The sequence below is a fragment of the Culex pipiens genome, chromosome 1 (assembly GCF_016801865.2).
Source record: "Culex pipiens pallens isolate TS chromosome 1, TS_CPP_V2, whole genome shotgun sequence".
Lineage (NCBI taxonomy): Eukaryota > Metazoa > Arthropoda > Insecta > Diptera > Culicidae > Culex > Culex pipiens.
In genome coordinates, this window is record NC_068937.1 from 75,734,564 (window position 1) to 75,806,652 (window position 72,089).

General features: G+C 43.3%; 2 protein-coding genes, 1 long non-coding RNA gene and 1 pseudogene across 3 annotated transcripts; 1 reads left to right on the forward strand and 3 right to left on the reverse strand.

The window, feature by feature from the left end:
- Positions 1-1,720: 1,720 nt before the first annotated feature.
- On the reverse strand, positions 1,721-2,413 carry LOC128092454 (uncharacterized). Its single transcript, XR_008211786.1, has 2 exons — positions 2,296-2,413; positions 1,721-2,230 (listed from the first exon to the last, which is right to left on the reverse strand). It is a non-coding gene; the product is annotated as an uncharacterized LOC128092454 (long non-coding RNA).
- A 5,992-nt stretch (positions 2,414-8,405) lies between these two features.
- Positions 8,406-29,766, forward strand: LOC120425615 (cell division cycle and apoptosis regulator protein 1-like). The gene is made up of 11 exons (XM_039590198.2): positions 8,406-8,709; positions 8,793-8,837; positions 24,318-24,880; positions 24,946-25,136; positions 25,200-25,706; positions 26,198-26,678; positions 27,025-27,169; positions 27,419-28,804; positions 28,871-29,106; positions 29,170-29,291; positions 29,354-29,766. The coding sequence occupies exons 1-11, from the start codon at positions 8,652-8,654 to the stop codon at positions 29,628-29,630; spliced, it is 4,011 nt and encodes a 1,336-aa protein (XP_039446132.1). The 5' UTR covers positions 8,406-8,651; the 3' UTR covers positions 29,631-29,766.
- Positions 29,767-51,423: 21,657 nt separating this feature from the next.
- LOC120425651 (T-complex protein 1 subunit beta-like) lies at positions 51,424-54,360 on the reverse strand (annotated as a pseudogene).
- Positions 54,361-58,909: 4,549 nt separating this feature from the next.
- Positions 58,910-60,142, reverse strand: LOC120425622 (uncharacterized). Its single transcript, XM_039590204.1, has one exon. It carries the CDS (start codon positions 60,140-60,142, stop codon positions 58,910-58,912), a length of 1,233 nt encoding a protein of 410 aa, XP_039446138.1.
- Positions 60,143-72,089: the final 11,947 nt, after the last annotated feature.

Sequence of the window (72,089 nt, forward strand, 5' to 3'; positions counted from 1 at the left end):
AATATATTATAATAATTACATTTGATTTACATAATAAGTGGATCACCTTTAGCTTTAGTTTGCATTTTGTATATGATTTATCATTTCTGTAACACTAGGTACAATGTGGAAAAAAAATGTTAAGAAAACATAACTCAACCTAAAACTAACTTAAACTTACATTAAACTAAACCAATTCTTGAATCAAGGGGTATTCAGAAATAGAACACTTTTCCCTGAATATGTGACACTTTGATTTTTCTTCAATGAACTATTCTATATCTATGTAAATCTTCCGAAACGATTATTAAAACTGATTGTTGGCACATTTATTGAGTTTTAACTCAATTTAATCAAATTTATGAAGCTATTTGGTATATAAATATCAGGGTTTTATAAAATTCAAAAATTTTGATAATTATAATTATTTTTTATAATGTTTCAAGTTGGCAGAATTCCTTTAGAGTGTGACAAAAACTATAAAAAAAAATTTGCAACAGTAATCACATTAGCAATAATCTCAAATAGATTAAAATTTCAGAAGAAAGCTTAAATTAAAAGTAAGTTGCAAAAGACAAATTGGGTGAAATACATTTGAAGATTGTGCAAAATATTACAAAATTATTCAAGAGTTAGAAAATAATTTTCAGACACCTATGTGCTTGGCATTCCCGACTTTTTGACAAAAAATTACAAATTCCCGAAATTTTCCCGATTTTTGCGGATCTTGGCAAATTTCCGACTTTCCCGACTTGAGTCAAAATCAAATCAAATTATTCGCTCTACAGCATTACCTTGGCGTTCTCGATTGCGAGATTCCTACTCGAAACTTAGTGTCCGAAGGCTTGATTGTTGAGGCAATTGCAAACCTCTTTTTCCACCCCGTGATTCGAACTGACGACCTTTGGATTATTAATCCAACTGCCTACCAGCGACTCCACCGAGACAGGACCCAGGGAGACGACTCCTACACCTGGACTGAGCTAACGACCTAACCTCTAGGTTAGACCGGGGCCAACATTTACTTCCCCATCCGACGGAAGGCGTGATCAGACAAATCTCGTCTCGAAAAATGCCACCGGGATCGTCTGGGATCGAACCCAGGCCGACTGTGTGAGAGGCAATCACGCTTACCCCTACACCACGGTCCCGGCTTGAGTGGCCACCCTAAATGATCCTGGTGCTTCGGGATAACGAGCGAGATGAAGTAGTTGGCCAACGCCAAGACCTTCCTGCAATTCGGATTGCCCCGAAGGACCACAACGGAATGCTAATCAACTACAGTCTAGCGGACCTTGTCGTCAAGGAGCTGCTAGATTATTAAGGATAAATAAATTCTTTGACTAAAAAAAAAGTTTGATTTTATATGTCAGAAATAAAAACGTCTGATTAAAATAAAAGCCAAACAGGATTTTAACATTGCAAGGTAAATAACATCTCAAAAACTTTATAATATCATTACTGTCCATCAATTAAACTCGAAACCAGGATCACGTCTCTAGCTGGTTGTAGATTGAAGCACCCTCGCTGCCAGGTGCCGGAGACCAGTTGTTTGTTGAACCGAACCACCAATTCGTACTAATTTTAACCAAGGACAAACTGTCCTTTTCCGTCAGGCCCACGTCAAGAATCGCCCACGAGGAGGATAATAGTTCCGCACCGCAAACGGATCCGCCGATACTCCGACACACATCTGCACGGTTTCAACTCCTTCCTCGCCCAGCTTTTCAATTTCCGGCGGCTTCTCCGGATTGTTTTAAAACAGCAGCTTGGTCATGTCGTTCCTCACGATACGCGTACTCCATTCTGCGCCGATACATCCGTTAACAATCTGGAGACCCTCCTAGGCCTGAGCGGGTTGCGGTGGTAGCGTTTTAGCTTCTTTTGGAGTGGTTCCGCTTCGCAGGCCTTCGGCGACGGAAAACCTCCGAAAGCAGCTTCTTTTTCTTCTCAAACAGGACGATGAAGAGTCTGCCGGTGTTTTTCTGGTGGAGGATGGCGAGGATGCAGCGCTCGAGATTGAACTTGACCATGTCCTCGGGAGCTGGAGCTGGAGCATAAGCGGTCGGAAGACGGTGCGGTAGTTTTCTGGGACTTGCATGTCCTTGGTGATCGGTTCCCTGTAGGTCATTCCAGGCAGAGCGTCGGAACAAGGCATTGCTTGACCATCTCCGCCAGCAGCACGGCTTCGTTTTCGTTCGGGTTCAGCGAGCATGTAGACAAGTTTGCCGCCCACTTCGCCTTCGGTTTCCTGCAATGAATTTAATAAAAAAAAAACTTAAAATCTTGCAATAAATTCACTAACAATTTACTTACCACTTGACTTTTGTAATTTCGGCCGATTTTGAATAAAAAAAAAAATACCCAGCACTTTTCGTTCGAACACGACAAGTCTATGTAAACAGTGCACGCGAGCTGTCAAATGACGTCACGGTGTAAAACCTAATTCTGGCTCGATGCCGCCATCATGCGACCGCGTGCTCCGTTTGTTTGTCAACAAAGCTGCAGCTGGATGGTGAGACGAAGTGAGGGGGGAAGAGATTTTGACATTTTTATGCCCGCATCTGGCCCGCCGCCTATTTCGTCGGTCACTGAGTCGCCGGTCGTTTCCACACTCAAAAAACTTTTCACCACAAGGCCGCATGAAAATATATGTGATTATTTTCCATACAGTTAATCATGCAACATTGACGTGAATTTCCGGTGGAAGCAAAATCTGGAGCGAGCAGTCATTCACTATCGTATCAAGTGGATTTAGCATGAATTTCACGTGAGATTTGCATGACCTTTCATGCACTATTGACATGATCATCGCGTGAAGGCTGCATGAATTTTATTGCGGCTTTTGTTCCTTTCTTACTTCCTGTTTTCTTATTCTTATACTTCTTATTAAATAATACGCACTGCAAAGTTTTTAAAATTTTTATTTTCAATACATTCAAAATGTCTAATACAACGTTTCACTTACAAATCACTCCCGTTACACTTACACCTAGCAACTAAAATAACACTTGCGGAAGCAGGAAACCGCAGCAGCTTCTCGGGAAGGCGACGTGTCGCTCTCATCACCGCAGTCAATAAGTCCAGCTACCGGGAGAAGATCGATACATGAAACTTAGAGGTGCTGAACTTCTGGCTCTTTTTGGTGGGTTTGTCCGTTGCTGCTCCAGCAGGCAACGGGGGAGACTTTAGTCGTGCTTTTCCTGATCGCTTGGTTCCACCTTTTGATGCTCGTTCCGATGTCCAACGTAGACCGACATGTTTTAAAATTGTGATGTCTTGTCGCCTGAAAAAACATAAACGCACAAGTTAGCGTTGAATTATTTTTTTAGAAATAGAAAATACATACCCTCCGTTGCAAAATATTTAATTGTGTGCATTCTCGAACTAATTTACGCTCTTTAAAAAAAAATCTAAGCTGACAGAATGCGCTTCATGCCAGGTCAAGCACCGAGAAGAAACTGCAGTGATGATCCATCGGAATCCTCCAGCAAGCGAGCCGAAATTTTCAGACATGAAAATCATGCAACCTTCCCTCACTCACTCACACTAACATTTTTTCACCACAATGTTGCATGAAAAGGCACATGGATTTTTTCCATGCCAGTTCCCATGCGGATGTGGCATGATTACCATTGCAGCGACCTCAAATTTAAATCATTAAATTTGTCCATTTTTCGATCCTCACCACAGTTCTGACCATGCGCGCTTACGCAAGCATAAATAATTTTACCCGTCGACTCGCGTTGCGCGACAAATAATTAAGCTTATGTACAGGTGTGGATCATGAGTCATCCTCACCTGAAAAGCCCTTTATTAAATTTCGCCAATTGTTAGGCAATCAAAAAAATGGTTAAGCTTTCAATTATGAATGTGCGATGTTATTACACAGGGGAAATTGAGGGTGTGGCTTAACAAAATTCATTGGCATGTTTGTTCAATGGAGAATTCGACCTTCTCATTATTGACCAACATTTTTGAGAATGTTTTGGGAACATAATTTTGATATTCCAATAACATAATTTAAAGTTTCACGACAATGGTTCGAACCCATGACTTCCGATTTTGAGGTGTACTCACTACACCATACGGAAAGTCATGAAGAATTGCAGAGGTCTGCATAATTTAATTCATGAGGTTCATCGATGCTTCTCATCGAAACGGACCACTTTTAGTAGAACAAAATTTAGTAGAGTTTTCGGGGACTGACTATAAAAACCCCAAAATTCTTGAGGAGGGCAATTAGTTCCAGTGAGTTCCAGTCAGTTCCAGCCAGTTCAAGCCCAGTCTAGTTCCAGATCCTGAAGAAGCCCCAGACCAGCCGGACCCGCCAGCAGCCACCAGTAGCAGAGGCCCCAGTCCAGCCGGACTTAGCGGTGGAGGCCGCAGTCCGCCGGGACTTAGCCGCTGTGAAGAGTCTGCCGGGACTTAGCCGCTGTGAAGAGTCTGCCGGGACTTAGCCGCTGTGAAGAGTCCGCCGGGACTTAGCCGCTGTGAAGAGTCCACCCGGGACTTAGGAGTTCGGGTCTGGCATGCTCGGTGAAGAGGTCTGGAGGACAAGTCTGGCTTCAACGTATAGAACTGGCTCGACGAAGGTCTTAATGAAATTAGCAACAAAAAGTTGAGTGATGTGATCGTGCGCGTAAAAGTTGAGAGTGTTACCGAAAAAAATGTAATCTTTCAAAAGTGTAATATACAAATAAGTGAAGTTTACTGATCTGTTTTGACTTTACAAGTAAATATCACAAAAATCCTGAAAGCCTAAACCGCTCGGGCCGTTCACCATGCAAACTCCCCATCAGCTGACTGCAAGCCACGCCTCCAAATTTTCAGGCATGAATTTCACGTGACATTTATTTGTGTGAGTGTAAGCAACGTGAAAATCAATCAGAATTGACATGAATGCATGGCGGAAGTTGCATGACTTATGTAAAACGTTGTTCCGGACCAAAAACTGGCTGCCACCGGAATTTTCATGCAACTTTGTGGTGAAAGGTTTTTTGAGTGCAGTGACCGAGTCCAGCTACACTCAAAAAACTTTTCACCACAAGGCCGCATGAAAATATATGTGATTATTTTCCATACAGTTAATCATGCAACATTGACGTGAATTTCCGGTGGAAGCAAAATCTGGAGCGAGCAGTCATTCACTATCGTATCAAGTGGATTTAGCATGAATTTCACGTGAGATTTGCATGACCTTTCATGCACTATTGACATGATCATCGCGTGAAGGCTGCATGAATTTTATTGCGGCTTTTGTTCCTTTCTTACTTCCTGTTTTCTTATTCTTATACTTCTTATTAAATAATACGCACTGCAAAGTTTTTAAAATTTTTATTTTCAATACATTCAAAATGTCTAATACAACGTTTCACTTACAAATCACTCCCGTTACACTTACACCTAGCAACTAAAATAACACTTGCGGAAGCAGGAAACCGCAGCAGCTTCTCGGGAAGGCGACGTGTCGCTCTCATCACCGCAGTCAATAAGTCCAGCTACCGGGAGAAGATCGATACATGAAACTTAGAGGTGCTGAACTTCTGGCTCTTTTTGGTGGGTTTGTCCGTTGCTGCTCCAGCAGGCAACGGGGGAGACTTTAGTCGTGCTTTTCCTGATCGCTTGGTTCCACCTTTTGATGCTCGTTCCGATGTCCAACGTAGACCGACATGTTTTAAAATTGTGATGTCTTGTCGCCTGAAAAAACATAAACGCACAAGTTAGCGTTGAATTATTTTTTTTAGAAATAGAAAATACATACCCTCCGTTGCAAAATATTTAATTGTGTGCATTCTCGAACTAATTTACGCTCTTTAAAAAAAATCTAAGCTGACAGAATGCGCTTCATGCCAGGTCAAGCACCGAGAAGAAACTGCAGTGATGATCCATCGGAATCCTCCAGCAAGCGAGCCGAAATTTTCAGACATGAAAATCATGCAACCTTCCCTCACTCACTCACACTAACATTTTTTCACCACAATGTTGCATGAAAAGGCACATGGATTTTTTCCATGCCAGTTCCCATGCGGATGTGGCATGATTACCATGCAAACTCCCCATCAGCTGACTGCAAGCCACGCCTCCAAATTTTCAGGCATGAATTTCACGTGACATTTATTTGTGTGAGTGTAAGCAACGTGAAAATCAATCAGAATTGACATGAATGCATGGCGGAAGTTGCATGACTTATGTAAAACGTTGTTCCGGACCAAAAACTGGCTGCCACCGGAATTTTCATGCAACTTTGTGGTGAAAGGTTTTTTGAGTGTAGGTACTGATCGTACAATACGTACACGCAATACATGCGCACTCATAGGCTTACCCGCATAATCAAATACCAAAGGTGAAACTGTCGAAATCATAAGAAAATTATTTCTGGTATGGTTACCATTTGTGATATTGTTGATATAATGTCACGACCATAGAACAAAATTAAAATGGTACTATTTCCCGAATGGTTACACTTTTCTTAACATATTCGAATAGTTGATTTTTTTTCCTACAATTCAATGAACGGTATCTATTCGTCATACGATTAGGATGGTTCGAAACAGCTATTGTTAGAACATAATAGTACTGTAGCTGGTATGATAAAAGTTATATACTCGGTATGATTGAGTCAAAGAAACCTAAGCGGAAAATTTCATAAGTCCTAATAATTCAAACAATTGCACAACAATTAATGGTAAGATATAATTATTCCTCAGATGTTTGGTATTATTTCAAACAGTTTTTGTATGATTGAGCCAAAAATAAATTTTAGCGAAAATTTGCTTAAGTCCCAATGATTCAAACAATAGTTCAACAATTCATGGAAAAATATAACTTTTCGCCTTATGGTTGAGATTCTTCGGAACAGCTATTGTTAAAACATAAGGGTACCATAGACGACGTAGTACTTCCACCTTGAAGTTCAGCGAAAAACTCTTAAGTCCCAATAATCCAAACAATTGTACAACAATTCATGGAACAATATAACTGTTCGCCAAATGGTTAGGATTATTTGAAACAGGTATTGTATGATTGAGCCAAATGAACTACAACAAAAAAAATCTTAAGTCCGAATAATTCAAATAATATTTCAACAATTCATGGAACGATATACCTGAACTCATCCAGCGAAAATTTTCTTAAGTCCCAACAATTCATACCATTGTTCAACAATTCATGGAACGATATACCTGAACTCATCCAGCGAAAATTTTCTTAAGTCCCAACAATTCATACCATTGTTCAACAATTCATGGAACGATATACCAGAACTCATCCAGCGAAAATTTTCTTAAGTCCCAACAATTCATACCATTGTTCAACAATTCATGGAACGATATACCTGAACTCATCCAGCGAAAATTTTCCTAAGTCCCAACAATTCAAACCATTGTTCAACATTTCATGGAATGATATACCTGAACTTCAGCGAAAATTTTTCTAAGTCCCAACAATTCAAACCATTGTTCAACAATTCATGGATCGATATACCTGTTTGCCATATAGTTTGTATGTAAAGCTAAATTATTTTCGTGATAATTTTTATAAGTCCAAATAATTAAACAATTGATTGACCATTATCAGAACGATAACTGTTCGCCATGTGATTGGTCTATAATTTATTTGTATGGTTCTACCATACATGTTACGATATATTTACGATAAATTTTGAGGCCACATTTCATAATAAAATGCATTTTAAACCGCCAAACGTAATGTAACTGAGATAGCTCAATTAGATAAGGCGGCAGCACCACGGAAGAATCAACAGAAGACATCATCATCAAGCGGTAACAAATCCCGGACATTACAAAAAAAAACGCTAACCATTAATAATCATATACTTACCATTCCCGTTAAATCCACAGTTCCCAGAACATTTGTAAAGTTTTTTTTTTGGCTCCTCCCTTTTCAAATGGTGTCGGTAAGTGTCGGTAAAGCAGTTCACCATTTAAAATCATATTTTATTAATTTGTGGTACGGTTCACATAAAATGAGAATTGAACAGTTGGGGAACAGTTTGGGGTAGGGTACGACTATGATCCACGAAAAAAATCCCTTGTAAAAATGTATTGTAACATAACCTAACGACCTATTTAATAAATTGTAGGATTGTTTGGGGAATGGAAAATGTACGGTTGCACCCTATTTGGTGTATTATCAAGATCATTTAGGAAAAATCATTCGACAAATGGTGACTGTATGGTTGTTGACTATGCGGGTTGTTCCACACAAATTTCCGATACTAGAGCCAAAATTCTCACTGAAAAATTTATCTGGCATCCCTGATGGTTGATGTCAATGAACTCTCCCTGGGTCATCCATGTGCCGCCATGTTTTGCATTCATCATTTTGACAGCCGGCTAACAAAAGTTTGCGTTTGACGAACGCAAATTCGAGGTAGTTCATTTTATTTTTTTTTCTTTTATGCGTCTGACAAGTTTTAAATGGTGGATTGTGTTCAAGCGGCATTTTACGGTCCTGGATGAAATTTTAAAATTTGCGATTCAATCACACGTTTCGGCAATTTAAAGTGTATCATTCTTTGGTAATTGAAAATTGTGTGAAGCGGATTTCCGACAGCTGGAGATACTTGTGCTAGGGGGGATAACGGGATTCCGGATTTTCTGCGAGAGGCCACTGTGAAAAAAGAGGAAGGAGAAAAAAAGCTATCCAAGATGGCCTTCAACAACAAAAATCCTCCATGGCAAAGAAACGCCGGGATGCAAGCCATAAGTATGTAGTGATTTTATATGTAAATTTGAGTGAAGTTAAATTTAATTTGATTTTTTTTAATTTAATTTGTCTTATTTACGCAGGCATGGGTTTCCCGCAGGCTCAGCCAGTTTTCAATCAAAATATTGGTAAGAAAACGTTCAAATATATAAAAAAAATGCAGGTGGTTAAGTTACACATGACCAGAAGGGGCAGGGGGGGGGGGGGGGCAGAATGGACCATGGGGGCAGAACGGGCCACCCTTGGGTTTGGGCTTTAGAATGGTTTTAGGCCAACTGTAAGGCAAGGGTTTTATAAAGGATGTCAAATAGCATCACCATACCGAAAACGACGTTTGAATTCATTGCATTTTTCGAATAATGAGCAAAACTGTAAATTTAATGACAAAACCACGCAAATGTTGTTTATTTCGAAGTTCTTAAATAAGCTTTCTGAAAAGTTTGATTGTTTGAAAAAGTTTGCTCAATGCTTATTACGTTACTATATATGGGTCATTCCATCTCAACTGTGCACGAAAAAGTGCAAATTTGAAAATTACCCTCTCCGATCCTGCTCAAATTTGGCAGAGCTGTTGATACTATCAAAACATGCAAGAATCCCGAATTTCATCCAAATCGGACCACCCCCTCCATTTTTGTACCCTCCCAAAAAATCGACTTTTTGCCGATTTTTGAGCAAAACCCCTATCTTCAAACGGCGATAACTCAGGAACCACAAATCTTAGAGGGTCGGTCTTAGACTCAATTTTGAAGGAAATTGGACGTAGAATCCATTTCCGTGATCGAAATGTTGATTAATTTATTTTTTCTACCTGTATTGCGCAATTGAAAACTTTAAACGGCCGTATCTCAAAACACCCCAACTTATTTTTTTGATTTGACCTCACCATCGTGTTCCCCGGCCAATTTTACATAAGAATCACTTATCGACAGAAATGAATATGTTTCGTTCCAGAGATATCGAATTTTACAGTTTTGTGTTTTCGAGATTACCTACATCAGCTTCATTCGCCGCATCTGCTAGAAGCACACAGGCGGGCTGATCAATAACTGCTACCTGGTGTTCTGGGAGATGATTAATTTAATTTATATTTTTATAATTTTACGCAAATATTTATTCAAATGGCTAATAGGGGAAATTCTCGTATGTTTGGCAGATTAAGTCCTCGCTCCTAGTTTCGTCCAATTTGCTCATTTTCACTATTCAAACAACAAATTTTGCAAAACTTTTGATAGAAATTTGCATCTTCACTTCTTATTGGGCTATTTATCACTCCATTTGAGTTGAAAGCGCTTTTAATCAGCTGTAATTGAATGCCAAAGCGCTGATATTGCAACATTAGAGGAGCGCTGGAATTAGATGCTGTTCCCCTACCTTCATCTATCCATTCCATCAATCCATTTGCGATAGAAATATTTATTGGGTTATTTTGAATGCACCATTTTTTCACGTGTTGCTAACCGTTTTAGAGTACCTCCGAGGCCATGACTAGGGCCTTTATGGGCGGTGGCAAAATAGTGCCATTCAGCAAAAACCACAAAACCTGCTTTATTATTATTATTATTGTTGAAGTTTATTATTGACACTTTACCATAATTTGGCAAATCTGATTTATGGTTTAAAAGATTGATCATATTAAATCAATTTTTATATTGTGAGCCAGCTCCATTTGATTAAAAGATGATTTTGGTTAAGGTACATTTAATTTAAAAAAAATCCTAATACGTGAGGACAGCAGCCGTATTGTGTTCCAAGAATCCAAGAATGAAAGAAGAAAAAAAAACTGTTGCTCGGACGGTGTCGAAATCATCGCAACTAAATTTGGGGAATTAGCCGCTTTGCAGCAGATCAAACTTTGTGATTTTCTTACATTTTTCAGTTTTATACTTTCCAGAAATCCTTTTCCTTTTGTGATCGTCCTTCACTAGAGTACAACGTATCAACAAATTTTATTCATTTTAATTTATATTATTTACTCAATAATGTATCGTGCACTTATTGTTCAGTGTTACTAACAAGATTAATTGCATTTTCCTGCTCGCTTCGTCGGAATCCAATTCTGCCCTTAATGTTTCATTATTGCTCTGTCCTGTGGGTTAGCACAGAAATTCACCTAATTAATTTTTTTGAGCAGATAAACATTCGCGATTAAACTCCAGTTTCCTACAGTGTTATACAGTTAATTTTTGCCCAATTTGATAAAGTTTATTTATGATGAAATATTATTTAAATAAATGACCAGGTAGCAGTTATTGATCAGCCCGCCTGTGTGCAGATGCGGCGAATGAAGCTGATGTAGATAATCTCGAAAACACAAAACTTTAAAATTCGATATCTCTGGAACGAAACATATTCATTTCTGTCGATAAGTGATTCTTATGTAAAATTGGCCGGGGAACACGATGGTGAGGTCAAATCAAAAAAATAAGTTGGGGTGTTTTGAGATACGGCCGTTTAAAGTTTTCAATTGCGCAATACAGGTAGAAAAAATAAATTAATCAACATTTCGATCACGGAAATGGATTCTACGTCCAATTTCCTTCAAAATTGAGTCTAAGACCGACCCTCTAAGATTTGTGGTTCCTGAGTTATCGCCGTTTGAAGATAGGGGTTTTGCTCAAAAATCGGCTAAAAGTCGATTTTTTGGGAGGGTACAAAAATGGAGGGGGTGGTCCGATTTGGATGAAATTCGGGATTCTTGCATGTTTTGATAGTATCAACAGCCCTGCCAAATTTGAGCAGGATCGGAGAGGGTAATTTTCAAATGCTGTTCCGCTTCAGATGGAATGACCCATATGCTATTTACTATCAAGGTATACAAACAACAACGGAACCTTAAAATCATTTAGAGGCTTGGTGGTGGAAGTGTTAAATTAAAATCCACTTGGGGGCAGAATGGACCACCCTTTTCCTGCCTTATAAAAACAATCAAAATTTTTAAAATTTGGGCTAAGGGGTGCCCAACCTTTTGGCCCTGCGGGCCAGAACTGGTTTTTCTGAAGCAGTCTCGGGCCGGAACTAATATTTGATAAAAGTTGAAAAAGTAAACACATTTTTTTATCCCTGGGCTTTGTCATAATGAGTATCATAGGTTTGATGCTTATTTGGCAAGGAGTATGATTTGATCCGATGTGGAATTAAAATCGAAGTTTTCAGTATATTGCTGAAGCTTCCATTTTTACACATGGACACCACTTCATGCTACGAGAACCCACTTTGACGCAGTCTCAGGGCTTAATCGATGACCGGTAAGCTGTCATCGAGACAAGGAGGTTCTCCGATAGTGGAAATATCACATTTGTACAATGAACCGCTACATATGTGATTTTTCCCTATCTTAATGTGGGTGTCAGGTTAGCATGCAGGTTTTTAAAAAATCAGTTTTTGTAGAATTTAGGATTTTAACTATAAATATCAACTTTTAATACTTTGCATTTAGTTATTTAGGGACAAAATTAGTAATAGTGAATTTAGTAATCCTATCAGAATCGGTAATTTTCATTCAAGTAGCATAAAAACCATTCTGATTTGTCAATATTTCCATAGAGTCTCGATCAATCAATAGTGAAATGATATCGGACTAAATTCGTTGATCTGTTGAACTAACGACTGTCGGATTATGATTGTATCGACCATTGTTGCGAATCGAGGATCTACTGGAATTCTGACGATCAAATGGTCGTCTCTTTTTCAATTCACGGCTTCTAAAATATGAAATGTTAATCTATTTTTTTTGTTTTTTTTTTTAAGAAGCCAGACAGGTTTTAAAAGAAACGTTCTAGATTTTTGGCTATTAATTAAAATGTCGGGGATTTGAGATAAGAGATGCTTTCGGATATGTTACTTTAAATCTTGTATTCAATTCAAGTTAGGTAGTTATCCGCAAATGAATATTTGGACTTATATGAATAATTGAACATTTTGGACTTATAAATAACACACAACTGTGCATTTATTCTAGAGTCAGATCCATAATAATTATTCAATAAACAACACGATTATTCAATAAACAACAAGATTGAAACACATTTAAAATGCTTTAATTCATTCTACTCTACTCACTTGTATGCATAGTACCAATGATCGGTAAAGATAAACAGAATGAACTCATTATGTACTTATTTTACTTAAAATTACAAAAAGAACACAGTTCTTTAGTTTACTGTATTTTCGAACATCATAATCAATGAAAATCGTGAAAATATGGACAAAATTCTGAATTCCATAATCATTCTGCCTTTCCAGAAATTCGGCCTTTTGAGACGTTCTGCCTTCTGAGCAAAAGACAAAATTCGGCCTTCCGAGATTCTGCCTTTTGAGTTTCGGCCTTTTGAGGCAATCCCAAATCGGCCGACTGTAACTGACAAAATCGCTTGATAAGAGCATCATTACCGGTGCGTTGCGGAAATTGTTGCTATTCTGTTAACCCGTAACGCTTCTATTTTAGTTTAGTCACCCAGTCCCACACCGGTCGTTGCCAAATTGGGTTAGCAATTTACAACCCGGCAACCTTACCGGTGGTTGCTGAACTATTCTGTTCGGCAGTTTGATGAAAGTGTTTTCAATAATTTTTTTTCAATGAGGTCATTCCAAATATTTTTCAAATGTTTATGTTCATGCTGGCCAATCTGAAACCGGTTACCGGTGGCCCCTTGGGGACACTTTCGGAATATGAGAGAAACCTATCATCCGACATTTCAAACTTCATGAAATTGAAAGATATGTCAATCTATGGTCATGCCTTTGTTCGCTGATCCATTCTGGCCAATCTTGAACCGGTTACCAGTGGCCCCTTGGGGACACTTCCAAATATGAGAGAAACGTCGTAAGAGAAACCCTATCATCCGACATATCAAACTTCATGAAATTGAAAGATATGTCAATCTGCGGTCATGCCGATGTTCTCTAACCCATTCTGGCCACTCTGGAACCGGTCACCGGTGGCTCCTTGGGAACAATTCCCATGTTAGAAATCCTAACATCCGACATATTAAACTTCATAAAATTGAATTATATGACAATCTACGGTCATGCCATTGACCCAGTCTGGTCACTCTTGAACCGATTACACAGTCCAACAAGATTTTGTCTCTGAGAAGAGAATATGTGTTCCTAGTAGATTTTTGCCTGCTGAATCCGATAATTATCGGTGGTCCCTTGTCATCTGTCATTTATCAAATTTTCATATTCCGGAAGTGTCCCAAATGACCGCCTGTAATCGAATCCAGAGTGGCCAGAATGGGTCAGAGTTTAACGGCATGAGCATAGATTGTCATATCTTACAATTTCATGAAGTTTAAAATGTCGAATGATAGGTTTCTCCGATTTCTCTCATATTCAGGAAGTGTCCCCAAGGGGCCACCGGTAATCGGTTCCAGATTGGCCAGAATGGATCAGAGAACATCGGCATGACCATCATTCAATTTCAAGAAGTTTGAAATGTCCAATGAAAGGTTTCTCTCATATTCCGGAAGTGTCCCCAAGTGGCCACTAATAACCGGTTACAGAGTGGCCAGAATGGAGCAACGAACAACGGCACGGCCAAAGATTCTCATATCATTCAATTTCATGAAGTTTGATATGCAACACGATGGGGTTTCATAGAAAAGTCAAGTTGGCCGTTTATCGGGTCTCTGGTAACCGGTTCCAGGTTACCTGTACTTGGCCAGTAACACTCCACAGTGATTCTGGCAATCGTGTAATGTATTTTAGTAAGTTTTTATGGATAAATTTGAACTATCATGAGTGTAATATTATCGTATATTCGTGAAAATCGTTAAAACATGAACTTTTTGGATGTTCCGGATTTCCGGAACCGGTATGTCACCTGGCCCTGATATTAAATTTGTTATCAAAGTACAGGTAAATAACTGGTGAATGCAACCCGGAGCACCCTGATTGGTTGAAATTTGCCAGAGATAGAGGTCGTCAAAGTTGGGGTCTCAAAAAGATCTTTTTTCTTTTGTAGTAGATTCCACGTGGCCACAGTGGTTTCGGAAAGGGGACATCCTAAGTTTTCATTTGAGACTAAGAGAACCGGATTTCGTCAAAAACTGGATTTCGAAAAGGACCCCAATACATTATGTGTGATTATTTTAATACCAAGGGAAAATTAAGGACCGGGACCGTGGTGTAGGGGTAAGCGTGGTTGCCTCTCACCCAGTCGGCCTGGGTTCGATCCCAGAAGGTCCCGGTGGCAAATTTTGAGACGAGATTTGTCTGATCACGCCTTCCGTCGGACGGGAAGTAAATGTTGGCCCCGGACTAACCTAAAAAGGTTAGGTCGTTAGCTCAGTCCAGGTGTAGGAGTCGTCTCCCTGGGTCCTGCCTCGGTGGAGTCGCTGGTAGGCAGTTGGACTAATAATCCAAAGGTCGTCAGTTCGAATCCCGGGGTGGATGGAAGCTAAGGTGTAAAAAGAGATTTGCAATTGCCTCAACAATCAAGCCATCGAACACCTAGTTTCGAGTAGGAATCTCGCAATCGAGAACGCCAAGGCAATGCTGTAGAGCGAAAAAATTTCTTTTTTTTTTTGGAAAATTAAGGAACAATTAGAATTTTGGCCTCAACCCAAAAGTCCTTCAGAACTAGCCCAAATGTATTCTATTCAATGCAATAATGTAAAACAATTTGAAGTAAATAAAATAAATGTAATCAGTTAATAATAAAACTAAAAATACAACAAAGATGAAGAGCATCAAAATGTATATATTATAATTATTATAAGAATGTTCAATATAGACATAAAATTTAAATCTTTCAAAACTAGACAAAAACTTAACCTACCAGGAAAATGTTATCTATTTTTTTTGAAGATAATCGGAATACATTTTTTTTTTTTTTTTTTGAAAATTTAACATTTTCATTTGTTTTTGTTTGCAAGGCTGCTTGGTATTTAGAAAATGTTCTTGTTTATATTCATTTTCTGTTCAAGTTTATTTTTATTTTCTATTTTTGGCTTTAGTAGTACAGACTACTGATAGAAAGTTTAAAAATGAATTGGTTCAATTTCTGGTCTGAGCAGCGGTTCATTTTCGGCCGTTTAAAAAAAAAAAATTAAAATAACAAGCCATAGTCGCAACATTTGAATGCAAAAAGTGTTTTAAAATGCATTTTACACAAGTTCAGTTGTTTTGCGAAACGAAACGAAAATTTTAACGAAAAAAAAACTTCGAAAATTCAGGTGATTTTTAAATCAACCCAAACATGCTAAAAATGATACTAAACGAAGGGAAATGCATTTTAAATTGATTTTAGCTGATTGCACATAAATTTCCATTGAAATTTTGAAAAAAAAAAATTTGCCGCCTGATTTTTTGGGCTAACGGCCAGTAACATTCCAGAGTGGTTCAGATTTTTTGTTTTTAGTAACTTTTATTTATCAATTTCAACTATCTTAAGTGCAATGGAATCGAATATACGTGAAAAATAGTACAAAAATTAACTTTTTAGATTTTCCGGATCTTGGGAACCGGTAGGTCACCTGTCCAAAACTAGATTTTTGATGATTTTTTTTTAATTTAGGGAGAAAAGGATCCCATTACAATACTTCATTTGTGATCAACTAAAATTGTTTTTTTTTTAAATAAATATCAAAGGAAGGTTGAAATATTGCTTATTGCTTTAAATTTTTATTTAATTTTTGTTTGTTGCTAATTTTATACTTTTTTGTGTTTTTCCAATGATTTTATTTTGTTATAACAAAACTGATTCTTTTATTCCTTTGTTCTTTCCAATTTGTTGGATTTGAATCTTTTTTTATCCAATTTACGAAACAAAAAATGAATGAGTTGTTAAAATTTTCAGGCCGATTACATTATTAAACTTGTTTTCGGGTCCGGATAGCGTCAGTTTTCGGACGGGCAGCCTCCCACTCCTGCAACACCGGCGAAGGTCTTCTTACTGCTGGCTTCCAAACCAGGAATCGTGTTCAACCGGACCGGTCAGAAGCTGGCGGACATTTCTTGCCAATTTCGTCATTCCCGTTAACACCCATCTCGTAAAGTCCGGCGGCCTCAATGCAGATTCACGGATGGTTTAACGGTCACCTAGTGCAACAATTCTGTTTCGGGACGGCGAGAATCGACCATGAATTTCGTGGTAAAAAAACGGAACGAGAACGTAAACGGAACATAACTGTCGCGAACTGCTCCGTTCGGAGCAAACCCCAACGTTTTGGCCTATACGAGACCTTCCCACGATGCCACTGGATGTTCTCGTCAGCGTACGTGCCCTAGTCCGGTGTTCCGTCTCAGCGGTTCTTAATTCTGCGATGTGACCACTTGATGAGCTAAAAATGCATCCAGGAGCAGCTGCGTAAGTTTAACGTGGCCACATCGCCGGGTGATTTGATAAACACGGAAGTTCCCTTCCAGGTGAGGAACACCCGGACGCTGTTGAATCCGCTGCGGCCGGTTCCCGAACAGCAGTTGATAGACCTCGTTAACCAGTGGCAGCACGAACAATCCCGTATTGAATCCGGACCAGGGTTCATCTCAGGCTCTTCGTTTAGAACTGCCCCCGGGAAGAGACCCGTCGGAAGACCGCGAATGTTACGAATGCGACACAACCCGAACCCGCCACTACTTTGGGGGTTGCGGTTGCGACACCCCGCTCTGCTGGGACTGCTTCGAAAAAATCTACCGATCGGGGAACATTGGCCAACACTTTCGTCAAACCTATTTTTTTCGCGACAAGGAATTTTCAACTTGGAACGCCGAAAAAAACAAAGAAACATAAAAAAACACAGAAGTTACTGCTGCTTGGTTCGTACTTTGACAGTTCCAAGTTTTAGTTGCGTTGCTAGTGCGTTGCCAAATTTGGTAACTCGCTCCCAACAGGGGCGTTACGTTTTAGTTTAGCAACGCATTTGGCAACGACCGGTGTGGGAGCAAAGTTACTAACACGCGTTACAAAACCCTAAAACCTGCCTAATACTCACGCTGGTAAGGTTGCTCTAAATCGATGGATTTAAAAGGCGTTCTGGATGTATCCGGCCTGCCGGATCAACCGGAATCAGCCTACTCATAAAACAACCATAACTTTTATTCAAAATTACATTTCCACGCATAAATACAAACTTTTTGTGTAAAAACTTGTTTCTTTATGTGTGTGCGTGCAACGACGAGTGAGCGTTGGTCGACTACAGCAGGGTTGACCAAAGTATGGCCCGCGAGGTCATTTTTTGTGGCCCGCGGACCCGTTTTGAATGATCATGTAAAATTGCCATTTGGCGTGATTTTATAATTCCTAGAAATTAATGTTAAGTTTATGCCTATTTTGTGAACCTTTTTAGATTTTGTTAATATAAAACTAATCAAAGTATGCAAAATCCATTCTTCCATCCCGATTATATGAAACAAAAAATCAAACCATCCACATTAACGACCCCCGGGTCTTTTGTGGTCTCTATTGCAAGTTTCTGCTCGAACCTAGGAGTCCGAAGGCTTGAATGGGGAGAGCACCCAAACCTCTTTCTACTCCAAGGAACCTTCCACCCCAGTGTTTGAACTGACGACCTTCGGATTGCGAGTCCAACCGCCGCCAGCGATTTCACCGGAGTAGGCTTGGTTTGGTGTGTTGTTTGTACTTATGGCATGGAGACGACTCCTACATCTGGAATGACTTAACGGCCTAACAACAACCAAGGCCGGGACCGACATTTTACTTCCTCATCCGATGGAAGGTTGCAGCAGATGGGAATCGAACCCAGAATCATCCGCTTACAAAGCGGACAGCGTAACCATTCGGCCACGCACTGCCATGAAACATGAAACAAATATTGTGTTAAAAATCTATCATATCGTAACACGTTTAAGAGCGAGTCCACGAGCAAAGCATACCCATCTCGCATCGACCTCACCAATCTGCCTGAAATTTTCAGGGGTTGTTTGTACATATAAAACTAGCATCTGGCCAAAATATGAGCACTCTAGGTCAACGGGAAGTGGGGCAAATCGGGACACTAAGTTTGAAGGTTTAAAAACGTTAAAAATCTTAAAAAGGCTATAACTTAGGCAAAATTTGATTCAATTTAAAAATTCAAAATGCATCTGAAAGGGCTTAAAATGCAACAAAATGCAGGGTAGAGCATCCAAATTGGTCAAACCTAAAGGGAGTTATTGGCATTTTAGTGAAAAAATAGCATAATTTTCAAACTCAAATAAAAAAATGTTCCATCCAGATATCAACTCGGTTCGACCTGCAGCTTGTAGGGGACATCTGGGACTATCATTTGAAACTAAGAACGCTTTGGGTAAGGCAGTTTAACATATTAAAACGTAACTTAATCCACCTTTAGGTGGTTGGTGCCTTCCTCTCATTTATAGAGTGATATGGATCTCCCATAACGTGATCGCAGCACCTAAGAGGTCCTAATAAAAATAAGTGACGAGTAAAAAAACAGACTTCCTACAGTTTGTCAAGATTATAAAGACACCGCCTTTCAGGAAAATGGCATCCCTCTACAAGGCTATTTCGTGGCGGTCAGACGGGACCATTTGAGGTTATGTAAATTCAGACCATTTTTTAATCTGCTTGTAATTTTAGATAGGCAAGTCAGATCTTTAAAATTCTTAATTCACAAGAAAGGTCTTCTCATATGCTTTCTAAAAATATATAACATGTGAGGGTTTCATGAAAAAACCACCCTTTTTACCATAATTTTAATTTAATATGAAACAGTTTTATTAACATAACTTTTCAAATACACGATAAAACTGCATGAATTTAAATAGCAACGTAGGGGACGTTAAGACGGATCGATTAAAACCATTCCGGCCAAAATCGGTTGAGCCTGTGACAAGATATTTCAGTGACATTGATTTGGTACACATGTCTACATACAGCCAAACACACAGACATTTGCTCAGCTGGTGATTCTGAGTCGATATGTACAAATGAAGGTAGGTCTAGGAGGTCTAACTAAAAAGTTCGTTTTTCGAGTGATTTTATAGCCTTTCCTCAGTAAAGTGAGGAAGGCAAAAAGACACTTATACTTTTAGTGAATTTTTTGGTTGTAAATTTTTGCTCGGAGGACCCCTTAAATCGACATTTTCGGTGATATTTTCATCATATTCGTGTTTCTGAGACAATTTTACAATAGAAACATGCATAAAAATGATTATTTTCATCCGGGGTTTTTTTTTCCCGGAGACGGGTTAACTTTAAAAAATTAAAGTTAAAAAAAATTAAGAAGCTGCTTTTTTTCTGGTGTCATCTAGTATCCTTGGAAACGAACTTGATTTTCAATAAATGTGATTCAAAGATTTTTTTTAACTATTGTATTTTTGGTAAACTTTTGAATAACATGCTTAGGTCCAAAACATTGTAACAAAACACCGCGACATAAGAAATATCAACAGATAAACACGACTCAACACTAGGAAAGATTTCAGGAGAAAACTATACACAGTAAAATAACAACTAGTTTTTGAATTCAAACTAAAAATAAAACAGTTTTTGCTTTAATTAATGTGGATAGGCACACTGTAGATGGTTAGGCGCTTATACTTACATCAAACCCTACGTAATGTACCACCCCCGGCACGAACACTCAAAGCGTGTTCTAGCGTGCTGCTCGTACTGACTCAGAGCAAGGGTGAGATGTAGGTGTAAGGGCAGTGCGTGTTCGTCGGGAACCTGGTGCATAAGATCGGTCAAGGCCCGTTCTTACACTGAAAATTGCGAAAATTTACTGGTTCCAAATCTTAGTTCTTAAATGGTTCCAAATTTCAATCTGACTTATGACTCTAATTTTATGGTTCCATTGTTGGTTCTTTACTGGTTCCATATTTATTATCACTCTAATTTTATAAAACAATGATATAATGGCTCTCACAAGTCGTGGTTTCAACCAATCAGGCTCATATTTGTGTCTACTGGATACACTCCTGCCATGATAGTGGCTTTGGTTATGGACGCTCCTTTGCAAGTTTGATTCTGGGGTGTAAAAGTAAATTATGGATAAACATTACTTTTTTGCTCGTAGGTTGCCATTAACACCAAAATTAATATTTATTCAGATTTCTTTCGACGTTCCATTGGGAATGAGTTGGGCTACAATGTCCTTTCATTAGGTTTGACCAAAATTAAGAATATACCCAGAATCCAGGGCCGTACCATTGTTCCCAACTCCTTTCAGCCCATGGGTAACAATGAGACAATTTGATTTTTCTTCATTAAACGTTTCAAAATCTATGGAAATCATTAAAAACATGAAATGGAAGTGATTTTTGGCATATTTATTGAGTTTTTTTAACTTCATTTAACCAATAATATAAAGTTATTTGGTATAAATATATGGATTTTACAAAATTTAAATACTTGTTAGTATAACTTTTGTTAATAAAAGTTTCAAGTTAAAAAATGGTTTTGAAATGTCCAAGGCAAGTAACTGCAATGAAACAACACAAGAACGTGATGTTTAGCTAGAAAAATACTGATTTCGTAGAGTGTCTCATTGTTCCCCAACTGTCTAATTCCAGAGTTTTTTTTAAAGGACCTATAAACTATTGTCTTTCATATGTTTATAGGACCTAATTAAAAAAAAATCTAGAATAGTTCTTGCCAAGTGCGTCTAAATTAGACAGTTGAATGACTCTGGCTGTAGAAATCAGATCGATCTCATATTTTGGGCAATGTTAGAACACATTAAAAGAAAGGAAATGCATCAAAAAGCTCATTAAAACGTGCTGATGAAAAAAATACAAAAATCGTTGAAAGTTAAAAACCAAAAGTGTCTCATTGATGACTACCCCATCCTAAACGAAAATAAAGTAAGGTTAAATTTTGTCAGCCAGCAAAATCAAATGGTGCGCTAGTGTGCGTACGCGAAACGTCATAAAGCATAGAGGTTTCTAGGTGCGAATGTATTGCGTGTACGTACACGAACAAGATTGAGGTTAAATTTTGTCCGGCCAGCAAAATCAAATGATGCGCTAGTGTGCGTACGCGAAACGTCATAAAGCTCTAAAGAGCTATTGCCGTTCAAGAGCCAAACGACAGGCGACACCTAGTGTTGAGTAGCAGAACAGAGCGAAGAATGTCGATTGAAATTTCCACCCTTTGAGGTTATGTATGCGAATTCTGTTTTGTTAAATTCCAGCGTTGAGAACAACTTTTGAGCAAAAATTCGAGCTGATACTTTGTTAACTTTTGATGCTCTATCATTTTAAACAATATTATTTTTTCAAAATTATTTTTTTTCAAATTTTTTTTTATTGCGTTAATTTATAGAGGGCAAAGAGTTAACAATCGTACTACTTGAATTTTTTCTCAAAAGTTGTTCTATGAGCTGTAAATTCAATTTTAAGTTTGCATTCCTATGTAACCGAACAGCGAAAATTTGAATCGTCATTCTTCGATGCTTTGCGCCACCTGTCGGAATTTTTGAGCTTTTGATCGCGAATAGGCCCCCAAAACCAAAGCTAAAAAGGGTGCGGGACATTTCGCCGAATGTCGTTTCGCCGACGGTCATTTCGCCGAAGGTCATTTCGCCGAATGTCGTTTCGCCGCATGGGACGTTTCGCCGAATGGGACGTTTCGCCGAATTGACAAATAATCGTATAATAAATATTTAAAATGGACACAAATTGTATTAAAATATTTTGAAAAAGTATAATGTCCCTAAAAGGTGATTTTGCAATCTTTTTTTTAAAAAATATTTTTTTGTTTCTTAGTATGTTATTTTTATAAGTTTATGCATTATTATATCCATAAACAATCGATTTAAAAATAATCTAGTTGAAAAAAAATCTGCGAGTTTTTGCATTCTTTCAAACTTGAGCAGTTATTTAATTTCAGCATATAATTTCTGTGAGTTTTTGCATTAATTTCTGTTAGTTTTTTGCATTCTTGTTTAAATATATCATTTAAATTATTGCTGTGAGTTTTTGCGTTCTGTTAACCATGAGCAGTTCTTTTAATTTTCTGCTTATTATTTTGATAAATTTCTGTTAGTTTTTGCATTTTTTTGTTTTTTAAGCATAATATTTGTATAATTTTTGTAAGTTTTTGTATTCTTTCCAACATGAACAGTTCTTTTATTTTTTGCTTAAAATTTTGAATATTTCTGTTTGTTTTTGCATTCTTTGTTTTTTAAGCAAATTATTTTTATAATTTTTGTGAGTTTTTGCATTCTTTCAAACATGAGCAGTTCTTTTAATTGGCTGCTTATAATTTAGATTATTTCTGTTTGTTTTTGCATTCTTTGTTTTTCAAGCAAATTATTTGTATAATTTTTGGGAGTTTTCGCATTCTTTCAAACATGAGCAGTTCTTTTGGTTTTCAGCACAACATTTTACAAAATTGCTGTTAGTTTTTGCATTCTATATTTTTGGCATACTTTTCAAATATTTCGGTGAGTTTATGCATTTTTAGTTTTTTAAGCATATTATTTCTATAATTTTTGGGAGGTTTTGCATTTTTTCAAACATGAGCAGTTATTTCGATTTTTAGCATAACATTTTGAAAAATTTCTGTTAGTTTTTGCATTCTTATTTTTTTAAGCAAATTATTTGTATTATTTCTGTGAGTTTATGCATTCTTTGAAACATGAGACGTTCTTTACTTTTTTAAATTATTATATTATTATCTTGCCACTCCTTCTCAAGTTTGCATGAGTGAATTACAAGATGGCACTGCAGCGAACAAATAGCATAAATTATACAAAAAAGTTATTTTTTATTCAATTCGGCGAAACGTCCATTCGGCGAAATGACTTTCGGCGAAACGTACCATTCGGCGAAACGACATTCGGCGAAATGACCGTCGGCGAAACGACATTCGGCGAAACGTACCAGATCCGCTAAAAACTCGATTCGCCACCTACATTCGAGTAGGAGAACTTTGGTGCAAGGTTACGATTACGTTTTTGCGCGATATGTGCAAAGGTGCGTGAAAACTATTTTAATGTTTTTTAAAAGAAAATTGATCTTTTGGAATAAAATAAAGTTAACAGGTGGTAAGAAATAAAAAGTTCTATCGATTGACTTTTTGATTTTTTTGCTAAGTTGCCTTTTTCATTGAAAATTCTGAGATCCGGATTGAAAACGCGAGAATGAGGTTAGATTGCAAATTTTTAAAATCATTCCAATTACCATTTTTCAAGCAGAGCTTTGCTTTTATGGTAGAAGTGACTTTAAAAAATATTCGTCCACTTGAATAATCTACATTCTCAATTGATTAGTTAGGTTTTGGTTGATTAAAACATTCCATTATTTTGAATCACATAATGAACAGGTTAAATCGGCAATCACAAAAATATTATCGTTTATATCAATTAAGCTATTTATTTCTTACCTAAAAATGGTATATCTATATTTGCTATAAATGTCGATTTTATGATGAAATAAAACAATTTCAAATTTCAAACCAATTTACTCGCTGTAGGTTATAATGAAAACATCACCCCAAGATTGAGCGCCCTCTAGTGGGGGGTAATTATGACGTTTGACTGCCTATAGCATAGGCTATGTATAAATAAGTGTTTCAATACGCAATTTTTGCTTCACGTCGGTGTTTGTGAAATGCACGTTTTGTTTGAAACTTCAAAGCTTTTTAAATTCACATTTAAGTTTTGTTCACCGATTCAATTTTTGTTTTTCAACAGGCTTGCAGCAGCAGCAGAACCTGTCACTGATACCGCAGATGGGACAGATTTACTCCCAGACGGTGCAGTACCCGACGTCGCGGCAAATCAATACGATTGCTTTCCAAAACCAACCTCAGGCCCAACCATCGGCGCAGATGGGTGGCCAGAATGCGTCCAAATTTAACCCGAATCAGCGTGTTTTCAGCGGAACGGGTCACGTCACCAAGGTCCAAAACGATTTTGGCTTTATCGACGAGGAGGTATTTTTCCATAAGAATGTCTGCAAAGGTGCGTTTCCTAAAGTTGGAGATCGGGTATTGGTAGAGGCAGCGTACAACCAAAACATGCCCTTCAAGTGGAACGCTACTCGCGTCCAGGTGCTACAATCAGCGGCCTCGTCCAGTGGTGGCGTAGGCAGCAGCAGCACCTCGCGTCACAACATTGGTGGCGGAGGCGGTTACAACAACTCGCAACAGATGTCGAGCGGGGATCGTTCCGGACGGAACCGTTATTCGCCGACGCGGAAATCGCCAGATCGTCACCGTTCCTCGAATCATGATTCTCGCCAGCGAGAAGTTGATGTGAGTAATATACAAGCTTTGATCCGGTCGTTTTAAGGGTGAAAATATTGTTGCTTTATCCACAGGACGATGACCGGCGCCGACGACGTGACGATAGGGACGGCGATCGGTACAGGGAAAAACATCGCGATCGTACGCCGGATCGCGAACGCAGGGAACGTGAGAGAAGCCCGGTGCGCAAGCAGTCGCCCAAGCGCCGTAAGACTCGTCCGATTCCTCGTTACATGGTGCAAATGCCGAAGCAACTCTTGACGCAGTAATGTTCTTTAAAGCTAGAAAATTGATGGGTTGTGTATTTGAAAATGTCTTTATCTTTCAGAACTCGCGTGGATATCCTGGAGCTACGTCGTCGGTACCTTACACTTTACATCCCGTCTGACTTTTTCACCTCTGAGGTTCGTTGGATCGAAGCCTTCCCGCCGAATGAGCCGTTTTCGATCAACAACCCGTGCGCTTTCCACGTGATGCATAAAGAAGTGGAACCGCTCGTGCCAGTTTCGGCAAACGATCTGGAACCGGCCGATGCCGACTATCTGTACAGCGCCAAAGTCATGTTGATGGCCACTCCTCCGATGGCGGAGTTTTACCAGAAATGCTTCGCCACCGCGGAAGACCGCGACCGTTACGAGGACCTGGTGCACCCGACGCGTCTGATAAGCTTCCTCGTTGGAATACGAGGCAAGGGCGAAACGATGTCGATTGGCGGCCCGTGGTCGCCCTCGCTGGACGGTGAAAATCCGCAGTCGGATCCGAATGTGCTGATCAAGACGGCCATTCGCACCTGCAAGGGACTGACTGGAATCGATCTTTCCAATTGCTCGCGCTGGTGAGTACCGCTTGTCCGAGCCGCAAACTGATTTTTTAAATTTCTTTTGTGTTTTTTTGGCTCGGAAATGCGTTTTCGGTGAACATGTCCGCCGTTGTGCTCCATTTTTACCGAATTCCGTTTCCGTCAATCTTGTTTTAACAGCAGTAAGTATTTAGAGTTGGATGTTTGACGGGTTTTCGATCAATTGTAATCTCGATTCCAAAAGCATTCACCAAAAAAGTAGTCATCATAGTAGCAAGTAATCGTGGGTGAAGCATTTTCAGCTAATGTCCGCGGAGGTCTTGTTACGTTTATATTTTTGTTGTATTCGAACGAAACCGTCCACACTTATTGTTTTGCTAGAGAGATTAGAGGTCCAACGAAGAGCCTATCCGTTTGAACTGAGTGTTTTTAATTCCTAATCATTTCTATATATCCTCACATCAATCTCCCCGCCATTTTCGTTGAAGTTTAATCTGAAATCAACTACTATACCTATACCAACACAGGTACCGTTTCGTGGAGCTCTATTATCGTCGTTCAGAAACCTACCACAAGGGTCGTTTGATTCCAGCACGTATCGAAACGGTGGTTATCTTTCTACCCGATATCCGTTCCTGTCAGCCAACGCGTCCGGAATGGGATGAGCTGCATCTTAGTTACAAATCACATTTGGAGCGTATAATTGATAGTCAGAGTTCCGATAGTCCGGTTCCACCTGCAGTAGCAGCCGCACCATCAACAGAGGCACCAGAACCGACAGCATCAACAGTTACAGCCGATTCTCCATCTCCGCCAGCAGCAGCAGCAACAGCAGCGGAACCAGCAGCTGCTGCCGACGAAGAGTCAACTGATAAAACTGTCGATACACCTTCGTCTACTTCTGACATCGTAAAACCATCGGCCGAACCCGCTGAACCAGCTGCTGACCCCAAGGATGATACTGAGGACGACAAGGCCGCCGACGACGTCGTCGAAGTCACTGAAAAGGCACATTCATACATTTATCTTTCTTAAGTCCATAGACACTGTTTAGCCTCGCTGATGTGATTGATCTCCAAGCTACCCTTTGGAAGCTTACCATTTCTAATGAGTTTGTTAACTTAAAGCAAACAAGAAAAAAAAGACAAATCAATCGATCTATTTGTATGCTTGGGTCTGGGTGATTGATTTGTGTGCATCTGAGCGAACGGGAATGTGTGTGTCTGTGTGGATGGTTTGGGATACTTTGCGCAACACTAATGTGTGCCACAAATCGAGACCCGCAGAACGCAGTTAATTATCAGTCTCCCCACCCGTTTTCTCTTTTTCTCTCTCTGTGTACGCTGTGTAACAGGAGGAACCGGAGGTGGTCATACTAGACGAGTCGGACGAAGAGGAACCGAAAAAGGAACCGACTCCATACGCGCAGCTGGATGTAAAAAAACTGAAGGTCCCGGAGCTGCGGACGGAACTGCAAGCGCGGGATCTGCCAACCGATGGTAGGTGTTTGGGATTGAAAACTTCAGGAGACAAAAATTATAAAATATCTAGATTTGTCGTTTTACGAGAGTCTTCAATCTGGGTCCTTTAAGAAGTTGAACTCCACCCCAACAAAACTGGAAAAAATGCGGGTAGTCTCCGCGGATTAGAAATCTTAATATGTATTGGTTGATTTTAGATTCAGTTTTAACACAAAAAAGGAGTCGTAGAACGTGTATACTAAATTATTTTTGAACCTCTACCCGTAGGCGTCAAGAATGTGCTGGTTACGCGTTTGACCAAGGCGCTGAAGGAGGAACAAGAAGAAGCCGAAAAGAAGCAGGCTCCTGAAGCGGCCACTGGGGAGCCCAAGTCCGACGACAAGCCTGCTGCGAACGAGGAGACACCTGCCCAGGAAGAGAAGAAACCGACGGAAGAAAAATCAGCAGAGAAGGATTCCGCCGATGCTGCCACTCCGGAAGATACGGCCAACCCCGTCGAAAAGGAAGCCGAAGAGGACTTTGAAACCATGGACAACGTGGACATGTCCGAGGTGACGGTGATTGATGAATATGATTCCAAGGCGGAAGAGAAAACCAAACCCGAACCGGTCAAGTTGACCGAAAAGGAGCGCCAATTGCTGGAGAAACGGTACTCGCTGCCGGAGCAACCCCACATCATTGTGCACCCGTCGCGTACAGCCAAGTCCGGCAAATTTGACTGCGCCGTCATGTCGCTTTCGGTGCTGTTAGATTACCGCCCAGAGGATTCCAAGGAGCACTCGTTCGAGGTGTCAATGTTTGCGGAATTGTTTAATGAAATGTTGACTCGGGACTTTGGCTTTAACATCTACAAAGCGTTGCACATGTTGCCCGCCAAGAAAGAAGAGGAGAAAAAAGAGAAAGAGGTGACGATTGACTTGGACGCCGTCGACGATAAGAAGGTCAACGGAGAAGGAGCAAAGGACAAAGCCGGCGAGGAGGACACGGTCAAATCCACCAATGACAAGGACGAAAAGGACAAGTCCAAGGAGCGTGACACCCGCAAGAGATCTCGCTTCGACGATCCGACGGAAGACGAACGGCGCCGGCGCGAGAGGGAAAAGGAACGCGCCAAGCTTTACACCGCTGACCGCGAACTGTTGCTTTCATTCACCTACTTTGACGTTAGCCACTGCGGCTATATCTTTGAGAAGGACATTGAAGATCTGTTCTACACGATAGGACTGCATCTGTCCCGTTCGCAGATTCGCCGGCTGGTGTCGAAAGCCGTCACCCGTGACTCGCTATACTATCGCAAACTGACCGATAAGGTCAAGGAGGACGACGATGTCGTTGAGATTACCGACGAAAAGTCTCCAGAAAAAGAGGAAAAGGATGCCGACAAAGCAGAAGCCAACGCGGACGAAAAAAAGATGGAAGTCGTAGAAAAGATTGACGATACGACTGCTGCTGCTGCTGCCGCTACCACGGTGGAAATTCCCGAAGCAGAGCTAAAGGAGATATCAACGGGTAACAGCAACTACAAGGAGCAACTGAAAGCAAACCTGCAGCTGGTTCTGAACGCCGACGCCGGCGAAGACGACAAGCCACCGGCAAAGAAGATCAAACTCGACGCGACGGCAACAGAGGACGGTGTTCCCGAGACAGAAAGTGGTAAGAATTGGCTAGGTTTGTTTTCTCCCCCATTCTTGGTTTGAACATAAAATTATCCACTTGTAGGAATTGTATCCCACAACGGGGGCGTCGTCAATATCCCGAAGCTGCTTGAACAGATGCGTCGGCTGGAAAAGTCGCGCGAAGAAGCGGAACTGTTGCTGGTAGATCTGCGCAAGCAAAACACTGAGTTGACTCGCAGCAATGCCCGAGCAAACGAAAAAATTAAGGACCAGAGCACAGATCTTAAGAACACGGCTAAGAAACTCGCCGAAACGGAGCAAAATTTGCGCGAAATAACGGTAAGATAGGAGAAGTGATAAAAATTGCGTTGATTCTGATGCCGTTTTTACCCTTTTTTCCAGAGAAAATACAACGAATATTTTTCAACGGTGTCGAACATCTACGATCGTGTCAGTTTGGTGCTGAATCGCACCGAATCATCGTCGAAGCGCTCTTCGTCCATCACCTCGTCTAAACGGGGAAGGTAAGTTTGAAGAACGCGAATTAAAGGCAAATAGCAAAACAAACAAAACCATACTTTTACAGCTCGCGCGATCGCTCCAGCCGAAAGGACACAAAACCCAAAGACAAAGAGGCTGATCCGGGCAAGGCCAAGGAGAACAACGGTGCCGACGCCGCTCCTAAGCCGAGCGAGAAAAAGTCGGACGATAGTTCGGACGTTGAGCTGGTCGTCGCAAGCAGTGACTCCAAGGAGAGCGTTGAGACGATGGACGTGGACGTGGCCAGCGGTCAAAATGACGAGTCGGCTAAGACAGCAGCGGACGAAAAGGAGGACGCACCGGAGGAAGCGCAAAAGGAATGAACTATTTGAATAAATGATTATGCAACAAACATCGATCCATGAATCGTCACACATATTTATATCCTTGCTTACAATGTAATTCTTCTGAATGTAAGAGAACATAAGTAATAAAATACTTAAACTAAACAGCGTAAAACAGCATTTTTTATGTTGCTTGATTACAGCATTGTGAGGTAAAGTATGCCGATTTTATCCCTTATCCCCGAATCCCATATCCCCGAAAATTATTTCCCCGAAAATCATTTTCCCTAAAATTCCACATCCCCGAAAATCATTTTCCCGAAAGTTCCATATCCCCGAATGTCATTTACCTGAATGGCCATCAGTTTGTTGACAGCTCTTGCTCAATCAACATCGTAGCAAAGTTGCTCTTGGGTTCAAATCCTTATCGTTTCGCTGACAAGTTATTCGCGGGACGGTTAACTCGCGCGGTTCCCACTCCGTAAATGGGAAAGAAAAAGCCCGTGGTGCCGGTGGACGGCCCTCCGGGAATAAAAAGATACACGTTGGAGCGCTTTGACTACAACAAGGAGAAGCTGAAAGCTAACCTCACTTTGAACAAAAGTGCGAATGGTTCCCTCGCTGAGATCAGCAAAAACACTTCCCTTCGCCGTGGAGTTTCGCTAACTGACCTGCGGAAGGCAGGTAACCAATCCAATTCCTCTGCCAGCCAGGGGTCTACCCAGCCCGCGGTTCCAGTTTCCAACGAATTTGGAATTCTCCCCATGGACGACTTTGGTGACGTGAGCGTTGTGGCTGGGTCACCAAAACCGAAGGAGACAAGTGTCAAAAAATCTCGCTGTCCTCCGATTACAGTGCGGAACAAGTCCGTCATGGAAATCAACAGACTTGTTTCCCGCCTCGGTGATGCCGACAAGTTTCGCCTTCGGAACCTCACGAACGCTGTCCAGATCAAGATCTCTTGTTCTGAGCTTTACAACCTCGTTACCAAAGAGCTGAAAAACATCAACGCAGAGTTCTTCTCGCACTCGACTCCCGATGAGACGGCACTGAAAATCGTTTTGTCGGGACTGCCAGCATTGGAACTGGATGAGCTGGAAGCTGAGCTGGGAATGTACGGTGTGCACCCCCGAGAGCTGAAGATCCTCTCCAAATCTAAAGACAGAGACAGCGCCTTGTACCTGCTGAACTTCACGAAGGGTTCCGTAAAGCTGACCGAGCTTCGCGAGATCAAGGCTATCTTCAACGTCGTGGTGTGGTGGCGATACTACACTCGCAAGAAGACGGATGTCATCCAGTGCTTTCGATGCCAAAAGTTTGGCCACGGAAGTCGTCACTGCAACATGCCGGTAAGATGTGTGAAGTGTGGAGAAAGTCACGGCTCGAACGAGTGTCAGCTGCCAACGAAAGCTGAGCTGGAGAAAGCTCCGGAAGCGGTGCGTCAAATGGTGAAATGTGCAAACTGCAATCAGAACCACACTGCCAACTTCAAGGACTGCACTGCTCGCCAGACGTTCCTTAAGAACCAGGAGAAGAAAGCTGCTCGAACCTCCGAGAAAAGGCCTACGCCACGTACGCAGCTGCGCACGTTTACTTCGACACCTGTCAACCCGAACGTGTCATTCGCTGGGGCAACCGCAGGCGCTGCTCTCGGTGCTGCCGCTAGTGCTGCTACTGGTGCTGCCTCCGGTTCAACCGCCGGAAATCCCCAGATCACAGCTGAAGACGACCTCTTTACCATGTCAGAATTCCTTTCCCTAGCGAGGGAAATGTACAGCGATCTCAAAAAGTGTACAACAAGAGAAGAGCAGTTCTTTGCTTTGCATGAACTGATGGTTAAGTACATTTTCGTTCACTAATTCACGCAAGCTCAAACTGCTAAACTGGAACCGTTCGAAATAAAACGATGGAACTAGCCGAGTTCATCGTGGAGGAGAAAATTGATGTTGCGGTGATAACCGAAACGTGGCTCGAACAAAAAATCTCCCTATTTGTTGATGGGTATTCCGTGGAGAGGTTTGATCGACCGGCAGAAGCAGCGGAAAGGGGTGGCGGGGTTGCGATCCTCGTCAAGCACGGAATCGACTTCAAACCGATGGGTGACCTGAAAACGAAAGTGATTGAAGCAGTTGGAGTTCGAGTGCAAGCTGGCGGCGTTTCGTTGAACATCATAGCGGCGTACTTCCCCGGAGGTCGCACGAAAGAGGACAGGGTCAACTTCAAGAGGGACATTCGGGAACTCACCAAGACGAACGAGGCCTACTTCATAGTAGGCGACCTCAACTCAAGGCACAGATCCTGGCACTGCCTACGGGCAAACCAAACTGGAAATATCCTCGCAAACATGCTCCCAACATCCACTTTCTACGTACATGCTCCTGAAGCCCCGACGTACGTCCCCAGAGGATCTGCACGGCCTTCGACGATCGACTTGGTCATATCCAACAACCAGGTCGAAATGTCGATCCCAGTCGTACACCAGGAGCTGTCCTCTGACCACCTTCCAGTAACGTTTGAGATAGACTGTGAGTTGGCTCCGAGTACTCCCACACAACGGTTTCGTTGCTACGACCGGGCCGATTGGACACGGTTCCGTCAAGAAATCGACAGAAGGCTTGACCCAACATCTGATGAGTTCAACAACCTCACATCAAAATCTGAAGTAGATGCAGCAATCCAGATGTTTACAGCAGCACTGCTCGAAGCTGAAGATGTGGCTGTCCCGTGGTTCGAACGAGACCCCCAAAAAGTGAAACTCCCACAGAACATCAAGCTGCTGATCACGTTACGAAACACAGAAGGCGCCAGTTCATCCGGACTCGCGACCCTCTCTTGGGAATGATCGTCCAGTCGCTCAACCTAAGGATCCAGAATGAATGCAGCAAGTTGAGATTCAAAAACTTTGGGAACACAATTCAAGAGCTTTCTAACGGCCACAAGCAGTTCTGGAGAATCTCTAAACTGGTAAGGAACACGGTGAAACACAACCCGCCGTTCAGAGTTGGCGACACTCTTGCGATCTCTCCGGCAGAAAAGGCTAAGGTTTTGGGCGAAAGCTTTGCTAAAGCCCATCTCAACCCACTCCCTGCTGATCCTGAAATCAACGCTGCTGTAAATAGGTCGCTGGAGTTAACTGCTGCGGCGAGAGGAACGAACGACGACTGGTCAACGTACACCAAGCCGAATGAGATCAAGACCATCGTGCGCCGACTGAAGAATAAAAAAGCCCCCGGTTTTGATGGATTGCGGAACATAGTGATCAAACAGCTGCCTCGGAAAGGACTCGTCATTCTCACGAAGATCATCAATGCCTGCCTGAAGCTGCACTACTTCCCCGACGTCTGGAAGCAAGCACTAGTAGTAGGAGTACCCAAACCAAACAAGGACATCACCCAACCAGGAAGCTACCGGCCGATCAGTTTACTGAGCACATTGGGTAAGGTTTTAGAACGAGTAATTTTGGCTCGCCTTAATCGACATCTGGATACCAACCTGATCATCCCGGATGAGCAATTCGGCTTTCGCAAAGGGCACTCTACAAACCACCAGCTCGTGAGGATCACGCAGGCGATCAAAAAAGGCTTTTTAACGAAAAAGTCCACTGGAATGGTCATGCTAGATGTTGAGAAAGCATATGATTCGGTATGGCAAGATGCCATCATTCATAAGCTCGTCGTCGCTGGGTTTCCGATGTATCTGGTCAAACTCATTCAATCGATTCTCAGAGAAAAAAGCTTCCAGGTCACCGTGAATGGCTCACTGTCACCAGTTCATGGAATTCCATTCGGAGTGCCCCAAGGATCTGTGCTCAGTCCAACCCTGTACAATGTCTTCTCAGCTGACGTTCTAATGGTTGATGGTGTTTCGTACGCTTTCTTCGCCGACGACACAGGATACTTTGTATCTGACTCGGACCCGAAAGTCATCAAGACCAAACTGCAGGCGGCCCAAAACCATCTGCAGGAGTTCCAGCGTCAGTGGAGGATAAAAATCAATCCCACGAAGACCCAGGCAGTGTTCTTCTCGAGACGCAGGTCGTCGAGATATCTTCCGAGTTCCAAAGTGAAAGTTTGCGGTTTGGAGGTGGACTGGTCAAACGCAGCTAAGTATCTAGGAGTTCTCCTAGACAAGAAGCTTCTTTTCGACAAGCACACTGACCAGACTCTCAAAAAGTGTAAATCCTTGATCCGTTCGCTGTACTCTTTGGTGAATCGCCGGTCACGTCTCCAGCTGCATAACAAACTCCTGCTTTACAAGTGTGTTTTTCGAGCTGTGTTTACCTACGGGTTTCCAGCTTGGAAGGACTGCGCTGCTACCCATCGGAAAAAACTACAACGAATGCAGAACAAGCTTCTCAAGATGACCTACAACCTCGATCCGTGGTATCCAACCGATGATCTTCACCAGCTGGCTGAACTGGACACGATCGACGAATTCATCGACCGAATGTTCCTGAAGTTCCGGTCAAGCTGCCAGATGTCGGACAACCCACTGATTTCTGCCATCGCCAACTACTTACGTTAAGGAACTCAACAAACCCCGATCCCCTTCCCCCTTCTTCCCCAACTATGATATTAGATTAAGCAAACATAACAGTTATGGATTTCGCTAGGTTTTTTACCACCATTTTCCTAGATTTGAAGATTTGAAACAAACAATTTCTATGCTACCAAGTCAGTATCTGAAACAGTCATAGTTGCAAGGAAAATCCAAATCTCTATACAAGCACAAATGAAACAAAATTGTAACATGCTATCTCGAAAAATATAAATTGAATTGAATTGAATGGCCATTAGGGTGGTCCAAATCCGGACTTTTTTGGGGCTACCCCCTGAAATCAAAGATTGACCCATCACTAGGCTAAATTCCAAATTTGAGCTCATTCTGACCACGGGAACCCCTCCCTCCAATCGCTTAAAGTTTGTATGGGAAAAATCGTCAAAATGTATGGAGAAAAGCAACTGTTTTACTTTTTTACCTGTGGAAGGCGCCATAATCATCCGATTCTTACCATTTCTCAAATGTAGAACCTATTGGTAATTACACCGTGTGCCGACCCCTCGGCCTCAGCAGCGAGATGACACCAACACAACGACAACGATCGAGCGAGCGCACGCAAGGCCTGCTGCGCCATATTGTTTTCTCATTCCCAAACGAACGCTCGAAGTGTAACAACGCGAAATAAATTACTCTTTTGTTTGCTAAGTTAAAACTAATTCCGCCTATTATTTTTCCACTTGGACGAAAAGTCCCAAGAGGTTATGGGCACCAGTGCAGTGCGGGATTCGAGGGGGATGACACTTCGCGATTTCATTGAAATCGCACCTAATCGCGTTAAATTCTTCCATCTTTGCTCATCGCACCTTCATCGCGGTTTTTTTCGCTCATCGTGCCAAATCGCGCCAGATCGCGCTCATCGTGCTTAGATCGTGCTCAGCCCCCTGGCACCACTGTAAACGTCTGGAACGTTTGACAGTCACCAAAACCTCGAAGAGCCCACGCATTAGTATGTGTGAAGAGCCCACCATAAACAATGCATTGGATAGAGAATGTGCATTAGTATGTGTGAAGAGCCCACCATCAACAAAGCTTTGGATGAAGTAGTATTGGTGTATTCTGATTGTTTACATCAAAATAGGGAAATGGCGAACGCGAAAGAAGTTAACCAAAAATAATATTTTGGTGTATTTTTTTTTACAAAATTCGATTGAAGTGGTCACGCGAGTGGTCCTGTTTATCTAGGGCAGATTTCCGGACATATTATGTGTGTGTATGAGGCCGGATTCAAAGGAGCTCTTGAATCGGATGGCGGGATGAGCAGCCGGAGAAGCAGGAGTAGTTTTAACCAATTTAAAGCAAAAATCCGCTTCGACCGGGAACATCTGGGACCGAGGATCAAAAATTTCCAACATTCTTTAAAGAGTCCTGGATATGCAGCAAGTATAACGTGTGAAAAAGAACATAATTTAAAAAACGTCTCTACACTTTGTTTATTTTTCAAAATCTGACAGTAGACACCGTGGTTTTCTTCTTTGTTTTCTTGATGTTCGTTATCAAATATTTTGGTTTCATAAACATGGCGGCAGTGACAAAGGGCTGTTTTAATGCAAAAAAAATTTGACAAGACAACATTTTTTCGATGGATTAACTATGGTCCCCTTGGAACGAGCTGTCAAGTAGGAGCTTTTCTGTCAAGAAGGACCGCGAGGTTAATTTTTCAAAATTGATTTAAAAATCCATTTTAAACTCTTTGTGGTCGTACAAAAGGTCAGCATGTTTCGGGTTTTAGTAATCGTTTAGTTGTTTTCTTTCGTTTGGGCAGGACGTAGATCAGCTGGGGAGCGATGGTGGGGACGGGTTGGCGCTTCGACGACCGCGGCGCCGATTTAGCGTGACATTCGATTGGACATTGGAGGCGGAACCAGCGGAAGTAGCCGGCCATTGCGACGAGCAGCTTGTTCATCGTAGATAGGAAGCCGTGGCTTCGCGGTCTGTCCCAAACCGTCTTCTTCTACCGTTCAGGGTGAAAAATTCCTGCTTCCTGGAGGACTTGCTCAAAAACGGAACGGTGACGAAGTTGAGTCGGTTGAGTTCAATCAGCGTCGAGTTGAACCCGTGGGGATTGTTCACGCAAGTTCTGGCAGAATCGCTGTCCGATCTGCAATCCGACGGTGGAGTTTTCTCGTCGTTGAAACTCGTTTTGCAACTTACGAACAAATCTCTCAAATTTGCCGGCATGGACCAGCCACGGCTCGTACGAGCTGCTACGGCACCTGCTGGCAAGTAGCAGCAAGGATTTAAGGCGTACCTGCTGGTCATCCTCCTCTCGCTCGGGTACAAAAAGCGCGTCGATCCGGACGCGGTCGAGGACACGATGAAGAAAAAAACAGATTTGTACGGCACGCAAGCCTCCGACCGCATCCTTGACCCCAAACCAGTGACCGCAACCTTCGATCCGACAAAAAGGCAGTCCTGAACGGCTACGGCTTCAGTTCATCCACTTCTGGCGGAGCCACCCCAAAACTACGGAGCAGCCGTGAACTAGAGAGCCTGGATCTTAATAAGATCCAGGCTCTCTACCGTGAACGACTCATCAAGAAGGCGACCAAAAATAAGGACAAGCAGAAAAACCCAACAAATCAACAACGACTCTACTGCCACCGCAGCAGGCGGCGACCCGGAAAGTGACGACAAAGGCGCCGCCGAATCGGACAAAACGACGACGGCATGTCGGACGCTGACGTCGAGGACAATCTGACCGTCGATTCGCAGCGAAAAAGTTCGTGGACCAAAACGGCTGCCAGTCGGCGGCCGGCCGGAAAAGCGTGACGATGCGCCGGAGAATTCGAATAAAGAAGGCGAGTCGAATGTGATGAGCTAGTTGTATTTGAGTGCTGAGGGCGTGGCCAAAATTAAGGAAATATGAACATCGAGCAGCAGGAAGCAGGCCAAGGCACGACGTCAACGGACCGTGAGTCATGCCGATTGGGACAATACGCTGGCGCCGCGATACCAGTGCGAAGACAACGAGTATCCGATTCAATCCTGCTTAAACGCGTTCACCGCGGTTGAGTTGGCACCAGATCCGGTCCCGCTTTGCGCCGTCCGCAATCCGGGGCTTCTACAAGGTAGTCGGTGCAGTTGCCCTGCTCCTCGCGATACAGGAAGTACCCAGTGCAGATGCGAACCAGCGCGATTCCGAGCAGCGCTAGCCATCGTCGTTTGGTGACCGAGATTAGCTCCGATGTCGTAGTGCCGGATGTTTGTTAGGGCTCGTCCTGAAGCTGCAGCTTGGACGACTATAAGTCATAAGAAAACTGCGTTTAATTCCTATTCTCTCGTTTTTCAGCTTTTACATTGATTGAATTCACGACTTTTGTTAATTTATAATGAAAGACATTTTTTTTATTTTTTTTATTAGATTGTCTAATCAGATTCACTCTTAGATTGACTCCATATTCTTTTAAATTTTCATGCATGCGTCTCAATCTTCCGCCAAAATATCCGGTCAGTCCCACGGCGCCTCCTCCAAATTGTAGCCCTGGTTTGCTAACGCCAACTCCGGTAAATCTACCACCGGCACGTGCTGCTTCCTCCTCCTCGGTCAAGTGGCCACCTGCTCTGGATTACGACATCTAGCGGAGACGGTTATTGCGTAAAGTTATGATGATCGTCGGTGTACATTTCGATGCCCTGTTCCGCCGTAATTGTTCCCGCCACCACCGTAGTTGAAGTTGTTGTATTTATTTGGCGGAGCCGATGAAGATCGGGAATTGATGTGGCCGGTACTTCCCGGCGGTGCCGTGTTGGGCGGAAAGTTGATGTTCTTGGGCGGAAAGTTGAACGGCGGTACAGATGACCGGCGTAAATTTGATGGTGGTGTTTGACCGTAGGGAGGACCGTGGCTGAAGCTGTTGCGACCTTGGTCTAAGTTTTGATGGGTGGAAGGCGACACTGGTCGTGATCGTTGGTTGGCCAATTGCCAATGCTGTTGCTTTGTGACTGTCAATCGGCGAGTCCCGGGACTTGAACATAGGTTTGTCGCAAGGGGTAGGACAGTGAGTGAGATTGAGAAATTTTGAATAATTTTGAGTCACATTGAGCCACTCGAGTTACTCAGAATTTCCTAATCTTCACGAACGACGTAACGGATTTTGACACTGACATTTGACAGCGATGATGAGCGACTTTGACAAATGCAAAAAAAATAATCAGCGGAAAAAGTACTAGATAAATTAAAAAAGTAAACGAGACAAATAAGGGACTGAAAAATTCTGGTTCTGATGCCCAATCATGACCCGGAGAAGGATCAGGCTGCTTTGCTGGAGGCCACCAAGAAAACACCGACACCGACTAGCCGATTCCGGCCATTCAGACGGGTGGAAGCCGATCTGTCTGCGGCTGTTGCTGCAGTGCCGGCCGTCACCGGTGCCACCACCACGCAGATGATCTCAGTCAATGACTGGAACGATGCGAAATCCAGACCATCGGATTGTGTGGCGAAGCAACCGGTGGATTTTGAGGAGGCGCGCAAAGGACGGTGTTGAACGATCGGCTGGTTTTCGATGCGATGGTCATCAATAGAATCTCTTTCTCTCTTTATAATCCATTTGCTTCGACGGATGCTAAGGCAGGCTTTTCCGGAGGAGAGTTCCGGTTGCCACATTAGGAGAATCATTGAAACGAAGGAGGAAACGGGGAAATTGGTATTAATGAGAAGGAATATGAAAGTTGTATTTATTTTATTGAAGAAAATTAGGCCCTGTGCCAAACATTTCGGATTTCACGTCAGTAGAAAAACTCAAAATTGAACTAAGTTTTCATGCGTATCAGCGTCATTAGCGGCGGTGACTGATAGCTCAAACACGAATCGAGTTTGTGGCAAATTCCAGCGCCATGGACGACAACGTGGCCAAAATCTCCACCGGCCGCTGGCTCCGAAATATAAAATATTTGGTTTGAACCACACAATTTTTCAGCTGAGACCGTTCCGACGGCTGCGACAGTGGTATTTATAATGAGTCAACCGATGGAACCGTTTTGTTCCTGCAGCGGTCTCGCTGCGGACCAGTGCTGGGGTCACTTGGAACTGGCAAGAGGTCAACACTTGGCCGGAACGGTTACGCTTAACGACCATAAAGGGGTCTCAACTTGGTCACCACATCGACAGCAGTATATCCTCCAGGCCTTAATAGTAAATGGCCTTCCGATAAACCTCCTGGAAAGGTTCCTTTTGCTCCGAAATCGGCTCTAAATTTGAGAAATTGGGCAGCACCGTAACCGGAAAAATTTTCTAACCTAATGTCACGCTCATCTGTCAATCTATACGTATTCAAATATTCCGTAACCTGACTGAAAAATCGTCCTAGAGGAAAATTGAGTAACTTTGAGTAACATTGAGTAATTGTGAGAAATTGAGTCACTCAGTTACTCTCTGTCCTACCCCTTGGTCCTACCCCTTGGTTTGTCGTCACCGCCGTTGAATCCACAATCTTCGTCGTTCCAGTTGCACTCGTTCTGATTGTCCCACAGTTTCATCTCTTCCTGATGCTCGCGACGTTACTTCTACTTTTCCCGCTCGCAACCTTTTTTGCTGTTCCGCAGGACGATTTTGTCCTCGACTTCGTCCGTGTAGAATCGTAAATCCAAAGGCGAGTTAATGCCAAGCTACGATGGAATGCCCGTCGTTGGACCGGCGCTGCCGGCGGTGGTGTTCGCCGTTTCATCAGCGATGTGGACAACAGGAGCGGTTCGACTTCCGGTGGTTCCGTCGGTTCTTTTGTAGTGTTTTTAATTTTGATGAAGTTAGGAACAATATCCAGCTATGCCCGGCTCGCAAGAATGTCCAGCCCGTTTATGAAGTACCGGTTGAAAGCTTCCGGATTCCAGCTCAGATCACGCTGAAAATTAAAAGTGGCCTTCAATTATTGAACAAATATTGCGCCCCTTACAGAGGGAAGAACTTGCGTTGCACTTGTATCACCCGGTCCTACATGATGATCGCAAACGGGGCCATCTACAACGGTTGGCAAAATCCAATTCCGGAATGACCCCATTGTTGTTCGTTCCTAAGCTGTCGGGCATGTCGGTCTAATCCTCAGGCCCCATGCCCGGTATGGCCACTCGTCCAACCTTTCCGACAGCGTGTTGAGATTGTACTTGTCCCTTTCTTGGTCACCCGGCCGCTTCCTCGTCCAGAACTTGATCGCTACCTTTCTGGTCTGTGGCAGATTTGCTGCTCCAACAACTCCGGCTAAAGTTAGAAATGTCCATGGAATCTACAGTGTAGATTCTACACCAGCTTTTGTTTCATGCCAGCCAGAATTCCGTCGGCCACGTTGAAATTTGTTGTTGTTATTTTTTCACTGCTCGATTCAGCGAAAGCTGTCATTCGGTTCCTGTCAAACTAATTCGAGCAGTGGACAGCTCAAATCGCGCGATTTTTCTACATCGCGCTCACATCGCGATGAAATCGTGCCAAATCGCGCCAATCGCGGCTAATCGAGGCAAATCGTGAACATCGCGGCTAAATCGTGGGCTCATCTCGGGAGTGTCATTCCCCTCGGCGGGATTAGTGGAATCGCGGATAAAATCGTCGTTTTTTCGAAGTGCAAAAGTTGGTCGAGAAAGTTCGAGTCGCGTCGCGTGTGAAAAAGCAAAATGGCGGACGACAAGATCGAGAAGTTGAACGACCAGAACTTCGAAATATGGATGTTCCGGATGGAGCTCAAGCTGACGAAGGAGAAGCTCATCAAGGTCGTCCTGGAGCCGAAACCAAGACTGAAGCCGGTCGCGGGTAGCAGCCAAACGGAGGCGACGGGAGACCAGGCGGATGCGGCAGCGGCGGGTGTTCCAGAGGTGTCGGCAGCAGAGAAGGCGGCCTGGCTCGAGAAAGACGGGGAGGCGCGTCATGCGATCGGCATGGCCGTGGGAAACGACCAGCTGGTCCACATCTGCCGGAAGAAGACCGCCAAGGAAATGTGGGACACCCTGCTCGGCATCCACGAAGTTGAGTCCATGAACACAATGATGACGGTGATGCGGAAGATGTGTTCCATGAAGCTGCCGGAAGATGGCAATCTCCCGGAACACCTGAAGCAGCTGACGGCGATGCACAACCGGTTGGAAGTGGCGGATGAGGGGCTAAAGCCTCGTCAGTTTGTGGCGGTGATTCTCTCGAGTCTCCCGATGTCCTACGGCACGTTGATCAACGTCATCGAGGGGTACCCGAGAGAACAAATCACAGTGGACTTCGTGAAGAGCAAGTTGCGCGACGAGTGGCGTCGCCGGCAAGAGTGTCAGGAGTTCCAAAGTGGCCCAAGCGACGAGAAGGCTCTGAAGATCAGTGCTAAAAGTGGTTCGCGTGCGAAGCCTAAGGCGGCAGAATTGAAGAAGAAGAAAAGTGGTGTGTGTCATTTCTGCCAAGAAGAGGGCCATTTTATTCGTGACTGTCCAGTGATGGCTGAAAAGCGGAAGGAAGTGATGAAAAGTGACGCCAAGAGGGGCAGTGCGAAAGTGAATTTGGCAGCGGAAGTGCACTCCGAAAAGGAGGTGTGCTTGATGGCGACGACGGCGTGCGAAACGAACCGGTGGTACCTGGACTCCGGGGCGACGTCGCACATGACGAGCGACCGGGCGGTGCTGAGCAACTGGAATTCGTCGAAACAACCGGAAATTTGCTTGGCGGACGGAACGAAGATAGTGTGCAGCGGTACCGGAAGTGGAAAGCTCGTGTCCGTCGACGAAGGTGGTGCTCGGGTGAAGGTGACGCTGAACGACATCATCCACGTCCCGTCGCTGGCAGGGAACTTGCTCTCGGTGAGTAAAATTTGCGATCTTGGACTGAAAGTGCTATTCGACCGAGACGGGTTCGAAATCCTGCGGGGCCAAGAAGCGGTTCTGCTGGGCGAGCGGCACGGCGGGCTCTACCGCTTAAAGCAGTTCGTGGAGAAGGCGATGCTTGCGAAGCCGGAGCACCCACAACTGTGCGAACATCTGTGGCACCGACGATTGGGGCACCGTGACCCTGATGCAATCTCTGCGATCGTCCGAGAGGAGCTTGGATTTGGCCTGCAAATGAAGAAGTGCGATGTTCAGTGTGTCTGCGGGGTGTGCTGCGAGGGCAAGATGAGTCGCCTACCGTTCCCGAAGGAGTCCCTGAGCAAGTCGCAAGCAGTCGGAGATCTGGTCCACTCTGACCTCGGAGGCCCCATGGAAGTTGCGACGCCGGCAGGGAACCGATACTTCATGACGATGTTGGACGATTTCAGCGGGTACACAGTGGTCTACCTGCTGAAGGCGAAGTCAGAGGCCGAGTCCAAGATACAGGAGTACTTCAACTTGGTAAAGAACCAGTTCGGACGTCCTCCCAGAGTCCTTCGCACAGATGGCGGCGGCGAGTATTCCGGATCGTCGTTGAAGAAGTTTCTGGCCGAAAGCGGGACGATCCACCAGATGACGGCTCCGTACTCTCCCCAGCAGAACGGGAAAGCGGAGCGGAAGAACCGGTACGCTGTGGAGATGGTGAGGTACATGCTCGCCGAGTCTGGCCTTGGCAAGCAGTACTGGGGCGAGGCGATAACAGCTGCGAACTACCTGCAGAATCGCCTACCTTCGTCGTCCGTCGAGAAGACTCCGCACGAGCTGTGGTACAACAAGAAGCCATCGTACAGCCACATCCGGATCTTCGGCTCGGAGGCATTCGTGCACGTGCCGAAAGAGAAGCGCCTGAAACTCGACATGAAGGCGGAGAAGATGGTCTTCGTGGGGTACGCTGAAGGGCGGAAGGCCTACCGTTTCTTGGACCCCGACACCAACCGGATCGTGATCAGCAGAGACGCCAAGTTCATCGAACAGGACGGTGTCACGGAGTTGCAGAGGAATCGGCCCGAACCGGCTGAAAAAGCCGACGCCGTCGAGATGGTGCAGCTACCATCGTATAGCGCCGCGCGGAACGAAGGATCCACAAGTAGAGAGGTCCAGACGGAACCGGTGGCTGAGGTCGATGAGCCGGAGACCACTGACACCGAAGAACCGGAAGACACCGTAAGTGAGGAACAGAACGAGTCGGTCTACGAGAACGCGTCCGAAGGCGAACTGTCCTTCCACGGGTTTCCACTGGACGAGATCGCGCGGCGGTCACTGCGACCGAACCTTGGAGTCCCACCTAGGCGGCTGATCGAGGAGATCTTCGTCGCCAGAGAGGAGGAGATGGAACCGAGAACGTTGAAGGAAGCGCTGAGCTGTGACGACAGTTCGGAGTGGAAGCGTGCTATGTTGGAGGAGCTCAAATCACACGCGACGAACGGTACCTGGGACTTGGTGGAACTACCTGCAGGCCGCAAACCAGTCGGCTGTCGGTGGGTCTACAAGCGGAAGCGAAACGCAGCCGGAGAGATTCTCAAGCACAAAGCGCGCCTGGTGGCACAGGGGTACTGCCAGAAGTACGGCGAGGATTACGACGAAGTCTTTGCCCCTGTAACGAAGCAGACCACGCTCCGCGCGTTGCTGGCCGTCGCAAGCAAGAAGAAGCTGATCCTCAAGCACTTCGACGTGAAGACGGCTTACCTGTACGGCAAACTCGAGGAGGAGCTGTACATGAAGCAACCGGCCGGTTTCGAGAAGAAAGGAGCAGAGAAGCTGGTGTGCAGACTCAGGAGGAGCATCTACGGGCTGAAGCAGTCCGCCCGGTGCTGGAACCACCGACTGCACGCCGTTCTGGTTGGAATGGAGTTCGTCCAAAGTGGTGCAGATCCCTGTCACACAAAGGACGTCGACGGCGAACGGACGTACATCTTGGTGTATGTTGACGATATCCTCGTCGGCAGTGCGGCGGAGACGAACATCCAAGAAATCTACGGCTGCCTGAAGAAGGAGTTCGAGATGACGGATCTCGGAGACCTGAACTACTTTCTGGGTCTGGAGATTCACCGAGAGGACGGCAAGTACAGTGTATCGCTGGAGGGGTACATCGAACGAGTGGCCGAACGCTTTGGACTTCGCGACGCGAAGGTCGCCAAGACTCCGATGGATGAAGCGTTCGTCAAGGTGGAACCCGAATGTGTCGCACTGCAAGAATCGACCACGTACAGGAGTCTCGTTGTGGGTTATGTGGGTCTCGTGGCGCAGGGGTAGCGGCTTCGGCTGCCGATCCCGATGATGCTATGAGACGCGGGTTCGATTCCCGCCTTATCCACTGAGCTTCTATCGGATGGTGAAGTAAAACGTCGGTCCCGGTTTCTCCTGTCTCGTCAGAGGCGCTGGAGCAGAAATCCCACGTTAGAGGAAGGCCATGCCCCGGGGGGCGTAGTGCCAATAGTTTCGTTTTAGGAGTCTCGTTGGAGCACTTTTGTACATCGCAGTGTGTGCAAGACCGGACATCGCGGTGAGTACATCACTGCTTGGTCGCCGAGTAGCCTCGCCAACCGAGGTAGACTGGACAGCCGCGAAGCGCGTCGTGCGCTACTTGAAGGGGACAAAGCACTGGCGGCTGCACTACGAGGACACTGAAGCTGGTCTGGTCGCGTATTCTGATGCCGACTGGGCCGGAGACCTGAAGACACGAAAGTCCACGTCAGGAATGGTGTTCTTGCTAGCTGGGGGCGCTATTTTCTGGGCAAGCCGGTTGCAGAACTCTGTAACCTTGTCTTCGATGGAGTCGGAGTTTGTGGCGTTGAGCGAAGCGAGCCAAGAAACTGTTTGGCTACTACACCTGCTGGACGATCTTGGCGAAGCTCCCCAGAAACCTGTTGTAGTGATGGAAGACAACCAAAGCTGCATCAAGTTCGTCGGATCGGAACGTGTCTCCCGACGCTCAAAGCACATCGAGACCCGAGAGTGCTACGTGAAGGAGCTGTGCAACGATGGAGTCATCGAGTTGGTCTACTGCCCTACCGAGGACATGTTGGCTGACTTACTCACCAAACCGCTCGCAGCGGTCAAGATGGCCAAGCTGTCGCAACTGCTGGGTTTGAAATCCGGTGTCGGCTAGCGTTGAGGAGGAGTATTGGTAATTACACCGTGTGCCGACCCCTCGGCCTCAGCAGCGAGATGACACCAACACAACGACAACGATCGAGCGAGCGCACGCAAGGCCTGCTGCGCCATATTGTTTTCTCATTCCCAAACGAACGCTCGAAGTGTAACAACGCGAAATAAATTACTCTTTTGTTTGCTAAGTTAAAACTAATTCCGCCTATTATTTTTCCACTTGGACGAAAAGTCCCAAGAGAACCTTCATTAAATTTAGAACAACTTTCCCGAAGACACCATATTTTTAGGATTTTTTCCCGCGAAGTTATTAGCGCCCAATGCTGACCATTTTTGCGCGGCCAGCTGTAAGGGGCTACCTAGCAACGATGTTTATTTCCAATTCGTACACGCACGTGCTCTCTCTCAGGTTCAAATTCTCTTACGAGCTTGCTCGCCTGCCTGCCTGCCTGTTTGCTTACAAGCCACTATGGTACATTGGGTGGCCAAGTTTCAAAAAAGTGACCTTCTCCAAATATTTTTTGGTATTTTTTTCTCGAATGTAAACATTCTAACTAAGAAAAATCCAATTTTTCAAAGCTCTAAGTTTGTTCATTACGGAGATACGCAAGCTGAAAGTCAAAAAATTGAGTAAAAAACAAGCGTGTTTCGTAAAAAAGGCTGATTGTTTAATTTTAACATAGCTCAGCCATTTTAAATGTTTTATTAGGACAAATATACATCGTTGGAAAGGTAATGAGATAAGCTTTGAAACTATTAATAGATAAAATGTTGTTTCCAAACCAAAAACTGAAGTTTTCATCGAATAATTGGAGCATTTTTTTGACAAATCATATTTTTTTGTGTTTGTTAATCGAGTACTTTTTTTGCTAACCGATGCTAAACATGAAACTAAGATCACTTGAAAGATTGGATTATAATCTAACATTGCTGAAATTTCCAGCCTGCGATTTTTTGCGTTTTCGGAGATATGCCATTTTGAACATTTACGTTTTATCAAAATTTGCTGTAATCTACATATGCGCCCGTTTATTTCACTTGCTTTGCTACCTACTTCGTGGGCATCGTCGCTTCAAAAATTAATACCTGGTTTCAAGAAGTTCGAAATGACTTTATTGGAATTTTCTGTTGCCTACATTTAAAATTGAGTACCTTAGTCAAAATAAGATATTCGTACCGAAGTTTCTCAAGCGAAACTGGAGAATCTCAGTTTGATACCGGAAAAAGTATTCAGCAAAATGTTGACTTAGCATGATGAATTTCTGCGACCAATCCATGAAACTGATCCACATTTAAGTTCTATGTTGGTTAGTACAAAACATCATAAAAAGTACCTTTAACATATCCTGAAGCTGTCACAAACTCTATAATCAAATGAATTTTAAGAATATGGTTTGTATTTTATCGTTTTACTTCATAATTAATATTTTGGATAAAATTAATTTTTCTGTTATTTGATTTAACAATTAAAATATTCGCAATTTATGCCCATAAGGGTGGGAGGGGGGGGGGGGTGGTCTCAAGTTATACGGCATGGACTCACAAAAAGAAACACACAGCAGTAAATTATAAATATTTGACTTAAAATGAATTTATTACGCTTAACAAAAATTTGTTGGTGGGGAGGAGGAGAGGGGGGGGGGTGAAAGAAAGAGGAGGGAGGGGTTGTGTCCTTAAAGTGGGGTGGGAGCTTATCCATAATTTAATAATATAAACTTGCAATACAATATATATGCAATTCTGTTGCACTTGCAAATGTATGAAAAGACTATTTATTATAAACAATCAACTATTGAAAAACATGAAAAGTCATAAAAATCGACGTATATCATTTCAATACCATACAATTACCTAAATTTGTATCAAAAAACATTTAAAAAGCAAAATAATAATTTGGCCGCCTGTTTGTATGGAGATGGCCCATAGTGCAAGCGCGCGCGCTGTTTCTTTGCTTTGACTTTTGTCGTCGTCGTCGTTTTCGTTTGCCGTCCGCTGCGCTGCGTTCCTGGAATGTTTATTATAATTTGCAACTAAAATAGCAGGTTTGATTTGAGATATACATATTTAGCATATAAATTCTTATATTATGTCAAAATAAAAAAAAAAAACACTGAAAAATAATAATTTAAAGAAAATACAGCTTAGCAAATGTCAGGTGAACAGGGTTTGTTTGTTTCTCCAAGCATTACAAGCAGTTGTTCGTAAATGCTAAATAAACATAATACAGGGGCGCCGACTGGTCCAAAATGTTGGGGGGGCACGGTTGTTTTCCGAAATCGATAAGTAAGAGTGGCGATTAGATGTTAATGTTTCTTGTATATCACGAATTTTGATAATTTTATTACGATGTGATACGATTTTTTTTCATCCGGAATTATTTTTTTTAGAAAATAATAATTTATTAAAACGTGATTGAGAATGTTAATTAGGGGGATTTTTTTATATGTTTGAAAGGCGATTTCCTTCTCATAGGCATATTGTCACTTATTTTCTAGAAGTAACAGTCAATAATAAAAATAATCAGATATTTAGAAATTCAACAATACAAATACTCTAAAAATAAAAATAAAAGTAAAAAGCCAAAATATAGATCTTCAGAAATAAAAAAAAATACACATTTAAAAAAACATCCATTTTTCAAATCTGCAATTTAGAAAAAAAAACACAAAATTCAATATTCCAACATAAAAAAAATAATAGTATAAAAATTCTAGGGTTAAATAAACTCATGGCTTGAAAATGTTAAGAAATCAAAAGCAGGTAATCAGAAATTTAAACAATCAGTAATTTAGAAATAACAATAAAATTCAATGTTTAAATAAATCGAAAATTTAAAAATAATGCTTTTGACAACAAATATTTTTTTAAAACATTTAAGAATTTAAGAATTTAAGAATTTAAGAATTTAAGAATTTAAGAATTTAAGAATTTAAGAATTTAAGAATTTAAGAATTTAAGAATTTAAGAATTTAAGATTTTAAGAATTCAAGAATTTTAGAATTATAGAACCTTAGAATTTTAGAATTTTAGAATGTTGCGTTTGAAAACTTGATGATTGTTTTCGCAAGAGTTTGCGTAAGTTTGATTGTAGAATGAAGTGCTATGGGAAATTGGTTTTGTTTTTGGAACAACATGCACAGATAGAAATCTTATGAGCAAATCCGTAAATTTATGTTGACAACATCTCTCAAATCATTCACCGATGCCTCTGTGCTCTTGTTCTAAGCTTACTGATTTTCCTAGAGAGCACATTGGTATAGATAAAACGTTGTCGATTTAGAAAAAAGCATCTAAATCCAGAAAATTGTAAACGATTTCTTTCAAAACTTACAAGAATTCTATCCGTGTGTACAAGCAATGTTCCATTTAAGTTTTAGATATTATTTTCAATTATTTCCTTTTTTATATATTTGATATAAGAATATTTTTCTTCCAAAATTTCTGGGGGGGCACAATGTATGGTCAGCCCCCCCAGCCAAATTTTAGGGGGGGTAAAAAGTACCGTGCCCCCCCAGAGTCGGCGCCCCTGAATAATAATTCAATTATTAAAAAAAAAACTTCAGGTAATACAAATGTTGTTACATTAGGTAGTTTGCTTTAACAAAAATATACTTTATTACAAATCAATACAAATTCAGACAATTTTACAATTATTGCTGCAAATTTTCATTCATACTCTCTAAAATTATTATTTTTTGTGCTGTCTGGACATTTCTTTCTGTGTTCCTCGACCACCTGCAACAAGTATTGTCTTCATTTTTGTCAGTTTACCTGTATTTTGACGAAGAACTTCGTCTTAGGGCTCTATACAGGGTAGCAATCCAAAATTTCGCGAAGCGAAATGAAACGCTTTGGTTTCACCTTCCCCTCTCGGCAAGTTTCCCCACTTCTTAGCGCACGCTGGTTGGTTGAACAAACGTTTCCCAATCAGTCAATCGAGAGACGTAAGATTGATGTATCTAAAATCACCCCCACTCTACCTCATAATTTTCGGATCGTCGACGGGCAACAAGCGAATAAGGAGGTATAGGAGAATGGGTGCAAAAAGGCGGGGCATACGTCCCCGACCTAAATCAACAAAAAGCGGCTCGGTCAGTCCCGAAAATTCATTCTGTTGCTGCACGTCGACGAGTCAACATCGGGAACAGATGGCCTGGAGGCATGGTCACGCAAAAACATGCCAGCCGGCATGAGCGGGAGTTGATTATTGGAACTGGCCACCACCTGGAGTGGCCGCAGGCCCCGGGGATGTTCCGATAAGGGGACATTTGCGGAACCATATGAGTTGGGACAATATGGGTATCAAACTTTAGGGATTTTGATATTGGACATGAAATTTGACATTTTGGCAGTAGTGGCCACAACCCGATAAGGGGACATTTGCGGAACCATATGAGTTGGGACAATATGGGTATCAAACTTCAGGGATTTTGATACTGGACATGAAATTTGACATTTCGGCAGTAGTGGCCACAACCTGAAGTGGCCGGAGGCCCCGGGGATGTTCCGATAAGGGGACATTTGCGGAACCATAAGAGTTGGAGCAACATGGGTATCAAACTTTAGGGATTTTGATACTGGACATGAAATTTGACATTTTGGCACAGGTGGCCACAACCTGGAGTGGCCGGAGGCCCCGGGGATGTTCCGATAAGGGGACATTTGCGGAACCATATGAGTTGGGACAATATGGGTATCAAACTTTAGGGATTTTGATACTGGACATGAAATTTGACATTTTGGCAGTAGTGGCCACAACCTGGAGTGGCCGCAGGCCCCGGGGATGTTCCGATAAGGGGACATTTGCGGAACCATATGATTTGGGACCGAGGGGGGTGTCACTTCCGCGCTAACCGAGCGATAAAGCTTCCTTTTCAATCCTTTGCAGCGTTCACTTTCATCTTTCCGCTTTATATTGCTTTAACTCGCGTTAACCGCGATAACTCGCTTTTTGCATAGAATAGAGATAGGTAGAATTGCCACTTGCCGATTCCCCCTTGTAAACGTCAAGCGACACTGCCGACAGCGCCACCACTGTTCGAAACGGGGAACTTCAGTCGTAATGCGCACTGGGCTTTTTGATGGAACTGCCCTGTGCATTCTGGAGGGTGCGTTTTGTTTGACAGTGACAGATTGAAAAAAAAGGCTTGTTGACATTCAGTTGGCGATCAAAAAAGTGAAATGGTGCTTGGAAGCTGGATGAAAAGACGAGACCAGTGGAGGCGGTTGAACGTCAGGATTGGGCACAATTGCGTTTAAAATTGGAGTGCGGTGGCCTTGCTGGTCAGGTTGGTCGACGAGAAGCGAGTGAGTGGAACAAAGTGGTTTCTTCCTCAGAACCTCCACCAGCGCTCCACGACCACTTTTCTTCACTCCGAAACTGCAAAATCCAACGAGCGCCGCCGGAAGCACTGTGCCTCACACGGCGTTGCCGGGTTTCTTCCTCGGAATTTTCAAGCTGGAACACCACAATCACTTTTCTTCATTCCGTAACGGCAAAATAGCCTTTTCCTCCTCCGATTCTTCACCTGGTTTGACAGCAACAGCGAAATGTCAATATGACAAAACAGATGTTTTGGAGAAGTGAAAACGGATGTCAACTTATTTGGCATATTCTTGAAATTTTGAAAAAAAAGGATGCTGATACGAAATACAAGTAATTTAATCTTCTTTTAAAAGAAATATCCTAGTTAATGGATGCATTTATCTTGAATTTTCATAATTGTTTTGATTTGTTTTCCATGATTTCAATCATTTTAAATGTTTAATGAATAATATATATGTGCCAACCAGTTCTCCACATTCTTGACAGTATTATGCGCAGGGTGTTGTAGTTCCCCGTTTCGCCGCTGGCATCAGTTAGGCAGCACAGTTTTGTCCCCCGGTCGGTAAATGAGTGGCAATTCTACCTATCTCTATTCTATGCTTTTTGGCTTACCTTTTGTTGCGTTCGCGCATCAGACTGCTCGATTTTTTTGACAGCGAGAACTGTCAAAAGCAAATGACAGTTCTCGTTGTCAAATGATTCGAGCAGTTTGTTTGCTTTTTTTTAAAGAAAGGGGGAGATCATCCGTCGGAACCGTTCTGTGCGTTCCCGTGCCTGCTTGGGTCTCGTTCCACTAGTTTGAGACGGTTCCACCACTGGGTCTTGAGCCATTCGTCAGTCTCCCGGTGGAGAAAGCCTTCTCAGGTTGAGAAAATTGCATGAAATGAAGGCGCGAACCGACCCCGAAGGGCACGATTGAAACCGATTTTCCAAAGCGCCGATTTTCTGACCTGTAAGTTAAACAAATCTTTGTTACTTGTAACTTGTCTTTAACAATCATTTATTTTCCAGCAGAGGAAACTTTCGAAACATACTTCGACAAATCTGGTGGGTTTGGAGCTGGGCTAAGCAACACTACACTACACTACACAGGACGATTCTGTGAAAAGTATGAAAATACCGCCGGCATGAAGGAGCTGCTACCAGTACCTCAAGGAGGTTCCAGTGAATCCAGATACTATTCCGACTGCGACTGAACAACTATGCTAGCCAGTACGGTGCAAGTGCTAGCAGCGACTACCATAACCGCTTCCCGGACTGCCAGCGCAAGGCGTAGTGATGCATGAAGCAGTCCCCCTCCTATCTCGTGAAGGTGATTGCAACCCAAGTCTGTGCCAGGACTGGGGAATCTTCTTGAGGTTCTCTTATTCTCAAACAAACAAATCTGTAATCATGTATTCAATAAATTTTGATAAATTGTAGTGTGATGCGTTTGCTTTTAGAAATAAATCTTCCGTTGACGAAAACCAAACCGTTTAAAAAAATCATTTTCATTATTTTATTAAATTTTTGTCCATCTGAGAACACAGCGGGCCAGGTTGTGACCGAGGTGGTTCAGACGCAGCGGGACCGGGAGACCGTTCTCGATGCGCTTCGGCTGGTGCACACTGGGCTTCTTGTCTAGCAGGAAACCCTCGTCCAGGAACGATTCCTTCAAGCAACCGCCGGCATCGACGACCAGCTTCCTTGGCAAAGTACTCCTTATGCTGGGACAGAATCTTCGAGCTGAGCGTCGTCCGGGCAATGTTCATCAAATCCTCCCGGAACTTTTCCGCATCCTTCAAGTTGTCCTGAGCCGCGGCAATCAGCACCGAACGTGCCGCCTGCGTGGCCGCTCTTCACCCGGCGATGATAGTCTGCGGGTGCAACTTTTGCTCGATCAGCTTTTCCACCACGCGCAGCAACTCCGACGCCAGAAGTCACGGAAGTCGTTTCATCGCCAACCTCATCGTCCTGCACTCGACTTATGTCCACGAGGATCTTCGCCGTCGGATTTTCTACGCCGATCGCCTTCAAAATCGTCGCCTCGTCGTTGGTCTCCTCAACCTGGCCAGCGCTGCGGCCTTGCGCCACCAGAATCTTGTCCATTCTCTTCGGGCCGAGTGTGCTCTTGACCAGGACACCGATCGCGATGGCCCCACAAACGAGGACAGCCGGTCGATTTCGCCCTTCTCCTCCTCGGCAAACATTTCGGCGATTCGCTGGGGGAAGTTCACAATCTGGGCAAAAGCTGGTGATAAATTTCCCTTGATATAAGCAGCGTGGTGGATATCCGCCAAAGTCCGTTTTAATCACTTGATGTTAGAGCCGCCGATCACACCAACACACCGGGAGTAAAGTTAACTTTTCCGGTCGTCAAAACGTGCGCCGAGGACGGTACACGGTTACAAAAAATCCCACTTTTGGGAGTTCAGACACAGAGTAACCCAGAGGGAGCACTGCCATTTAATTTATGGTTGCGTTACGCGGTACATCGTGAAAAAAAAAACCTTAGCATGAAGTGCAAGATCTCACCAATCTTAGTTCACTGGATTTCTAAAGGCGTTACGTTTTTCAATGTCAGTTGTCCTTGTCAGAAATTCAAAACATTACTCAATTTGTTGGAATTTCATCATTTTCAAAACGCTTTCGAACTGTAATCTGTTTCGTTTCCAATAAATATCGAATAAGGTATTTCGAGACCAAATTGTAGAAAAACGTGTTTCCGAGCCGCTTAAGGCAGGGCATGTAATGTTCTCAACGTCTTGTTAAATCGAAAAAAACAACAACAAAATGAGATGCAGATGGGAAATTCGGATCATGCAGTTTTGCATGTCACCAGTGGTAAATTCCGAGTTGGAGTGGGCTTACTTTTAATGACCAGAATTGTTGATTAAGCCAGAGCCGGTGTCGGAATCGGAGATGTGTCGTGATGTGAGATTTTTACACAAGGTATACTTCAGAACATCACCTTGCAAACCGGATTTTCTTCCAATGCGCAAGTAGACACTTTTTAAAACTTCCCAACACATTTCCGACAAAGTGGCTGTTCGATAGCTAGGCCATACCAAGACTGAGATAAAGGCTCAAAGATCTTCGAGGGTTGGGGATAGGAGCCAACAAACATTCAGGGACTGATCTGATCAGTTAGTCTTCACAGGATCGCAGTGACTAACGGTCAAGATGACCACGGGGCGTCATATTTTAATTCGTTTAGTGTAACTTGTATCGTTTTGACTTTGGTCTAAGTGCGGTAAATTTGTTCTCTCTATTGTTATCGTGTATTTGTGTTAAATTAAACCGCGAGTGTTTCGTTTGGTTACGCGATGACCGGGACCAGGAAAGAAGAGGCCTGAAGGCCACTTCTTTCGGCAGCACACCATCACTGCTAACCGGCCTAGAACTCAGCACAACTCCAGGGCAAGCAAACTCCCCCTCCCCTCTCCCTTCCCATGGCGTGTTGCATGTGGACCTCCAAGCTATCGTAGAAGAGGTCCCAGGTCCGGGATCCGACAGTGGCACAAGTGACAAGGGAAAATTTACGCGTCCCGCCGACAAATTCGACTTGTGCAAAACAAAACAAAATTTGACAGGTGATTCTATAATTTTAATAACAGGCTACTAGATAGAATTCAAAAACATCAGCTCAAAAACCATAACGCCTGAAAAAAACATAACGCCTGCTACCGTTACGAAAATCCAACAACAACAACCGTAACGCAGCCACAAAATTCGATGACTTTTGTTCGGACTGCGCGCTCTGGATTACTCTGTGGTTCAGATATCCCACTTTTGCCAGTTCGCTGAAGCGAACTCGAAAAAGTGTGATTTCTCGAACTTGTGAAATGGTGAAAATCATGAAAAAACAAGATCGATTCATCGAACTCCCAAAAGTGTGATTTTGGACTTAGCAAAATTTCGCATTTTTTTGGAAACGGAAGTTGTCATTTTTCTCAGGTTTTCGTGCTAAGGCGGTTCACGGATCGGAACAGGTAAGTAAGTTCCGGGTTCCGGGTGAAATTTGGCCACCGTAGATCGGATTGTTTCACTCGCAACGGTGGCCAAGTGAAGTCGGTCCCTCAAAGGACGGATTTTTACAAGAGAATCTGTTCCTCCGGAGGACGGATTTCTTGCAACGTTGGCAGGAGGAACTAGTCCACCGGTGGACGGTTTGTCCTCTAAAGTTGGAAAGGGGAACTGGTCTACCGTTGGACGGATTGTCTGCCTAAGTTGGCATGAGGAACTGATCCACCGGTGGACGGATTCCTGGGAAATGTTTTTCAGGACGAATCCGTCCACAGTCGAACGGCAATGGGACAATGTTTTGCAGGAGGAATTCGTCCACCGGTGGACGGATAGTCTGCCTAAGTTGGCAAAAGGGAATTGGTCCACCGGTGGACGGATTCCTGGGAAGATTGCCGGCCTATGTTGGCAAGAGGAACTGGTCCACCGGTGGACAGATTCCTGGGCCATGTTTTGCAGGAGGAATCCGTCCACGGGTAAACGGATTGCCTGCCTCAGTTGGCAAGAGGAAATGGTCCACCGGTGGACGGATTCTTGGGAAGATTGCCTGGCTAAGTTGGCAAGAGGAACTGGTCCACCGGTGGACAGATTCCTGGGTAATGTTTTGCAGGAGGAATCCGTCCACCGGTAAACGGATTGCCTGCCTCAGTTGGCAAGAGGAAATGGTCCACCGGTGGACGGATTCCTGGGAAGAATGTCGGCCTAAGTTGGCAAGAGGTACTGGTCCACCGGTGGACAGATTCCTGGGCAATGTTTTGCAGGAGGAATCCGTCCACCGGTAAACGGATTGCCTGCCTCAGTTGGCAAGAGGAAATGGTCCACCGGTGGACGGATTCCTGGGAAGAATGTCGGCCTAAGTTGGCAAGAGGTACTGGTCCACCGGTGGACAGATTCCTGGGCAATGTTTTGCAGGAGGAATCCGTCCACCGGTAAACGGATTGCCTGCCTCAGTTGGCAAGAGGAAATGGTGCACCGGTGGACAGATTCCTGGGCAATTTTTTGCAGGAGGAATCCGTCCACCGGTGAACGGATTCCCTTCCTAAGTTGGCTAGAGGAAATGGTCCACCGGTGGACGGATTCTTGGGAAGGTTGCCTGACTAAGTTGGCAAGAGGAACTGGTCCACCGGTGGACAGATTCCTGGGCAATGTTTTGCAGGAGGAATCCGTCCACCGGTAAACGGATTGCCTGCCTCAGTTGGCAAGAGGAACGGGTCCACCGGTGGACAGATTCCTGGGTAATGTTTTGCAGGAGGAATCCGTCCACCGGTAAACGGATTGCCTGCCTCAGTTGGCAAGAGGAAATGGTCCACCGGTGGACGGATTCCTGGGAAGAATGTCGGCCTAAGTTGGCAAGAGGTACTGGTCCACCGGTGGACAGATTCCTGGGCCATGTTTTGCAGGAGGAATCCGTCCACCGGTAAACGGATTGCCTAACTAAGTTGGCAAGAGGAAATGGTCCACCGGTGGACGGATTCTTGGGAAGATTGCCTGGCTAAGTTGGCAAGAGGAACTGGTCCACCGGTGGACAGATTCCTGGGCAATGTTTTGCAGGAGGAATCCGTCCACCGGTAAACGGATTGCCTGCCTCAGTTGGCAAGAGGAAATGGTCCACCGGTGGACGGATTCCTGGGAAGAATGTCGGCCTAAGTTGGCAAGAGGTACTGGTCCACCGGTGGACAGATTCCTGGGCAATGTTTTGCAGGAGGAATCCGTCCATTGGTAAACGGATTGCCTGCCTCAGTTGGCAAGAGGAAATGGTCCACCGGTGGACAGATTCCTGGGCAATTTTTTGCAGGAGGAATCCGTCCACCGGTGAACGGATTCCCTTCCTAAGTTGGCTAGAGGAAATGGTCCACCGGTGGACGGATTCTTGGGAAGGTTGCCTGGCTAAGTTGGCAAGAGGAACTGGTCCACCGGTGGACAGTGTTATGAGGCGAAGCCGGATGTGAAATAATCACTCGAAAGTACTTTTAACTAACGTTTATTACTGCACGACTTTACTGAACGGCGTACTGATCGAGACTGCTCTCCTCTGAGCGTGTGCGAGTGTGTGTGTGAGTGTGGTCAAGATTGTGTAAGATAGGTGAACATACAACATCCTCCCCACTTTAAACTAAACGTTACAAAACAAAATTCTTCAGCTTCTCCGGGATTTTTGTTTGTCGCTTTGGTCGCGACGCTGGAACTACAGGCAGCGTTGAACGTCGATCACGTGTTGTCTCAGACGGCGTTGCATTCGACGATCCTGGCGGTGGCATCACAGCAATCGTTGGTTCTAACGTGCTAGCTGCGGGCAGTTGACAATCAAGTTCAACCGAAGTCGAACGGCGAGTGGCATCAGCTTCGGGGTGATCCGGTTGGACAGCTCTTGGTTCTGGAACAGTTGGCGACAGACGGGCAGGCGATGTGGAAAGTTCTTTACGTGGCTTCAGGTGAACCAAGCTGCGACGGTAGTCCTTTCCGTTCACTTCCACCGTGTACGAGCGCTCGCTGAGGCGGTTGGAGATGACGGCAGGTGTCCACAGCTTCGACGTTTGCGGTGTCAGCTGCACGAAAACCGGAGACCCAGTTTCCAGCTCAGGTAGGTTACGAGCTTTCTTGTCGTACTGGTACTTGATCCGCTTACGATTCTCCTCGATTGACGCAGGCACATTCTCCACCACCTTCGGAACCAAGTTCGCCGCCGTGCTCGGAACGCCACATCGTGTTGAGCGTGAAAACAGACGGGCGACGGGACTGGACCCAATCTTGTTTGGGATGTTCCTCCAGTGCAACAGGGCGAACCAGAAGTCCGTTCCCGTTTCGTTGGCTTTCGCAAGCAGGCGCTTGGCAATCTTGACGGCGGCTTCGGACTTACCATTTGCTTGCTGGTGGTGCGGTGCTGATGTTACTAGCTCGAAGTCCCAGTCCTCAGCAAACTTCATCATGTGCTTGTTCACGAAGTTCGTAGCGTTGTCGGTTAGCACCCTCTGCGGCTTTCCATGTCGGGCAAAGTTTTCCTGGCATGCCGCAATGACCGACTGTGGCGTCAAATCCTTCAAGATGTCGACCTCGAAGAAGTCTGAATAGTGGTCCACAGTAACCAGGAAGTTGCGTCGGTGTCCACGGTACTCAGCGAAGAAGACGTCCATCGAGACCATTTGAAACGGGTGTACCGGGATGCTGTGGCTGATCATCGGTGGGTGTGGCTGTGAAGCCGCAAACTTGGCGCAGACACTGCAGCTCTTTACGACGTCCGTGATCTGCGAACTCATGCCCGGCCAGAAAAGGTTGGCCCTGGCCAGCTTCAGCGTTGCTTCGATTCCGTTGTGGCTAATGTGGCAACAATCAATCAGCTTGCGTCGAAGAGCCTGCGGCACCAAGATGCGATCGCCTCGAAAGACGATGCCGTTCTGCGTCGAGAGTTCGTTCCGGTATCCAAAATAAATCCTCACGCTGTCCGGAACCCGTTCGGCCGACGCCGGCCAGCCACGCTGCACGTACTCGATGACTCGCTGCATCGTTTGGTCGTTTTCTGTCTCCTTCATTACTTCATCCAAGCGGTTATCCGAAATGCTTAGAAAGTTCTTCAGCTCCACGTCTTCCAGCTCCTCGAACACTTTGTAGATGTGCAGTTTCTTGTACTGGTCCCACGGCTGGTCGTCTCTGGTCGGAGCCCGAGAGAGAGCGTCTGCCACAACGTTGTCTTTTCCAGTTACGTATTCGACCGTCAGCCGATAGCGTTGGAGGTTCAGCAACATGTGCTGCAGCCGGCGAGGAGCAGCAAGGAGGGGCTTGTTGAAGATGTTCAGGAGCGGCTTATGGTCGGTCTTGATGACTGCTTTTGGGTTGCCGACGATAAGTTGATCGAAGCGAATGCATGCGAACAAGATCGCAAGGAGCTCCTTCTCGATCTGCGCGTAATTTTGTTCTGTCGGTGTCAACGTTCGAGAAGCGTACCCAACTACTCCGTCCCCTTGGTACACAGCTACGCCCAATCCAAAGCAACTGGCGTCGCACTCCACGGTAATCGGCTGGTTGACATCGTAATAACGGAGTGTGTCGGTGTCCGAGACAAGAGTTTTGACCCGGTCGAACTCATCTGCTTCAACTTTAGTCCACTGCCACGGCTGGGATTCCACGGTGAGCTTTCGCAGATTCGTGAGGTTCGCACTCAAGTTTGGGATGAATCTGCTCAGGTAGTTGACCATTCCGATAAAACGGTGCACAGCTTTGCGGTCCGTGGGAGTAGGATAGTTACGGATGGTTGAGATTTTCGTCTCGTCCGGCTGGAGTCCCTTGTTCGTCAGTACGTGACCGTAGAACTTCACGGAGGTCTCGCACAGTTTCAGCTTTTCCTTGTTCAGCTTGATGTTGTGCTCCTTGAGGCGATAGAGCAGCTTCTCGAGACAGACGTTGTGGTTTGCTAGCGCGTCCTCAAAGGTGTCTCCGACTCCGAACACGAGCAGATCATCGGCGATGCACTCGACACCGGGCAAGCCTTGAATAACCTCCTGCAGCTTCATCTGTATACCTTGAGCAGCTTGTCTGGCGAGGTTGAATCGGGTCCACCGAAGCAAACCGATTTGCAGAACTTGACAAATCCGAGCACACGGGACACTTTTGCCGACAGAAGAGGTCGGTGAGCGCCTTCCACCACTTGAAGCACCAATCGATACTTCCTTCCGGACCGACGGCACGGAATCTTAACCTCGCCCAACACCTTGATCGGATTTCCGCCGAAGCTCTGGAGTCGCATCTTCGACGGAAAAAGACTGGGACACTTTCCTCCGTACAGCTTCACGAGACAATCTTGGCCAATCAGGCTTGTGTTGGCACCTGTGTCCAACTCACTAATCACTTTTCTCCACTTGTCACTGATTTTCAACTCTAACTCTGCTGACACACTTCCGCCCTTGTCGGAGTTGTCGATGATCTTCCCGATTTCAAATTCCTCACTACTGTCTTCCGACGACGCATCGACGTCGGACTCTTCCTCCGATTCACTTTCGTCCTTCACTTCTTTCACTTTCCGCGAACTCTTCTTGCTGGACCCGCGCTTCACTCGGCACGCTTTCTCGAAGTGGTTTTTACCGTTGCACCGACGGCATCTCTTCCCGAGTGCAGGGCAGCTTCCTTTTGTGAAGTCGTGTTCGTCTCCGCAAAATTTGCAGAGAGGCAGCTGCTGCGACTTCCGGCGAAACTTCGACTTGGCCACCTTGTTGACCTCCGCCTCCGGTACAGCCAGGTCTTGGCTGCGTTTGGCCGTTATCTCCTCGGCCCTGCACATGTCCACGACCTTCTCCAGGGTGAGATCCGTCATGGCCAACATCTTCGATCTCAGCTGAGGCCACTTGTTTGAGGTTATCAGCTTGTAGGTTATGAGCTCCTCATTCAACGTTCCGAGTTTGGCGACTCTCGCCAGGGTCTTCAGCCGGGTTGAGTATTCGTCGACCGATTCGCGGCTAGATTGCGTGGCAGAGAAAAACTCTAGGCGGTCCACGATCACGTTCCTCTTGGGAACCACCTTCTCACGAATCGCCTTCAAGGCCAGTGCCGGCGTGGCACGCTCGGCCTCGGTTAGTTCGAAATTGAAAAATTTCTTCCTGGCCGGTTCTCCGATTACGGAGAGCAGGTAGCTGACTTTTTGTTTGTCCGCTGTGGCTGGCCACGTGTTCATGCTTGTGGCCTTGACGTACTCCTCCCAACTTCTCTCGAAGAAGTCAAAATTTTCTTCCATATCACCGTCCACCATCAGCGGTGACGGCGTCGGAACCGGTAGAACCGGTGCTCCGGCCGGTGCTTTCGCACACGGATTTTCTCGATCATTTTGTCCATCATGGTCGCTTGTTGCGCCATGAACTGCTTAAACTGGTTGGCATCCATTTCTATGAGCATAGAATAGAGATAGGTAGAATTGCCACTCATTTACCGACCGGGGGACAAAACTGTGCTGCCTAACTGATGCCAGCGGCGAAACGGGGAACTACAACACCCTGCGCATAATACTGTCAAGAATGTGGAGAACTGGTTGGCACATATATATTATTCATTAAACATTTAAAATGATTGAAATCATGGAAAACAAATCAAAACAATTATGAAAATTCAAGATAAATGCATCCATTAACTAGGATATTTCTTTTAAAAGAAGATTAAATTACTTGTATTTCGTATCAGCATCCTTTTTTTTCAAAATTTCAAGAATATGCCAAATAAGTTGACATCCCGCATAATCAAAAACCATCGAGGGAATAGTCCAAACTATATTACTACTAAAAGAGATGTAGTTACCACATACTTAACCATTATCATATAGTTACGGCACTATACAAAACCATAACGAAACTGATCGTCAAATGATGACGTTTTTATTGAAGTAAATCTAATGATTCTAACTATTTTTGAACTATTTGGGGTACAATAACCTTACACTAAACAGTTCGGATTGTTTAGATAACGTGACTCAACGAAAAAATGTACAAGTCCAAATAGTTCAAACAATTTATCAACTTTATTGAGAACAATATAGCAAAATTCCACAGATTTTAGATTTTTATAGTCAGAACCTGTAAGAACTAAAAACCTACTATAAATGCTATAGTAGAACACAATTGATGGCGGCCACATTTTTTTCGATAAGTTTGTATAATCCAAATAATTTGTCAACTTACATGAAGTAAAATTACTATACACCATACTATTTTGAATTAAAAATTTCTACAAGTCCAAATAGTTCAAACAATATTTCAACAGTATGGAGTACAATTACAGTTTGTTATATAATCCAACTATATGTTAAACGATTGGTACAAAAATTTCAACTTTTATCAAGTAAATTGATCACAGTCGATTCCTCTGGATGATAGAGAACCTTCAACACCCCCACTTCTCCTCAGGTTATCAGAAAACTCCCCAAAAGAAGAAAAATGTTACGAGGGCTCATGAAATTGACTTTCACTATTCCAGAAAAAGTAGGCATGCTGTTCTTACCATACACCAAAAATATGTGTACTACATGGTGGACTATTACTGTTCACTATAAAATGAGTCAATTGTTTGGACTACTTGGACTTATCGAAAAATACTTGCCCCCGAGCTTGCTCCCTTCTAACACAACATGTCACCAAAACCACTGAAAAACCACCAACAGATATAGATCAATCGGATAAGGCGGCAGCAGTTCGGCAGCAACGTAAATAACATCACATATAATGGCGGTAAACATTCACCAACTATCGATAGAACTTAAAAATCAAATTTGATTATATCCGAAGTAGTTATCACAACAATTGTAGGGTTCATTTTTGCGGTCTTTTTTAAAGTGTCGGCAAAGTAGTGTCGGTAAAGTAGTTTTTCAGAAACTATATAGGGAATAGTCAATTTTTTGGGCAATGACTATTTGACGTAAAATCCAAGTTTATAAAAATATTTACATATGTATGAAAACCTCATATAGTTTTCTGCCTAACAACTAATTTCTCATATAGTAAAATCAACCAAAACTATTTTGGGAATGGAATTAATGGTTTGATATATCGTACGTATATAGTTGGGTTACAATTTAATGAATAGTAGAGACCATTTGATAAATAGTTAAGTAACTATTTGTCATAAAGTAGTTATATAGTTCATGACTATGCGGGATCCGTTTTCACTTCTCCAAAACATCTGTTTTGTCATATTGACATTTCGCTGTTGCTGTCAAACCAGGTGAAGAATCGGAGGAGGAAAAGGCTATTTTGCCGTTACGGAATGAAGAAAAGTGATTGTGGTGTTCCAGCTTGAAAATTCCGAGGAAGAAACCCGGCAACGCCGTGTGAGGCACAGTGCTTCCGGCGGCGCTCGTTGGATTTTGCAGTTTCGGAGTGAAGAAAAGTGGTCGTGGAGCGCTGGTGGAGGTTCTGAGGAAGAAACCACTTTGTTCCACTCACTCGCTTCTCGTCGACCAACCTGACCAGCAAGGCCACCGCACTCCAATTTTAAACGCAATTGTGCCCAATCCTGACGTTCAACCGCCTCCACTGGTCTCGTCTTTTCATCCAGCTTCCAAGCACCATTTCACTTTTTTGATCGCCAACTGAATGTCAACAAGCCTTTTTTTTCAATCTGTCACTGTCAAACAAAACGCACCCTCCAGAATGCACAGGGCAGTTCCATCAAAAAGCCCAGTGCGCATTTCGACTGAAGTTCCCCGTTTCGAACAGTGGTGGCGCTGTCGGCAGTGTCGCTTGACGTTTACAAGGGGGAATCGGCAAGTGGCAATTCTACCTATCTCTATTCTATGCTATGAGGACAGGCAAAAAATTTTCACACGAGAAACAAAATGGCGGACCGTTGCGTCCTTTCACTTTTTCACAGAGTCCGTTTTTTCCGAGTTTTCCGCGATTTTACGACCGAATGACGCCAGAAAACACTCAAGAAGCCACGGCAACTTCTGACACCATGTTATGAGGCGAAGCCGGATGTGAAATAATCACTCGAAAGTACTTTTAACTAACGTTTATTACTGCACGACTTTACTGAACGGCGTACTGATCGAGACTGCTCTCCTCTGAGCGTGTGCGAGTGTGTGTGTGAGTGTGGTCAAGATTGTGTAAGATAGGTGAACATACAACAGACAGATTCCTGGGCAATGTTTTGCAGGAGGAATCCGTCCACCGGTAAACGGATTGCCTGCCTCAGTTGGCAAGAGGAACGGGTCCACCGGTGGACAGATTCCTGGGTAATGTTTTGCAGGAGGAATCCGTCCGCCGGTAAACGGATTGCCTGCCTCAGTTGGCAAGAGGAAATGGTCCACCGGTGGACGGATTCCTGGGAAGAATGTCGGCCTAAGTTGGCAAGAGGTACTGGTCCACCGGTGGACAGATTCCTGGGCCATGTTTTGCAGGAGGAATCCGTCCACCGGTGAACGGATTTCCTTCCTAAGTTGGCTAGAGGAAATGGTCCACCGGTGGACGGATTTCTGGGAACATTGCCGGCCTAAGTTGGCAAGTGGAACTGGTCCACCGGTGGACAGATTCCTGGGCAATGTTTTGCAGGAGGAATCCATCTGCCTAAGTTGGACTGTCTGCCTCAGTTGGCAAGGGGAATAGGTTCACCGGTGGACGGATTTCTTGGAAATGTAGTCGATCAGTGAAGAGTTTTCTTTTCATAAATTCAGTTCTGGAGTTTTTTTTTAGAAAAGGTCCAATAAACCTAATTTTTAGTTTTAGATTTTTGGGTGTTTCAAAAACTGGAAATTTGTACTAATGGACTAAAAAAAAAACTCCTGAGTTCAATTATGTAATAATTTAAAATGTTTTTACAATTCAAGTTTACTAATCATTCTATTCTAGTTTCAGGTCGTCTCGAGATCCAAAATCTGCGATAGCTGCCGCCAACATACTGCGGTTGCGACCGGAAGTCGGCATCGCTCAACCAAGGTGTTAAAAGGTGTTGAACTTCGCTGGTTGAACCTTCCCGTTTTTTCGTATCGGTTCCATCACCATCAGTGAGAACCCGAGATCAAGGCGGCCCTTCAAACCAGTACGACCAATTTTGTCTGTACTAACAATTCTGGTACTAACTTTATTCTAATTTTAGGCCGCCTCGAGAGATTCAATGTGCTATCTAATTTCCGACCGACGTTACATCGCCCACTCGGTATGACGATGACCATGTCCGTTGAATGCGCTTAAAGTGGTTCAAACCTTCTACAATAGCGACTGTCAACGATGCTAGGTTTAAGAAGATACGGAGCACTCCGGGCCAGAAGATATCAGCGAGCCCGACAGCACTGGGCACGGATTGGCCTACCTCGAACCGGAATTCCGCGCTCCATGATTCGGTACTCGCCGAACTTGTTGGCTTCGCTGGTGAACGCTTCCCGTACTAGCGGCTCGTACGGATATATGTCGGCTAGTGCGCTGGGACCGGCGCTTGGATTTCACGCGGTCATGCCTTCACATCTGCAGCACCCGGACCTCACCCGCCTACAGCCAGCATGGTTTCGTTGAACCATCCGCTGCATCCGGGACATTCTTTGACCAAGTCGCAGGTTAGAAGCTTCTGCAGTCAGAGACGCATCGAGCTCTACAGGCTCAATAAAAACTCCTTACCTGCTCTGTATGGTAGAACAGAGCTAAGCTCTGTATGCAGCGAACAGAGCCAGCTCTGTATGGGGAAAAATAATATTGATTTGCATATATCTCAAAAACGATAAGTTTTAGAAAGTTGACATGTTCTAGAAAGTTGCTAGTACCAAAAGGTTCTATATTATTGTCTCAGACGTCATTACAATTTGGTTGATTTTAGTTGTGCAAAACAAGAAAAAACTATTTATTTTCTAAGATACAAGGTATAGAATATTTTTGTTTTCGACAAAGTTGCTCAACTTCCAAAAATGAACAACTCTCTCGAAGATACCAAAGCTCTATCTTCAATAGATACCGAAATAAAAAATAAAAACTATTTTTATAATAAATACTGCTTGCGACAAACACAAAGCGACCGCGTCGTAGGCACAGGTAATATGAGGCATGTTTGGTAGAGATCGTCTGAAGTGAAAACTAGTATAGCAGAGTGTTCATAGAGAGTTTTTATGTTAAATGCTCTCGTCTGGATGGTTGAAACAAATTTCAGATAAAATTATACAAATTTATAAAATAATATTCTTTTTATTGTACTGGTAAGTAATTAAGATTAGAAACAACAAAATTATTGCACAGCTATTTTTATGTTTGTCTTGACAAAACAAATGTTTAACAAAATTACAAGTTTTGTACAACAAATTAAGATAAAAAACAATTTCAAATACGCTAGTTAAAAAAATAAAAACTAAATCTTCTAACAATTATTTTAATTTTATAAAAAGAAAATCAGTTAACATAAGTTTAACCTTATAAAGATTTCAGGAAACTTTTCTATTTTATTTAATTCAACAGAAAAAACTATATTTTTCGAGCAAGAAAACCATAAGAAAGTTTTAAGCTCTAAATAATCTATATGATATTTTTTTACATTTTGTCACCTTTTTAAATAAAATAAGAAAGTGAAATTAAATAGCAAAAACCATTTTTTCTTTATTTCTCAAGCCAGGAAATCAGTGAAGAGTTTCATGCTCTAAATGCTCTCTATGGAAATTTGCCATTTTATTACCTGTATTCTAAATATTTTTTATTTTTCAAACAAAGGAAAGCAGTGAAGAGTTTTTAGCTCTAAATGCTCTCTATGGAAATTTGCCATTTTATTACCTGTATTCTAAATATTTTTTTATTTTTCAAATAAAGGAAAGCAGTGAAGAGTTTTTAGCTCTAAATGCTCTCTATGGAAATTTGCCATTTTATTACCTGTATTCTAAATATTTTTTTTATTTTTCAAATAAAGGAAAGCAGTGAAGAGTTTTTAGCTCTAAATGCTCTCTATGGAAATTTGCCATTTTATTACCTGTATTCTAAATATTTTTTTTATTTTTCAAATAAAGGAAAGCAGTGAAGAGTTTTTAGCTCTAAATGCTCTCTATGGAAATTTGCCATTTTATTACCTGTATTCTAAATATTTTTTTTATTTTTCAAATAAAGGAAAGCAGTGAAGAGTTTTTAGCTCTAAATGCTCTCTATGGAAATTTGCCATTTTATTATCTGTATTCTAAATATTTTTTTTTATTTTTCAAATAAATGAAAGCAGTGAAGAGTTTTTAGCTCTAAATGCTCTCTATGGAAATTTGCCATTTTATTATCTGTATTCTAAATATTTTTTTTTTATTTTTCAAATAAAGGAAAGCAGTGAAGAGATTTTAGCTCTAAATGCTCTCTATGGAAATTTGCCATTTTATTACCTGTATTCTAAATATTTTTTTATTTTTCAAATAAAGGAAGCAGTGAAGAGTTTTTAGCTCTAAATGCTCTCTATGGAAATTTGCCATTTTATTACCTGTATTCTAAATATTTTTTTTATTTTTCAAATAAAGGAAAGCAGTGAAGAGTTTTTAGCTCTAAATGCTCTCTATGGAAATTTGCCATTTTATTACCTGTATTCTAAATATTTTTTTATTTTTCAAATAAAGGAAAGCAGTGAAGAGTTTTTAGCTCTAAATGCTCTCTATGGAAATTTGCCATTTTATTACCTGTATTCTAAATATTTTTTTTTATTTTTCAAATAAAGGAAAGCAGTGAAGAGTTTTTAGCTCTAAATGCTCTCTATGGAAATTTAGTAAAAACATAATCGACAATAAAATATATTATCGATTTATTTTGTCCAACTTAAATTTAATTACATTATTCAACTCAATTGATGTTAAAATCTTGTAGTGAGAAAAAAATAGCAAAATTTCCATAAAGAGCATTTAGAACAAAAAACTCTTCACTGATTTCCTGAAAAAAATAGAATACATGTAATAAAATAGAAAATTTCCATAGAGAGCATTTAGAGCTAGAAACTCTTCACTGCTTTCCTTTGTTTGAAAAATAAAAAAAATATTTAGAATACAGGTAATAAAATGGCAAATTTACATAGAGAGCATTTAGAGCTAAAAACTCTTCACTGCTTTCCTTTGTTTGAAAAATAAAAAAAATATTTAGAATACAGGTAATAAAATGGCAAATTTCCATAGAGAGCATTTAGAGCTAAAAACTCTTCACTGCTTTCCTTTATTTGAAAAATAAAAAAAATATTTAGAATACAGATAATAAAATGGCAAATTTCCATAGAGAGCATTTAGAGCTAAAAACTCTTCACTGCTTTCCTTTATTTGAAAAATAAAAAAATATATTTAGAATACAGGTAATAAAATGGCAAATTTCCATAGAGAGCATTTAGAGCTAAAAACTCTTCACTGCTTTCCTTTATTTGAAAAATAAAAAAAAATATTTAGAATACAGGTAATAAAATGGCAAATTTCCATAGAGAGCATTTAGAGCATGAAACTCTTCACTGATTTCCTGGCTTGAGAAATAAAGAAAAAATGGTTTTTGCTATTTAATTTCATTTTCTTATTTTATTTAAAAAGGTGACAAAATGTAAAAAAATATCATATAGATTATTTAGAGCTTAAAACTTTCTTATGGTTTTCTTGCTTGAAAAATATAGTTTTTTCTGTTGAATTAAATAAAATAGAAAAGTTTCCTGAAATCTTTATAAGGTTAAACTTATGTTAACTGATTTTCTTTTTATAAAATTAAAATAATTGTTAGAAGATTTAGTTTTTATTTTTTTAACTAGCGTATTTGAAATTGTTTTTTATCTTAATTTGTTGTACAAAACTTGTAATTTTGTTAAACATTTGTTTTGTCAAGACAAACATAAAAATAGCTGTGCAATAATTTTGTTGTTTCTAATCTTAATTACTTACCAGTACAATAAAAAGAATATAATTTTATAAATTTGTATAATTTTATCTGAAATTTGTTTCAACCATCCAGACGAGAGCATTTAACATAAAAACTCTCTATGAACACTCTGCTATACTAGTTTTCACTTCAGACGATCTCTACCAAACATGCCTCATATTACCTGTGCCTACGACGCGGTCGCTTTGTGTTTGTCGCAAGCAGTATTTATTATAAAAATAGTTTTTATTTTTTATTTCGGTATCTATTGAAGATAGAGCTTTGGTATCTTCGAGAGAGTTGTTCATTTTTGGTAGTTGAGCAACTTTGTCGAAAACAAAAATATTCTATACCTTGTATCTTAGAAAATAAATAGTTTTTTCTTGTTTTGCACAACTAAAATCAACCAAATTGTAATGACGTCTGAGACAATAATATAGAACCTTTTGGTACTAGCAACTTTCTAGAACATGTCAACTTTCTAAAACTTATCGTTTTTGAGATATATGCAAATCAATATTATTTTTCCCCATACAGAGCTGGCTCTGTTCGCTGCATACAGAGCTTAGCTCTGTTCTACCATACAGAGCAGGTAAGGAGTTTTTATTGAGCCTGTAGAGCTCGATGCGTCTCTGGCACTAACGTCGAACTCCCTATTTACAGCAAATCACCAATCCCTCTAGCAAGAAGCAGGACCTCCTCATCCATGCACCAACCAGGTGACACGACAAGCGGCGGCCAGCGCAAGCAATGGTCAGCAGAAGAAGTCCCGCGTCAAACGTGAACCATCTCAGCACGATCCAATGCACAAGGGAAGTCCCCGAACGGGTCGGCTATGGTCACCTCAACGCATCATGGGCTCAACCTCAGCCCAATGCACACCATGGAGAGTAAGGACTTTGCTTCGTTTTTATAGGTTTATAGGTTGAAGGTTGCTGCAAGGCATACTCCCGGCTGGAGAACCTCAAAACACATCTGCGATCGCACACCGTTGAAAAGCCGTACACCTACCACCCAAGTTGTAGCAGGGCGTTCAGCAACGCGTCCGATCGGGAAAAACACCACGGCGGGAGAGACGACGGGGAAAGCTCGAACCACCTGTTCGTTCAACGGAAGCCCCCCGGTCAGAGGCTATGCAGAGTGGCAAGTCAACGAGCATGAGCAGTCCGAGCATCAAGTCGGGGTCGGACGCACACTCGTCGGGTCAACCGTCGATCAGCAGTCCGATGTCGATTCCGGCGCTTACTGCTGGGCTGGTGGACGACAACGACGGCGGCCGCATGCACGGCGTGGCCGTTCGCGGACGAGGATTTGGAGTTAAGTTTGAAAGTTGGTCTACTGACGTATTGAGCTTGTCTAACGAATGGTTTCTTCAATTTCAGGTTGCCGATCTGGCACACGTTCTGCGGGAAATGGTTGACCTCGGTGGTCCAACCACAGTGACAGCTGGTGCCGGAGATCCTCAGAATTGATTCAAGAACCACATCAACAACAAGGGTTCTCTAATGAGCAATCCGCTGCCCAAAATCCCGGAGATCAACAGTCAGCTCCACTTTGAGCTTAACAGGCGAATAACCGATCACGAGATGGAACCGGGTTCGACTTCGTCTCCGTAGCTATCGTCCCTCGAAAAGAATAAATGCCAGATAATGGATTTGGGAGGTTTGCGACCTCCGTCGCCGTCGTGCAACACCAAGACGATGATGACGAACGCGTACCTGAATCCGGGCGAGCTACGACGGGATAGCAGTAACAGCACCACGAGGATCACCAGCACGGAGCCGGATCACATTTTGGTGCTTACTGGTCAGGACCAGTGTACGTCGGGTGGATCTGCGGCTGCAGTGACCAAGAAAGTACCCACACCGCCGGTCAGCAAGTTGCACCCCAACCAGGAGATGGTCGAGAACAAGTTGGACCACATCGGCATAGTGACAAAGTAATCGGCCTGGATCATCTTCGTGACGGCGGTGCCAGTGACTGCCGGTGCAGCAGCAGTCGCTAGACCAAACTGCTCCCTCGTCTCAGTTTCCTCCTTGAAGGAAGCAATCGACACATCGGTGAACATCACCTTGGCGGCCGGGACAGCTTCCAGCAGCGTCGCTAGATCCTTTTCCTGCTCCTTGAGATTACGGTAAAAGAACAGGTCGGATCTGACTGGTGAAGGTGCTTACTGCTAGGCTGGTTACGACGGCGGCAGGGTGAGTTTAAAAGCTGATCCAGTGACGTATTGTCTAACTCATGGTCTCTCAATTTCAGGTCGCCAACCTGCCCGTCTTGCGGGAAATGATTGATCTCGATGGTCCGGCCTCGGCGACAGCTGGTACCTGATTGCCGTTGTCCTTCGCCAAGAACAACTGCCAGATGACGGATTCGGGAGGTTACAGCATGCACTCGGCGGACATTAGCAGGCGGAGTAGCCAAGCATTGCTACAAAGCTCGATCTCGACGATGCGCCCAAGCAGCTACAACAACTCGTCGTTCTACATTCCGAGCTCACCGGGAAGCTCGTGGTGGTCCAGTTCCATGTCTCACCGCCAGCCAGCAAGTTTCACCCCAACCAGGATGCCGTGTTGGTCGAGGTCGAAGAGGGTGAAATGGCCGAGATTAAGATGGGCCACGTGACGTGACGATTTGCAGCAGCATCACAAAACAGCTTCCTCCAGGACCGGCCAGAACAGCCTCCAGCAGCACCGATTGGCCCTTCAGGTCACGGTAATAGCACAGGTCGTATCTGCAGCTGAATAATAAATAAATATAGTGTATTTTATAAAACATATTTTTTATGAATAAAAATTTCGTTGTTAATTTATTTTCAATTAAATTAAATTTAAATCGGATTCCAAAAGAAAAATCACAAGCGCCCAAAGATAGGCAACCTGCAAAGCCTCTAAATCCGGTGAAATATTTCGCCATGCTCGAACTCGGCAGTTCATGAAAATCATGACATTTTAAGATCGACCCACTAAACCATAAAAATGGTTATATGGGTTGAACTCGAATTTTCATGATAATAACCATAAATATGGTTTTACTTGGTGAGCGTGTAGAGCCGGCGAACACACCGGAGCAAACTTTTCCGGCCGTTGAGAAAAATCGCAATTTTTGCTTTGTTTTTTTCTTTCTGTCAAAACTGCTTGAAAAAACCAAAACGAATACCGAGTTGCCAAATATGACCAAAAACTGCTCGACGGCAAGGTTGCCAGATAGATTTCTCTGGTTCAAAAGTCGAGCAGACGCTGGTCGCTTTAACTCGCTTTAAGGGTGCCTACAGAGTGGACGCTACAAGCGATGCTACAAGCGACGCGACTAATTTGACAGACCAAGCGACAACGCGCGACTGGATTTTTGCCCCAGAGTGGACGCGACTAGAAGCGACTCCAAGCAACGCGACTGAAAGAAGCAATTTCGATGCAAACATAATATCTTTTGATGTTAAATGCAGTATTTGTTGTGCTCTAGTTCCAGAAATGGTTCTCCGAAATAATTTGGTGGCCACTGGCCACTCCAGAACCGATACTGAATGTCCCCCGGGGAACCACCGAAGAGGCCAATATCTGATCAGAGCAAAACCTGTCATTATTGGAATCTTTTTTTTTTTCATTTTGGAAGGACATCTCAGACATGGACAACCTAAATAATTGAATAGCCACTGGCCACTTTGGAACCGGTTCTGAATGTCCCCCAGGGAACCACTGATATGACCAGTATCTGATCAGAGCAAAACCTGTCAAAATTGGTATTGAAATTCTTTATTTTAGAAGAACATCTCAGAAAAAAAATATTTTGGAAGAACATTCTGAAAATTTAGATTGACTTGGCCACTCCGGAACCGGTTCTGAAACACATAAATTTAGAAATTCAAAAATACAAATACAGAGCAAATGTTCGCTAACTGAAACGAATTCGAATTAAAAAGCACTCAAACGTTATAACCAGTTGTCAAACTGGCTTCGACATTTCAACCCCATTGTTCGACGATATCCGAGCACGTTGTTTTGCTTTTTAATTATCCGCACAATCCGTACTATCCGGATATTTGTAACAAAACATAATAGTTTTGGAGATTTTGCCTAATATTTTTTACTTTAATCATTATCTGGGGTGGATATGGTAGAGCACCCAGAAATCGCCATGCTCCAGTATTCACCCACTTACAGAGTTTAAACTGTGTTTAACTAACTTATACAATTTTTGGATAAAATGCAGGTAATTAGCCGGGTCCGGTGGCGCAGTGGTTAGCGTGGTAGCCTCTCACCCCAGTATGGCCTGGGTTCAATCCCAGACGGACCCGGTGGCATTTTTCGAGACGAGATTTGCCTAATCACGCCTTCTATCGGATGTGGAAGTAAAACGTCGGTCCATTAGCGTAAAAGAGGTTTTGAGTGACTCACC

What these genes read in the sequence shown, in the direction of transcription:
- LOC120425615 (XM_039590198.2), top strand. Translation starts at nt 8,652, where the DNA reads ATGGCCTTCAACAACAAAAATCCTCCATGGCAAAGAAACGCCGGGATG. An exon ending in GCGGGATCTGCCAACCGATG is followed by an intron (nt 27,170 to 27,418) that starts GTAGGTGTTTGG and finishes CTCTACCCGTAG; the next exon opens with GCGTCAAGAATGTGCTGGTT. An exon ending in AAAATTTGCGCGAAATAACG is followed by an intron (nt 29,107 to 29,169) that starts GTAAGATAGGAG and finishes CCTTTTTTCCAG; the next exon opens with AGAAAATACAACGAATATTT.
- LOC120425622 (XM_039590204.1), bottom strand. Translation starts at nt 60,142, where the DNA reads ATGGTGGACGGTGATATGGAAGAAAATTTTGACTTCTTCGAGAGAAGT.